The sequence below is a fragment of the Camellia sinensis genome, chromosome 6 (assembly GCF_055761805.1).
Source record: "Camellia sinensis isolate YWXY chromosome 6, ASM5576180v1, whole genome shotgun sequence".
NCBI lineage: Eukaryota > Viridiplantae > Streptophyta > Magnoliopsida > Ericales > Theaceae > Camellia > Camellia sinensis.
This window is the reverse complement of record NC_138966.1, coordinates 56,864,245-56,936,333: the sequence shown is the minus strand read 5'-3', so window position 1 is coordinate 56,936,333 and position 72,089 is coordinate 56,864,245. Positions and strand designations below refer to the sequence as shown.

At 37.1% G+C, this 72,089-nt stretch overlaps 2 protein-coding genes and 1 pseudogene across 3 annotated transcripts; 2 read left to right on the top strand and 1 right to left on the bottom strand.

Moving 5' to 3' along the window:
• Positions 1 to 12,899: 12,899 nt before the first annotated feature.
• Positions 12,900 to 16,282, bottom strand: LOC145792656 (SUPPRESSOR OF GAMMA RESPONSE 1-like; annotated as a pseudogene). Its single transcript, XR_014332352.1, has 4 exons — positions 16,028 to 16,282; positions 14,126 to 14,312; positions 13,585 to 14,024; positions 12,900 to 13,147 (listed from the first exon to the last, which is right to left on the bottom strand). The product of XR_014332352.1 is annotated as an SUPPRESSOR OF GAMMA RESPONSE 1-like (transcript).
• A 30,271-nt stretch (positions 16,283 to 46,553) lies between these two features.
• LOC145793309 (zinc finger BED domain-containing protein RICESLEEPER 2-like) lies at positions 46,554 to 47,171 on the top strand. Its single transcript, XM_082876104.1, has 2 exons — positions 46,554 to 46,689; positions 46,810 to 47,171. Exons 1-2 carry the CDS (start codon positions 46,554 to 46,556, stop codon positions 47,169 to 47,171), a joined length of 498 nt encoding a protein of 165 aa, XP_082732230.1.
• A 21-nt stretch (positions 47,172 to 47,192) lies between these two features.
• Positions 47,193 to 61,730, top strand: LOC145793308 (zinc finger BED domain-containing protein RICESLEEPER 3-like). The gene is made up of 3 exons (XM_082876103.1): positions 47,193 to 47,487; positions 47,571 to 48,052; positions 61,674 to 61,730. Exons 1-3 carry the CDS (start codon positions 47,193 to 47,195, stop codon positions 61,728 to 61,730), a joined length of 834 nt encoding a protein of 277 aa, XP_082732229.1.
• The last annotated feature ends 10,359 nt before the right edge of the window (positions 61,731 to 72,089 follow it).

Below are 72,089 nucleotides of genomic sequence, written 5' to 3'. Positions count from 1 at the left end.
CCAAACTTGGAAGAGCGTAAAACAACTGTTGGCGCGTGAGGGCCACACGACACCTATCAGATTCGGTTTTGACTTAATTTTAGCACTATTCGACTCGATTTTTTGAGAGGAATACAATGGTGGTCTTGATTTTTCATTTTCACAAGTCTAAAATAGGGAGTGTAATAGACTCTCTTGCTAGTGAGAGTGAGAGTGTAGATTTTCTACACTTCATCTTCTACAATGAAGCCCCAAAAATACAAAAACGAATTCAAATTAAGATTTATGATTTCCCTCAATCTGTAAGTCAGAATCAGACCCATAATATATCACTTTGAATGTCTCGGAACATGGATTCTGAATATGTAGTTTTTACAATACGAAAGCGAAGCATGGAAAACCAACATACAATCAAAGCTACAAAAATCAAGTATAGATCTCCATTTTTTCAAAATTCGACCTTTCAATTTTATCAAAACATAGCAGATATGCTCTATATTATATGGAATACAACATATATGAAATTCAGGACGATCAGAGATGGTTCGAAAAACCATCAATTTTTATGCACAAATCATATCTATACATATATTCATGCACAAATAACACAAAAACACCTAACAATGACACTGATATCGATGTAGAAAAAATAAGAAATAATACACAACACAAATAAACAGATTTAAACATCCTTTTATGCTCAAACTGAATCCATAAATCAAGTGAGTGAATCATGTGCCTCCATTGATGACTTCAAAGGCTATTCTGTGTTTCTGTGGAGAGAGGAAGAAGAGGGAGCCCAGGAGAGAGAGAAAACAGATTACCTATGCGATTAAATTCTTACTCTCCCAAATAATAAGTATATTATGTGGGAGAGTAAATAACCACCTATAACTCTATCTCCTTCAGAGATCAGATAGTGGGTTATATACACTTATCCCTTGGATAAGTTGATTCAAAATGAATCACTCCTAACATGGTCTCTCAATGACGGTCATGCCACTATGGACAACCCAATCAGGTACAGGTTCTAAACCCAACTGTAGACATCCCATTTTTGACCGCCCGCAAGACTTAGGCGCTTGGTTTGATACACTCGATGATAAAAGTTGAATTATGAATTCGCAGCAATTCGGATTCAATCAAACCCTTGAAATAACCCCAAATCTTCAACATTTACCTTGTTCTATGAGCTTTATTTTGGGACCTTTTCCCACCCTGAGCTGAGTTTGAACCAAAAAACAGGGGAGGCCATCAAGGTCCGGCCATGCATCAGTGATGGTCGGCCGTGGCTATGAATGGCCAGTCGGCCCTTGATGGCGATAAACACTGTTCTGGGTGGGAGGCTGCTAGGTATCCATTTTTGAAGATATTTATCACCTTTTGAGCTCGAATTCTATAAAAACGAAGCTCTGGGATTGTTTAGAGGGTTGAACAAAAATCTAGAAACCATATATACACCTTGAGAGCTCTTGCCTCCTCCTTCTTCCATTGCAAGTCATCTTTGAGCTAACCTAGCTTGTTTATACCATCTCTGCACTCCATATACAATCTTGTCTTAAAAGTGAGTTGAAACCAAGTTTGAATCATCAACAACAAGCTTACTCCCTCAAAGGTATAAGCTTGTTATCTTTTCTCTTATTTTCATTTCTATCACTTACTTCATAGTTCTTGTTGTTTTGAATTGTTTTGAGCTTATTTGAAGTGTTTGAAGAGTTACCAAAAGGGTAGAGAGAGCTTGCACTTTCTATACCTTAACTTATAACTCAAACCTTCCCTTTTCCACTCTTCTCCTTTGATATTTACACTGATTTTCAGAGTTTAGAAAGGATAAAAAATATGTTTTGAAACTTCAAAAAGTGGAGGGGTTAGCCACCCCTCCTTATTCTTGCTTACTAGCCTTAATTCTCTTCTTTATTGTTTAGCTTTTCAAGCTCTTTTCATGCATGTTCTACCCTTGTTTTCCATGTATTAAGGGTTTTTTTTGAGGTTGTCCAAGCCTTTTCAATTGGTTCATGCCTTGTTTAGTACATTTGTGATCTCATAAGTTAGCATATGTAACTTGTGGCTTATCATCTAGCTTTCTTTTACTCATTTCCATGTTTGAGAGTCTGAGTTTAGTAATCAATCCATTATTCATCTTGAAAAATCTAGAAATCCCCTAGATGTTGATTTGTGATTATGTATCAATTTAAAGCAGAATATAACAATCCCAATCAAACAATCAAACAATCAAGAAAAAGAGACACAACGATTTTACGTGGAAAAAACCACAATTGGACACCTCCAACTGTGATAAAAAAACCACGGGCAACAGCCACAAGACAATCCACTAAGAAGAATTAAAGGAATTACACAGGTATACTCTCAATTACCTAGCGAATCCACAACGCCTAATTGAACCAACCTCTATGTGCCTCTTCCATCCCCATCTTCACCACGGAATTGTCTTTCTGATGAGCCACTCCGGATTCCACCAAAGCTTCAGGCTCGAATTCTTCAGAATCCACAACTGAAGAATAACTCTCTCTTTTGTGTATAACAAACAAACCTTTGATGTACTCTATTTAGATCATGAGTTGAATACTCAATAAAAACATCAAAGAAAACTCCCAAAGTATCCCCAGATATAAACCCTAGAAACCAAAAAGAAGATCTGGAGAAGTTCACCTAAAATCTGACCCAACACGCGAATTTATAGAATCTGTCCCGCGATCTCCGCTCGAGCTCAACACAGCCCGCTCGAGCGGACTGACCAAAAACTGCGTGCGAACAAACTGAGATGCGCTCGAGCGTAGGAGCATCCGCTCGAGCGTAAAATCATACCTTCCAGTATTTTTACAGGCGACTGCAGAGATGCTGAGAGCTTCCAATCCACGCTCGAGCGTCCCTTTCCCCGCTCGAGCGGACAGGCCAAAATTGGAAAAACTGGAAAAAAATAACATGCTCGAACAGCTCGATCCCCGTCATAATCAGCGAAGTGGCAATCTTGAAAGCATTATCAACACAAACTTCTCTGAAAGGCTTGATTCGAGTTGGATTCGCATCTAAACACTCAAAGTCTCACTGAAATAAAAAATGCGAATAAAATTACAACTCAAAGGAGTTTTGTCAAACGGGATTGCCAAGAAATAAAACCTAACAATCTCCCCCTTTGGTAATGCCGTGACAAAACACACCTAACAAATAAAATCCTAAACACCCAACCCATTACAGCCAACAAAAGCCAACTTCTTTTTCAAGATTAAGATCTGCAAAACAGTTATTAGTGCCACAATCTCCAAAACAACTATTAGTCCCACAAGAGTATATGAAAAAGCAAGAGACATATGACACGATTAACTTGAAACATGAGATGGAAAACATGAATAGATGAAAACTAAGACTCATGAAAAACAACACTTAAACAACCAAAGCAAGATCATAAACCACACAAGCAATGATATGACGATGTAAATACCATGAACATACAAGAAGGGCAAATAGTGTATAGCAACATGCAAAACATATAGCCAATCTCCCTTATCAGACATAACAAAGTGTTCATGCTAAACAACTCTTGCAATGAAAAACCAAACTCACTTACACACCCAAATCAAGATGAACCAAACTCCCCCTTACTAAAAGCAACCACAAACACTGAAAAACAGTGAACAAGAAGAGAATGATAAAAATAATATGGTGGAGCAAGTATGGAATTTTAGATTAGTACCTTAAAACACATAAGATTATCCAAGAAGCACCATTACAAGAAAACACAATGTGCACAGTCTGTAGAAGATTCCTCATGCAAGAAAGTGATGCATTATGTGAAAAGCATAGATCCCATGATAAAAAGTGTGTGTGTGACTCTCGGAGTTCGACAAACACTAGATTCAATCCTAGTAGTGATATGAAAGCTGGACCTCCAACAAGAGAATCTTAAGCACGACAAAGGAAAGTCAAACCACTAGGAATCAAGGGGTATTTGGTGAGTAAAGGCGGAGGCTCCCCCTCAATTAATGAATCTTTTTCCTTTTTTTTTTTTTTTTCACACACTTTTTTCTTTTCTTTCTTTTTCACATTTTCTCTTTTCTTTCTTGTGCGTATTTTTCCTTTTGCTTTTCCTTTTTCTTTTTCTTTTTTTTTTCTTTTTCTTTTGCACAATCATTGGTGGCTGACACGCTCAAGAGTATGGAAACCGAACCAGAGAAGCATGGATATAATAAGGATGGCCTGGTTGGTGACTCTGAGGTAGCCTTTTCCTCATGGCTAGATTGCAAAGAATTAAGGGGAAAGCCATGGAGGTGCAAAAAGATGGTAGGTGGTTAAGAGACTCAACATCACCCATGATATGCTAGTATAGGTCAATTCCTCTAGAAACACAAAAGATCAATGACAGAAGTCCATAGAAAAAAATAATCACTAAGGCGGAAGACTCCAAAATTTACTAATCCAAGAGTGTGTACAGAATGAGACATACTAATCAACAAACACACACTCCAAAATGAGTAATGACCACAGAAAGCACACATATATATTAACAAGTAATGGATATTCTCAACAAATCCAATATGTACCAAGGACCACTCAAAAAATTTCAAGCTTGCAAAACCATACTAAGAAAATCTTTTTGGAATTTTTCTTTTTTTTTTTTTTTCAATTTTTTTCTTAACCAAAGCAAGACAAAAAAAAAAACAAACAAGCACACATTAAAAGACCCGAAAAAAAAACACACAAAAACCTATAAACTAAAACGACCAAACAAATTAACACAAGTCAACTTTTCTCACCCAAATCTTTTTGGTCTTAACAAAATCAGGTCTAGCGGTCTTGGTAAGTGTCGTGGTGTAGTGAACACCCGCATGAATTTTGGTATTCTGCCTAGACATGTAAGTCGAATTTCTACCCTTCTGAGGCACTCTCCCATGCAACTTATAACAATAAGGGCGAATATGACCATGCATACCACAATGATGACAAATAAAAACAGGGTGTACCTTTTTTTCTTTTACCTTACCAACTCTAGGGAGTTTGAGAAGTCTTTTCTCTTGTTGAATCTTTTGTCCCCCCTTTCCTTGAGTTCTTGTATCATGAGAAGTTGAAGCACTCTGTTTTTGCTCTTTCTTACCACCAAAGCCAATGCCACTCTTGTCATAACTTGTTTGTTGAGACCCAATGATATCCTCCAAGGTCTTTGATCCTTTGTTCCAAAGACCAATGGTAGCCATAGCACACTTGAGCTCTTCCTCTTTCTTGATCATTAGTTCTTCCAAAGCAACTTGTGACGTCTCGAGAGATTCAATCTTTTCTTCATACATGGCATGGGTTTGCAGTAGCTCATTCCTCTCCGTCTCACAAGTCAACAGTTTTGCACAAAGAACTTGTTGATCATCAGCTATCTTGATAGCATTGATCCTAGCCTCGGAAATCTCCTCCTTAAGTTTGACATTCTCACATTCACATGCTTTGAGTTTCTTTGTGAGTTTGTCATTCAATTTGAATAACTTAAGAGACTCCTGATACAACTTTTCATAAGCTTGCTCAAGCTCTTCATGATCACTTTCTGAGGATTCATCATCAGTGATATTCTCAACCGACATCTTCGGAGAATCTGTTTGTCCTTCAGCTTCGGAAGCCGCCATGAAAGCAAGAAATTGTTTATGACCCTCTTCGCCTTGACCTTCATTGTCACTTTCATCTTCATCAGATTCAGATTCATCATCCCAAGTGATGGCAAGGGCTTTCTTCTTCTTCAAACGAGTGGGGCATTCTTGAGCAAAATGGCCAAATCCTTGGCATTCATAGCATTGGAGTCTTTCAGAGTTTCCTTGTATCATTCCTTTCTCCTTCTTGGCTATAGAATTAATTTTGAGTTTATCTTTGCCTTTAGATTTATGAGAATGAGTAGATTCCAAAAGATTAGGATTCTTTTTCAAAAAGGATTTTTTAAATTGTTTAACAAAAGCAGCCATAATCTTGGAATCTATATCACAATCCTCATCAGAATCCTCTCTAACTTTATGAGCACTACTAAAAGCAATATCTTTTTGTTTCTTTTTGAAATTCCTATGTGCTTCATAAGTTTGAAGGTTTCCAACCAACTGATCCAGCTTGAGGTTGTCAACATCTTGAGCCTCCTCAATAGCCGTAACTTTTGGTTGGAACCGATCGGGCAAGGATCTCAAAATTTTTCCCACAACTTTGGATTCTGGAATTTTTTCACCTAAATTGAAGCTGGAATTTACAATGTCACTCAACTTCGCATAAAATTCATCAAAGGTCTCACTATCTTTCATTGAAAGGTTTTCGAAACTAGATGTGAGCCTTTGAAGTTTTGAGCGTTTAACAGAAGGAGTGCCCTCATGAATAGTTTGTAAGATATCCCAAGCCTCTTTTGCGACTTCACAATTACAAATACGACTAAATTCTTCAGGTGTGACAGCGCAAAAGAGAGAATTGATAGCTTTACTATTCCAGCTACTATTTTGGTAATCAGTTGTGTCCCACTGATCAATTGGTTTGGGGATTGTAACTCCATCAACAGTAATTGTTGGTTCAGTCCACCCATTCATGACGGATTGCCAAACTTTTTCATCAATAGATTTTAAAAAAGATCTCATCCGAGCTTTCCAAAAAGGATAATTGGATCCGTCAAGTAGGGGTGGTCGAACCATGGAATTTCCTTCACGAATTGTATCCATTATCACAAATCAAACAAGATCTCGTTCTAAAAGAAAATATTTTTTTTTTAAAAAAATAGAACGACCCGCTCTGATACCAATTGAAAAATCTAGAAATCCCCTAGATGTTGATTTGTGATTATGTATCAATTTAAAGCAGAATATAACAATCCCAATCAAACAATCAAACAATCAAGAAAAAGAGACACAACGATTTTACGTGGAAAAAACCACAATTGGACACCTCCAACTGTGATAAAAAAACCACGGGCAACAGCCACAAGACAATCCACTAAGAAGAATTAAAGGAATTACACAGGTATACTCTCAATTACCTAGCGAATCCACAACGCCTAATTGAACCAACCTCTATGTGCCTCTTCCATCCCCATCTTCACCACGGAATTGTCTTTCTGATGAGCCACTCCGGATTCCACCAAAGCTTCAGGCTCGAATTCTTCAGAATCCACAACTGAAGAATAACTCTCTCTTTTGTGTATAACAAACAAACCTTTGATGTACTCTATTTAGATCATGAGTTGAATACTCAATAAAAACATCAAAGAAAACTCCCAAAGTATCCCCAGATATAAACCCTAGAAACCAAAAAGAAGATCTGGAGAAGTTCACCTAAAATCTGACCCAACACGCGAATTTATAGAATCTGTCCCGCGATCTCCGCTCGAGCTCAACACAGCCCGCTCGAGCGGACTGACCAAAAACTGCGTGCGAACAAACTGAGATGCGCTCGAGCGTAGGAGCATCCGCTCGAGCATAAAATCATACCTTCCAGTATTTTTACAGGCGACTGCAGAGATGCTGAGAGCTTCCAATCCACGCTCGAGTGTCCCTTTCCCCGCTCGAGCGGACAGGCCAAAATTGGAAAAACTGGAAAAAAATAACATGCTCGAACAGCTCGATCCCCGTCATAATCAGCGAAGTGGCAATCTTGAAAGCATTATCAACACAAACTTCTCTGAAAGGCTTGATTCGAGTTGGATTCGCATCTAAACACTCAAAGTCTCACTGAAATAAAAAATGCGAATAAAATTACAACTCAAAGGAGTTTTGTCAAACGGGATTGCCAAGAAATAAAACCTAACACATCTCTTTCATACTTGAGAATGATTTCAACCAATTGAGGTTGTTCGAATCATGTAAGAAAAGTTCCTCCTTAATGGCTTAATCTTTTCAAAGATTCATTGCCAATGGTGTGGTCTTTCTCTCATGCTTTAGAAGAACCTCTTGTTTGACATCACTATAGACAAATGGACTAAAGAATGGCAAGGCCTAATAAAATTGGTTTAAAACTTGGATCAACACACATAAAGAAAATCGCTTAAATTGCTTTAACTTGGCCAGGTGTTATGCCAAGTTACTTGTGTCAAGAATCGTCACATGTTAATTCATAGAATTTTGATGGTTCTTGAAGCGTTGCAGCTTCCCTCTTTGAGTTCATACTATGACAAGAGGGAGGGGTGTTCTTATTCTTTGCATTTTTATCAACTTTTGTTCAAAATTGAATCTGAGATCATCAAGCAATCATATTGCTCATTGATGGCTTTGGAATCAATTTCAACCTTCTCTCAAGGCTTTCCCACGACAGAGAAGGAAGAAAGGACAAACAGAGCTTGAGAATGCTCTATCTACACTAATTTCACCTCAGAACACAAAAACAAAGCTTTGCACCAAATTGATGCATGACCGTTCATTTGTAGACCCAGCCGGCTATCAGTGATGCACAGCCGGTCCTTGGTGTGTGCCTAGCAATGCAATTTTGCAGAAACAGAGGCAGTGGCTGAAGGTGAAACAGAGATGGCCTGAGCAGACAAAGTAGTTTTCAGGTAATGCACATGCAACCTTCATCCATCTTCCATTATGCTCTTATTAGATGCGATTAATTGTTTTATTAGTATTGTTGTCATATTTGTGAATAAATTGTGTTGTAACATTTAATTAGCCTAATTAGTTATAGCTAATTATTTGTGTTGAAATATTTAATTAGCTTAGCCTAGTTTTCTTAATTAATCAGCTTAGATAGTTAGTTAATTATTCATTCAAGTGTTGTAATAATTAGTTAATTAGTTTAGTTATTCATTCAAGTTTTGTAATAATTAGCTTAGCTTAGCTTGGTTAGCTAGTTTATTCATTTGGACTCTCCTTCGTGAGAGTATGTTGTAATAATGTGCATGTCTTCCAACCCCACGTCTTTCTCCCTTTTACTTAACCGCTTTTGATGGTTAGATTAGGGACATGTTTCAATTAGCATACCTTATGTCTGCATCCATTCATTTTGTATTGCATGCACCGAGACTCAGCGCATCATTCAAATTGCATTGTCGTTTCAGTACTTCGACGAATACATGTTTAAAACGCATGCTCTCAAATTGTTGCAAATAACATGTTAAGTAACCGAGCCTATTAGTTGCATTATTGCATGCGTTGCATTAGACTTTTGGCTTAGTTAGGAATCATGCATATTTTTCTAACTCATATCTTTTGAGCTTGGAGTACTAGGTGAGTTTTTAACGCTTTAGCATACTTGCATGAATGTGAGTGATTGCCATGACTAGCATGTTTACCATGAGGCTAAATGCTTGTGAGTGATTGCCATGACTAGCATGTTTACCATGAGGCTAAATGCTTACTTGATAAATTGCTTGAATGCCTATGGATGAAGGCTTGTTGCTTGAATTGGAACGATTCAACGAATGTACGTTTTGAACTCACTTTGTTAAGCCCACTTTGTTGAGTGGCAAATTTGCAAACTTTAAGCCCACTTGAAGTAGCAAATTCAAACCCTTTTCACAAAACGAATATGAAATTGAATTGTTCCAATTCTTGCAATTTTAGTCTATACTTGCTCATGCGCATCACATAGTAATGCTAGCTTAAATAACCAGAATAAAAGCACATAATGTTGATAAAAATCATGTCATGATTAGTAGAGGTCGATCTTTGATCGGGCGAGCGGAGGTGCTCAATCCATGACCTTCCACTCTCGTACCTAAGTTCCCGAGCCAAGGCAACTTTGGTGATGACGGACATGTGGCCTTTGGCACGAGTCATGGGTTTCCTAAATTTCTCCAAAATAAAATATTTAGGTGGTGACTCTGTATCTGGTAAAGCAGTCCATTTTTGACAATTTGATTCAAAATCAATTTTCCAAAAGATTTGTCGGATTTAGATTCTTTGATGTTTATCAATTTCACATTGTACTTATGAGATTAGATTCAGAACTGCAGGAGTCCGAACTGTAGGGCTTCTTTCGAGCTTCCGAAAGAGGGTGCGAAAAAGTCGAGCTACACCAACCCAATTTCCAACATAAACAAATGTAAAATTATTTTCCAAACCAAATAAAATCAAAATTAAATCAAATACATAGTCAAGACATCATATTAACAAAATCTAAATTCGTTTATCACTAAAGAAAATAAATTGTTACTAATGTAATTTGAAATCAATCATTCAACCTTCAAAAAATACACAATTGTTAAGAGATGATTTAGTTACACAGAAAGTCAATAATTTCATTGAATCCCATGAGCTTGAGAGAATTTATAGACAATACATAATTTAATTTATTTAAAATTGAAAAAGAAATGATTCAAAACAAAACCTTAAAAAAATGAAAAATAAATTCTTTCCAATATTATATATAATACAGTATCTCGCAAGTTGTTAATTCTCCTGATATAAATACACAACAGTTTGTATAATCATTGAGTTTGAATCAATTTTGTAGAAAGTCGGGGAGGAGAGGGTGGAATGAAAGAATGGTAATGTTAGAAACTCTAAAAATTCTATCAAAATTTTTACTAAATGTCTCATATGGGTATGAGACCTACAGACCCACACCATGTGAGTCCCACATCTACAAGAGACATTTGATAAAAATTTTGATAATATTTCTACAATCCCTAACATTTTTTAGGAAAGGACACTCGCAATAGGAGTTTTGGAGTTCGTGGTAAAAGGACTTTTAGACTTCAATCAATGAAAGACTTTGAAAATGTTAGAGATCATAAAAGTTCTATTGAAATTTTTACTAAATATCTCACATCCACATGGGACCTACATTGTGTGGATCCCATATCCATATGAGATATTTGGTAAAATTTTTGATAATATTTTTAAAATTTCTAATATTACCCAAAAACTTTTGGACTTTTGCAATTTATAAATTACAAACAAAGCCAGGCGGCGTGAGGCAGTGGAAGTTTTTGTTACTTTTTTGTTGGTGTTAAAAAAAAATAAAATAAATAAAAAATAAAAAATAGCTGGGCTCCACCACTCTGACATATTTGTAGATAAATTATTTTTTGGTAAGGGGCCACATTTTGACATGGGTTACTTTAACAAAAATATATGCATATAAGGGATTTTTGGCCATTACTCTTTCATAGAGGCCGTTATTTTTGAAAAGGACAAGTTATAATTTTTTGGCTCATAAATTCCTTAAAAATAAAAATAAAAAATTCAGATTTATATTTTATGTGACAAATTTACCCATTCACAAACACACTCTACATTTATCCTCTTTCTCACCATCAGTTTGTCATCTCCCTCAACTATTTCTTTTTCTATCTCTTTTTAAGAGCTCTTTCCACCACCACCGTCTACACCACCGTCTACACCACCACCACCATCACCATCTCTACTACCACAACTACCATTATTTCTATTACCTCCACCGTTTCCACCAGCACCGTCTCAACCACTGGCGCTGTTTTTCACTGCCACCGCTATTACCGTTTCACTACCACCATCTCAACCACCAGCGCCCTTTGATGCCACTGTATCACGAGCAACCACCATCGTCATCCTTAGCGTCGAAGACCTCATATTTGAGATTGACGACCTCAAATTTGAGATTTATCATCTCAAATTTATATTCTCTCCCTCTTTTTCTCTTTGTCTCCTTATCATGCTCTGTTTTTTAGACAATAAAATTTTACTCTGGTTAACACCAGATCTAAGGCAATATATGTGCTCTATCTATCTCTCTATTTTTCTATTTTTTTTCTCTGGTATGTCCTCTATTTTTGTTTGACAAAATAAAGGCAAAATTTTACTCTAATATGTGCTATAATTTTATTTGACAGAATTAGAGTAAAATTTTACTCTGGTATATGCTCTGTTTTCGTTTGATAAAATAAAAGTAAAATTTTACTCTAATGTTATGTGTTCTGATTGTTTTGTTTTGTTTTGTTTTGTTTTGTTTTTTTTTTTTTTGTTTTGATAGAATGACAATAAAATTTTATTTTGTTATTGTATATTTCTGTTATTTGTTTTCAGAGCAATGAGTTCAAGTGATGAAGCAGGGTGAGGGAGACAAACGGTTCCATCATTTGATATTTGTCCATTTATATGGAAGAATATTTCAGTCTTTTCGCCGTATTTTTTTATTTGAGGGACTTTTGGAACCAGTATTTTATTATGTGGTCTTCACACAAAAGAGACCCAATAGGAGGAGCTTTTCACCAAAAATTCCTATTTTTTTTTAAAGCTTGGGAGGAATGGCCATACCCAGTCTTCACACGCCTTCGCCCCTGATTACTGTCACGTTGCATCCACAAAATAAAATTATTATTTATTATTAAATGCATTTTATTTTTTTTATATGTAATTGTATAATAAAAAGCTTAGCTGTATAACTCATTATATTTAAAATAAAATCATGATACATAAAAATTATAAAATAAATAAAGTAAACACTACAAAAATTTTGATTTTTTTGCGACGGTAAAATGCCGTCGCAAATACTCATTATGCCGTCTCAAAAAAATTTTAGCGATAGCAAACGGGAAGTCACAATAAAGGGCGTTGCAAAATCTTTTTAGCGACGACATCATGCCGTCGCTTTTTTTTGTGACGGCATATGTTACTAAATAATGTGTAAAAATAGACTTTTTGCGACGACACTGTTTTACCGTCGCCAAAAATATTATTTGAGACGATAGAAATTGTGTCGCAAATTGTTTTTCTTTTTGCAACGGCATTAATTTAGTCACAAAAAAGGTTTTTGATTTTTGGCAATGGTGTTGTGTCGTCGCAAAAAATGCAATATTTATTAAAAATTATAAAGTACCTATTTTTTGCAACGGTTTGGTGTTGTCGCAAAAAATAAAAATAATAAAAAAAACCTTAAAAACCTGCTATAAATTAATTAAAAATATTAAAATTACCTGTATTCAATGAAAAACAATTTTTTAAAAAAATCAATAATTACATAATAATATAAAAATTCCTGTATATAAATAATAATTTCTCCACAATAAATATATTCTTGCATTCATAACTATACATCAACAAAATTAACCCAGTACATAATGTTTCATAATACATATATAATGTCTAAATACATAATGTTATTCATAATTCAAAATAACATAAATCAAAATTAAAAATTTTCCTCAGCATTCTCCGTGGTACAAAAACAAAAATTAGCGGCATTTTTCACAAGCATGAAATCCACAAGAAGCAAACTCCTACTCCGGAAATATCTGGAAAAAAAAATAAAAATAATTAATGACAATATAATTATGTGATAATATATTAATTACAAAAAAAAAACATAAAAATTTAACTACTACACAATTAGAAAAATAATTAAGTAAATATGTTAATTACAAAAAGCATATGATTCTGTATTATTGGAAACTAGTTTTTGAATTTTTTTGAATTTATTTTTTTATTTATTCAGAAAACAGATCCTAAAAACTCAACAAATAGATTAACACATTAATACTCAAACAATCCCAAAGTACAGTTTAATGGCATCCTATGAAAACTTGATTGGCAACAAAACATTTTCCCAAGGAAAAAAATGTTTGCAGAGTCAAACACCAAAATTGATTTATTATATGATATTATATTTTCAATGCAAAATGAAAAGAAAAATTGTATAGCCAGGTTGCCAGTGATGAAACGATCATTTTACCTGCGCATTGGGTTCGGTGCAAGTAACAGTGGGCTCTTGTATTGGGTCCACATCAGAAAATCTGCTTTCAATACGAGGTGGTTCAGGAGTCGCAGATTGCGGAGTGACTGGATCCACTTTTGCAATCATGCTGTCAGTTCCTTCGGTAAAATCTTGCTCAAAAATTTCATTCAGCTTGACGACTTGCTGTTGCTGATAAAACACCTTGGAGATAACATACTCACCCTCTTTTTCATCTTCTCCGGTGCCTAAGTGATACTAATGCATCACCCAATTGGTTTTCTCCGCTTTCCCACCCCTCACTGGGCTCACATAAAGCACCATAATCTTCTTACAACCTGTTTGAACCCCGTCCAAGATAACAGGTTTGGTCCTACCGGTCTTATGCCAACGAACATCACCAAAATCATCACCGTGTATCTTTCGACGCTTCTGAGTTCCTGTATTATAAGCCTTGATTGCTCTATATTTAGAACTTGAAAATACCTAGAGCTATGTAAGGATCATAGAAGAAGAGGTTATACTAAATTCTTGTACTGACCTGGCAAATTTTGAGGATGGGTATAGCAAATTCCATCATCTTCATCCACGGTTAAAATGAACTCATCAATAAAAGGATTGGGTTTCATATTATCAACATCAGCTTTTGCAAGTAAATGCCATATGATCTCTTGATCAGATGGATCGAATTTCATACCTTTGGGTAATCCTGGCCATTCTTGAGTCACCTGAAAACACGATAAACATAAACATAGAAAATTAGGTATAAAGATAACTAAAGCAAAATTTAGATAGAATAGAAGAGTACTAATCTAAAGAGCAACCAAAGGTCACCAAGAAAATATATGACCCAACACATACCTCAATCCAAGGACAAAAAGTGTGTCAAAAAAGCAAAGCAAACCAACTCAAATTGCCCTTCAGCTTGCTCTGTTTTAGCCTTTTAGATTGACCATTTATTTGCTTAATAATCTAATTCAATAGAAATGTACTTCACTTAGGTTGTTCATATTGGGTCAAATGTCTGAAGACTGCAGCATCAACTCATCAGCCACAAAAAACAAATCAGATCCAGGGTCATTTTTTTACTTGTCATCTCGTGGAACATCACACGTTATTATTATCCCAACAAGCTGACTTATGGTCAGGTCAGGTTAATAAGCACTTTAAAAACCTAGGTACAGCTCCCTGCCACCACTCCAGTATAAATTTCTAAAGAAACACTTTGGTACATGCAAATATGCACCATTTGGTAGAAAACCAAAACCCATGTGAAAGAAAATTTGTCTTATTCAAATGGAATTTGCTAAATTTAAATGGCTGAGCTAAGGAACGATAACTTGGAAGCATATTTTCAGAAACATGGATTGAAATATGATGGAACAAACAATGATGCATAGGATTCAAATACTTCACTCCACTTGTGAATTTGTTGATGACCTTATGCACATCTTTGAACATCTCTGAAAATATTTATAAGCCAAAGTTTATCTGGTTATTATGCATAGGTGGAGCAATTAGAGCATGATAGGAGCATATATTGATTAAGATGTATAGGCAGATCAGATTTGAAGCAGACTACTCTTACTGTTATCCATAAGTAGAAAATAATTTAACAAATTTTATGCTTTAGGAATTCTCTTGACAAAAATGTTATAGTGCATGAAAATTTACTAGTTAGTAAAATATGCATTCAAAATCCAGAGTACATGTGTCTTTTCCTATAATAAATTCCTTGATTTTTGAAGGGAAAAAAATTATGATCCTGCAAATATTTATTGAGGTTATATGTAGATTATATCTCCTTATTAAAAGTATGTGCATCAGATACTTGTCAACACAGCAACAGTGTCATATGAACACTTACAAAGGGGTGCATCTTTATGTTGAGGAACTTATTATGCAATTAGTAGTTTCATCTTTGCTGGCTCTCTATGGTTCTTAGCCATGCACAGGTGTCTAAATTTGGGAACATAACACTCATGTTTCACCCAAACATCATGGTTGTGGTCGCGATTGTAAGAAAACCAATAAATATTGTCTATATCATGGAAAAAGCTGAGAGCCATGAGATTTCCCATATTGAGAGACACACAGAGAGAGAGAGAGAGAACACAAAACTTTACCTAGTTGAGCTGTGCAACATTAAGACATGGATTATCAAAAGCTAACCAAAACGACCCAACAAAACAACAATGTAAGACTCCTAAATATACCAAAAACTAATCAAATTGAGTGAACAACCTAGTAATACTTAAAGACAGTTCACTGCGGCACTCTATTTAGTCGATAATCAGTATTGACACTTTAGACTTTTTAAGTTTTATGCCAATTGTCAGTATAACAGCTAGCAGTGAAGTCAAACATGAACTAATGCATATATGTATGTATGTATGTATAAACGTGTGTGTGTGTGTGAGAGAGAGAGAGAGATGAGTAATACATCCCTATGCGCAGTGGTAGTACACCAGACTCCCGCATATCATCCCTATCACTGCCTTCCCTCCTCCTCCTCCTCCGACGCTGCTGCTGCTCTTGCACTCCGGAGCCCTTTCCATTCACACAGCAACCTCGTTTGCTGCTCGCAGTCGTCTGCCGCCGCTCGCCCTCGTCTGCCGCTCTCCGTCGTCTGCCGCCGCTCGCCGTCGATCTGTCTCTCTCGAGAGAGGGGTAAGAAGAGATTAGGGATTTTTAGTTTGGGGGGGGGGGGGGGGGGTTTTGAGATTGAGGAAAACAGAGCGGGAATAAAAAAAAAAATCAAAATTTTTTTTTTTGGGTCACAAATGAAATTTAAACAATAAAATAACGTCATTTATTTTTTTTTTTTTACTACAGGGGTTGCCGTCGCCAAAAAACTTTATTTTTTATTAAAATAATTTTTTTTTTTGTAGTTAATGAATTTTTAAAAAAAGATTTCATTTTTTTTAGTTACTAAGATTGAAAATTTATTTGTTTTATTTTTATTTTAATGAAAAAAAAATTTATTATTCTTTTTTATTTGGTAGAAGTAGGGATAATATTTTAATGAAAAATATTTTCCACTAAAATAAAAGTTAATTTTCTCTAGTAAATGAAAAATATTTTTCTGCGGCTCATTTTTTTTTTTGTTACTAAAAATCATGAACTAATTTTTTGTGGTAGAGGAGAGGGAGCGGCAATAGTGATGAAGGTAGTGGATAAGAGATGATGGTGGTGGTGGTGGTGGTGATAGTGAAGGAGATTAGTGGTGAAGTTGTGGTAGTGGTTGAGTAGATGGAGTGGCAGTGGTGAAAAGAGAGATAATGGTAGTAGTAGTGGCAGTGGTGGTAGTGGAGTGGTGGCGATGGTAGTAGTAATGATAGTCGTAGAGGTGAAGTGGCGACAATGGTAGTAGTGGTGATAGTGAAATGGCGTTTGCAGTAGTGGTGAAAGTGGTAGAGGAGATGGGTGGTGAGAGAAAGAGATGAGTGAGAGACAGATAGAGAGTGTGAGAGAGAGAGAGAGAGATAGAGAGAAACAGAGACAGAGTGATGAGCGAGAGAGAGACAAAGTGATCGCTAAAAGTGCATTTTCTTATAATGGATCCATAAATCGAGAAGGAGCTCAGTAAATAAAAAAGACGGGAGGGAGAGAGTGAGCAACGCGAACATAGTGGGGAGAGAGAGAGAGACAGAAAGAGAAAGAGATATAGAGTGAGAGACAGAAAAAGAGATAGAGAGAGAAGATAGATGAACGAGAGAGACAGAGAGAAATGAGAGAGATAGAGAGAAGACAGATGAGCGAAAGAAGCAGAGAGAGAAAAGAGATGAGAGAAAAGATAGATGGGTGAGAGACACAGAGATAGAGAGAGACAGATAGACAGACAGTGTGATGCGTAAGAGAGAGAAAGAAAAGAGAGAGAGGAAGATGAAAAAATGGGTGAAAAGATATAGACAGAGAGAGAGAGAGAAAAAAAAAGAGCGAAAAGAGTTAAACAAGAGAGAAATGAGCAAGAGAGATAGAGAGAAGAGAGATGGATGAGTGACACAGAGAGAAAAGGAGACAGACAGACATACAGAGAAGAGTGATGAGTGAGAGAGAAAGAGAGAAGAGAGACATAGACAAAGACAAAGACACATAGAGAAAGAGAGAGACAGACAGACAGAGAAGAGTGATGAATGAAAAAGAGAAAGAGAAGAGAGACAGAGACAGAGATAGAGAGATAGGAAGATGAAAAAATGAGTGAAAAGAAAAATGTTCAAAAAGAGTAAGACGACGACGTTTTTTTTTTTTTTGTGACAGAAAAATACCGTTGCATTTATTTAAACCATTTTGTGACTATATATATATGAAGCCGTCTCAAAGCCATAATATATATATATATATATATTTACTCTTTTTTTTTTTTTTGCAACTGTAGCTATTACAGTAGCAAAAAAACTCTTTTTTTTTTGCGACTACAGTTGGTACCGTCGCAAAAACTCTATTTTTTGCGACAGCAATATCTGCCGTCGCAAATACTCTATTTTTTTTTTACGACAGCAATTTCTGCCGTCGCAAATACTCTCTTTTTTCGCGACAGCATTTTATGCCGTCGCAAATATTTTATTTTTTGCGACGGCAAGTTGTGCTGTCTCAAAAAGTCATATTTTTTAGCGCAAAAAGTTATTTTTTACTACGACAAATGTGCCGTCGCAAAAAATTTCGTCTTTTAAACCTACTTTTCTTGCAATGAAATTTAAGTAAATATTTTGATAGTATATATCAATCCTCTTAAGAAACGTGAGGACATGGGAAAGCGAAATTATATTTTGAAAAGTAGAAGAATTAATAAGAAAAGAGAAAAAAAAAGGGACAAAAAAAAAAAAAAAAAAAAAAAAAAAACGGAAAAAGACGAAGAAGAAGCCGCCAAGTGACACGGACAGTAGAATTGTAAAGCCATGTAAGATGTGAAGTTACAGGCGCAGAAAATAATTTTTTGACTTGAAGATATAACCAATAGAATTTGATGTTGGTATTGATATTTTAATTTTGATTTGTCCACCTACATTAAATTCAGTCACATAATTAAAACTAAATAAATAAATATTATGATATTCGAAAATAAATAAAATTCTAAATGAGTCAAGTCTGACATAGGATGGACATAAAATCTTAACGAGCATTTCTTTTAATTAAATTTTTTTATAATAAAATTTTATGTAAAATTCATTTTTTCTTTTTGATTCTTAGGACTAAAATTTTAGCATATTATCTAAACCACCTATTGAATTTATGAAATAAAAAGTATCGTAAGCTACTCATACTAGTGCTTGGGAGGCTCGGGAAGGTAATGAGTCAAGTGTGGGCCTTGGTATGTCTAAAGATTTCGACGTCTTGATTTTGTTCTGGTTGGATGGGTGGCTTGACTTTGTTTTGTTTTTTTTTTTTTATTTTTTGGTTTTGTTTTGTTTTGTTTTGTTTTGCTTTTTTTTTTTTTTTTTTTGTTCTTGGTTGGTTTTGACGTAGCATAGCTCAAGTGCATATTCTAACCTAATTGGGATATGATGTTGAAAAATGTTTGAGAGCTCTAGAGCATGCACTAATGATGTGGCAGTTGCATGGGATCCACCTTAATGTGATGTTTTGCTTGAATTAATTTTTTTTGAGAACTTGCCAGCTCAGTACAGCTCTATTTAGAGCTTTACTTTTAGAGCTCTAGATCATCAATGTATGATGTTAGTGCAATGATGCTAATTTCCACATTAGCCTTCTTGCCTTTTGATGTAGTGTTGTGTACTCCGTGTACTTTGTTGTTGCATCATTAAATTTTTTTCCTCTAAGAAAAAAAAGGAACTTACGCATAAATTTTAATAGATAAATTTATTATCGAATAGATCTTCTAAAAATTAATGATATTTTTATTAAATATTATTAAAAAAATGTCACTAATTATTAATTTTCAGTGACAATTTAAAAAAAAATCAAAAAATGTCATTAATTGTAAGTTTTAATGACAATTTAAAAAATTCGTTACAAAAAAATCACTAATTTTCAACTTTTTGCGACAATTTGAAAAATTCGCCACAGAAAAACGTCACTAATTAAGAGTTTTAGCTGCAATTTATAAAAATCGTAAAAAAATCACTAATTATTAATTTTTAGCGACATGTGTAAAAAATTGTCACACAAAATTATTTTTAACAACGATTTTATTAGAACTTATTTTTAATAAGACTCGATGAAAATTAAATCTAGTTATTAAGAATTAAGATTTATTGATAATTTATCCAAATATATATATGTATATATATAGTATGTAAAATAAAGTTACTCAATATATAAAAGTTATTGTTTAAATAATATGTAATCAAAATAATAGGGTTATTTTCGGTACGAACTTTAATAGTATTTTTTTAACTCAACTTTAATGTACTCTGTAAAACGACATAATAGGTGTACTTTATTATAACGCATCTGATATAATTACAAAATTCTCTAATTCTCTATGGAAATGCTATAATGTGTATTTGAATATTGTATGAAAAGTTATGATTTTTGTGATAAAAGTTACGATTTTTTTGATAAAAATTATAAATTGTGAAATTATGATGCACTTAGAAGTTATGTATAATTACAATTATATTTTTTGTGATAATAGTTTTACTTTTTGTAAAACGCAAAATATTATACTTTTTGTAAGGAGCAAAACGTTAAAATTTTCATGTTAAAAGATTTATTTTTATTTTTATCTTTATTTTTTGTAAGGTGTGAATACCATATACACCCCCAAAAAGGATGCAAATATTAGACTTTCCTTATTTTCTAACAAACACCACAATATACTTTTCACTAAAATGGTTTCTAACTTTTCTCACCACGAACGATTGTTATATTTATAATATTCATAACATAATCACAATAACACAATGGTTTGTAACTTTTAGTTTGCACATTATAGATTCACTCATTTATGACAAAGTGATATAACTAAAAGCATCTCTAATCATATTTTTCATTTTTCAATAGCTAAAATATTAAAATAAAAAAAAATATTTCTTATTTTGTCTAATTCCTTTGTATTTATGTACTGCAATACTACTGTTTATTTTACCTATTTATATAGACAAATTGTTTAAAGAACTTGGGTAATTCTATTAAACACCACCAAACTTCTCAATTCACACCATAGGCTCCTATTTGTTTAATTTACACCACACTTAAATTAAAAAGTCTGATTTTATGTCGCTACGCACTCTTATTTTTTTTTAATAATATCATACTACTTTCTTCTTCAATAAACCCAAATCATAATCCTAATCGCTACCACCACCCATCGCAGCCGCCGCTGAAGTTGCAACTCCTCGCCTCCGGTCGTCGCCCTTCCATAGTCTCCTTCTTCTCTTGCTACCTCCATGAACCACTGCTCTTTGCCATCACCCTCTTCCCCCACCCACCGCTCATTGTCGTCATCAACTGCAAGCCACCGCCTCCAATTGCTGTTACCAACCACCATCATCGATAATGATGACTCCACTAACACTGCAAATAACTCTGCTCCCCCTTAGCCGTTACCAACAACCTCATCACACACCATTGCTATAATACCATATTTTGTAAGACCGCTTGAGCAGTCCAGTGGTCACTCAAGCGAAGAATTGGGGCTCCTAGTGTCTTGTTTGTAAACTGGCTATAAGGAGGAGACCACTCCATCGGTCAGGTAGTCGCTCGAGCGAAGTTGTGTTGCTCACAGTATTTTTACTGTAGACCTGCAAAACCTCTGGAACCTTTACCGCCCGAGCGATCGAATGTTCGCTCGAGCGATCTATTCGGGACAACATACTTAAAAGTCATTCTAAACTCATTTTTCTCTCACATTTTCATACCCTTTCTCTCTCAAACACCCATTTTCGAAACCCTAGCCCTAAAACACTTGATTTCTGTTGATTTTACATAAAATCTACCCTAGAACTTCCAAGGAGGTTGAAGAGCAAGCTTAGATTAAAAATTCTACCAATTATTTTGCAATTTCTTGAAGCTTTGAGTTGGGGTTTGATCTTTTCCCTTCACTCTTGAGGTAGGAGTACTTTTAATTTGATATATATTTGATTTGGGACACATATGTGGTATTTTCTTTAGTTATAGAGATGTATGAAATTGGTTTATGAGATGATGTGGGTTTAATGAATAAAAAGGGGTTATACTCTATGTTTTGAAAAAGTTTATGCATATTCTTATTGATAATTGTTAAAAATAATGAATATTGACTCTTTATATGCAAAGAAGGGGAAATCCCAAATTTTCCAAAATTCCCAGTTTTCAAAATTGATTTAATAATAGGTTTGGCCAAATTGACTCTTAAATCTTGAAATTGGTTGAATGGTTATGGAAAAGGTGTTAAGATATGAGATTTTTGAAACTTTTTATGTGTATGTGTTAAGATTGGTAAATGTTGAGATTGTGGAAATTGAGAGATTTAAGAAATCCGTTTGTTGTTGTGGATTGAACAAACCTTATGAAAATTGGATTTGAAACTCATGCATCATGTACATCATAATTTCTCTTGTGATCCTACCATTTGTGGATGTTTGGAAAGTGTCGGAAGGGGGTAAATAGCGTACGAGTCCAAGTAGTTGAGTTGAGTCTTTGGTAATGGGCTATGTGTTGTATTTGGTACACATGTAGGGAGTGAAACTACTCAATTGCCCTATCTTGAGCATCTCGCCAGATGAAAGTGGGAAAAAGGTTTTTGGGTGTCCATGAGCCTGCCCTTTTTAGAGTCGGCAAATGTCGAAAAATATGGTTTTAGGTGTCCACGAGCCCTCCGTTTCAAGAGTCGGCGAATGTAGAAGGGAAAGGTTTTGGGTGCCCAACGACCTACCCTTTTAGAGTCGGCAAATGTGAGACTATTTTCTATATATCAATATATATATATATATATATATGTATGGTGTTTTGGCTTTTGCTTGTAATGTCATAGGTTATTTACACCCCATGGTTTGGTTAAGATATGTTGTTTTTGGCATCACAGTTTTAAAAAGGAAAAGAATTGGATTTTTCTATCTTTTGCATGGCATAATCATATGCATCTCAATTAATTATATATCTTTTTAATGGTATTTCTTACTAGGCAATAGTTCGACCCACAACTAACAATATTTTAGAAAATCATGTTATAATTTTGCCCAAGTGATTTGGCAATGAGTTTGTTTTGGATGGGAGTACGAAGGCTCTATGAATACTACATGTTGAAGCTTCGGAGCTACTTTTTGTGTGTGGGACGGAAGTCTAATTTTTGGTGTATTCAAGGAAAATCCTTGACAAGATGTATGCCCTTAGGGCACTATACTTTTGTGTTTATGTCTTGCTTCTTGGACTATTGTTATTATTTTATTAATATAACTCGAACAATGTTGTAATCACTTGAGTGGTTCAATGGGAAAGAGATTACTTTTGATGTATGGAAGGTACTCCCCAAGGGTTTGCACTATACATTAGTCGAATTAATTTATATTTCACGTTATAAATTAAGATGATATTTTCAGGGTGTTACAACTTTCTATCAAAGTTAACCGGGTTTGAACACCTGGAGCTCATGGGACGTGGCTTCTGCCACAGTGGGCTTATCATGCTGGGATGGGACATTAGTTGCCTTACATGTTTATATGCTTATGTGACTGTGTGGGTATGGGGGTCAAGATTATGGGACACGGCTTGCATCCATTTGGAAGTCCTTGAGTGAGTGATCCATATGTGTTCTATGTGCTTATGTGCTTGTGTGGTTTGCTTTATATGAAATAGATACATGAGTAGGTTTGAGATTATCCGAGTGTGAAGTAACGTGTGAGTATGTGAATTGTGAGTTTAATCCTACCTCATCTCTACTTTTATATAGGATGTCTGGACACGTCAAAGGCTGTGGTAGACATCACCGGGGTGGTCAGGGTATTCCGACCAACAGGATATTCCTCTCCAAGAAGAAGGGATAGGGCATAATAACGTGGTCATACCTTCGGCCCAAGATCCAATGGGGGGCGTTAGCCCAAGAAATGGCCGGGACGCTTCGGGGAGTCCATGGACATACTTCGAGTTGAGCAAGCGGCTAGAATAGTGGAAGAAGAGGATATAACTTCCTAAAGAAAGAGTTCATCCGTTCCAATCCCGCCGAGTTTAGTGGCGGACCTGATCCCATGAAAGCTAATGAATGGCGAGAGCAGATCATCAAATCCTTTGAGATCCTAGATATCCATGAGACGGAGCTCCGAGTAATGCTAGTGGCTTACCAACTGAAAAGGGAAGCTGGTCAATAGTGGAAGCCGGTTAAGCACCGAGTCGAGCACACTTGGGAGGCATTCACTCATGCTTTCCAGGAGAAGTTTTTACCACCCACTGCTAGGGAGAGGTCAGGAAGCAATTTGAAGAGTTTGGATAGCTAGATACCCTAGTGGCCGAGTTTGAGTCCACCTTCACTAGTTTATCACGTTGCGCACCCGAATTAGTGGCGACCCAGGAGCACAGATACTTGGAATTTGAGAAGAGACTAAGGCCCAAAATCTTGATGAAGGTGATGGGCAATATATTTAGGGAGTATGATCAGCTTGTTGAAGCTGCAACACACGTTGAGATCATGTTAGAGGCCGAGGAGTCGAGGCAGAAACTTAAGAAGTCGTGTTATACGGAGTCTCGAAGTGATACAAGATCCTCCAAGAAGTCGAGGGGTTCTTCTTCCTTTTAGTCTTTGCCCCAACAGGCCAAATCTTCAAGCTTTATTTCGATGAGGAGTTTGGGGAATACGGGACCTGGCCGTATTACTTGTTTTTGATATAGCCAGCAGGGCTACTGTAGAACTTTGAGTTTTTCCTTCATCGCTCGAGTGATGAATTGGTTGCTCGAGTGGTCTTTCGAGTCTTCCAGTATCTTTGCAGGTCTACAAAACTTCTAGGAGTATGGTGTTTTTTGTTCGAGCGGTATTTCTTGCACTAGAGCGGTCCTTCTTACGCATGAACAGTGTGCTTCTGTCTGCAAACTTCTGAAAGAGCGTCTTATACGCTTGAGCAATCACTTTGTTCACTCGAGCGGTGCTAGTTGTTGCGTTTGGTCACTTGAGCAGTGTTTTGTTCGCTTGAGCGGTTTGTCCATTTTCAGAAGCTATAAAAACCACTTTTAGTCACATCTGGATCACTTTTCTCTCTCACTTCTCTCTCCTTCTGCCATATTTGAGCTTTCAAGCTCTTCCTACTTGGTTTTCATCTATTTCTACCCATCTTTGACCCATAGCCCTTAGACCAAAACATAGAGGGTCACGAGGGCTTCATTTTAATCTGAGTAGATTGTGTTTTCGTCACTGTGGATTTTTTAGCATCCTCCTCGTCGCTTCTAGAGGTAGGGATTTCTTTATTCCTCTTCAATACCTTGTCTATAGATAGGCATGTGGTAGATTTTATTGCATAAAAATCATATCCATTATGGATTTCTTTGAAAATCATAAAGAGGATCTAGGGTTTGAATATTTGGAATAGGAATTTTGAAATTGATTGTTGTACGGTTAATTAGAGGGTAGCTTAACTTGTTTATGTTGAAGAAAAGGAAAAGCCCTAAATTTTTTTAATTTGACCTAATGAATTTAAAAGGGGTAAAGTTAAATAACGTTTATGTTTTGTTAATATTGAGTTGTGTTATTGTTTTAATAGTATAAAGGGATAATCAACGTTGACAATGGGATTTATTTGGATTAATCATGTTAAGTTGAGTTGGGTTATGGCTTGGAATTCATAGATGTGGTTTTGTCCAAAATGTGGAAATTGATCTTTTTGAAAGAAAAGGATTTGGGCAATGTAACTTGTAAAACAAAAGGGTTGATTTTGAAAAGAGAACGAAACCACAGATGTATTGTAAATTCAGAATTTGAACTTGAGGTTGGATTTGAAACAGTCGAATATTGTTGTCATTATCGTTGTTGTTGAATTTGAGGTCAAGTGAGCATCGGACTATCGAATTACGTGTATTTAAATATTTATGCTTAGAGGTTTTTGTCCTTGGCTATCGATGGAGGATGACATTGTGATGTCGAATGGATTTTGTTTATATAGTACACTCGAGTCATTTATATATATTTGAGTTATATGATGGTTGAAAATGTGCATACGCTGAGAATAAGGGGTACTATTACTTTCCAGCTAACACCTGGAGAATTAGCTGCGTTGAAAATGCGGGGTGCCAGTACCTTCCTACTAGCTCTTGAAGAATTGAGTAGAGGTACCATTACCTTCCAGCTAGTGACTGGTAAATTGACGTGAGTATTGGAAAGCTGTATCCTTAGCTTACCGTGCTTGAGGCAGGTAAAGCGTTGTTGGGATTTTCACTATCATCTCAGTTCTATTTATGTGTTTCATGCATAGTAGTGATTATTCCGTAGAGGATGTCGATTGTCTTATTTGGTTATGCGAGGAGTATTTTATATGTATCGTCTCCATGTTCGTTTGGGATACTTCTATTCAGAAATTATAATTTGGAATTGGATGTGAGTTCAGTAATTGGGGGAAAGTAATTGGATTTCATAGGTTTGTTTTCAAATAACTATTATTGTCTATTAAATGTAAAATAAAGTGGCAATAAGAAAAATGAAAAGTGAACGGTTTTGTGATTGTTGGATAAATTGAATGATTTTGAGAAAATTATCTAAGTAAGTATATCTTCATGTATAAACTGACGCATATGTATATGATATGACATAAAACATTCATGATCATAGCTATCTGTATGTTGTTGTTGTTTAGGATCATGTTGGGATCCCTACTGGACTTTATGTTCATCCTACGTTCCTAATCCGTTTTCAGGTGTATATCAAGAAGTGGTAAAGATCAAGGATTTTCATTATCTATTGGCCACGAGGCCTTTTATTTGTTGGCTGAATGCCATTCTTTCAAAAAGGTTTCTCTTTTATATAATGATGTAAGCTTACAGGCAATTTTAATTAATTATGTCTTATGTTGCATTTATTCTGTATACAAATGAGAGAATCTTCATTTATTTATCCTTATTAAGACATTGGGACTTTAGTTTGTTATCTCTGAAATTGTTTATAATAATATGATTTGGTAATGTTATCTGAGTAATAGAAGTGGGGTATGACAACTTGGTATCAGAGTGGGCCGGGTTTGAATACTTTGGACTCGTAGAGAGTGGTTTTTACCACATCGAGTTTGCCATGCTTGGTGAGGACATTGCATTTAGTTAAGATAAGTGTTAAGATTTATATGTGTAGCATGCCCGGGGGGGGGGGGTACCTGTGCGCGTTAAACAGTTCGGACCCTCGATTTATTTGATCTAGTGCAATGTGAAACATAGATGAAAGTCTGGATTTGACAACTTTTAGAGAAAATCCATTTTATTGCAAAAGATTTGCCAAAAATAGACTGCATCACCAGATCTTAGAGTCGCCATCTAATGTTTTGAAAAAATTAGGAAACCCGTGACTCGTGCCAAGGCCACTGTTCGTCGTCACCAAAGATGCTTGGCTTGGAACTTTAGGTATGAGAGGAGAAGGTCATTATTGAGCACTCCCGCTCACCAGATCAAAAGATTGGTTTCTCCTAAACCATGATATGAATTTTATTTACTTTATATGTTCATGTTCTGATTATTTAATAAATCCTAAAATTTACTATGTGATGCATACAAGTATAGACTATGCCATTCATTTTGGAAAAATTTGATTTCATGTATTTTGAAAGAGTTTTGAAGATGTACAACTAAAATAAATTGAGTTTACAAACATGAAAAATCAACGTCATTCCAAATTAATCGACACAATCTCCATCTACCGGCATTCATACAGTTATATCAAGTAAGTAAGTGGCCATATGGTAAGATGCAAAACATAGTAAGAAAAACACACAAAAGCAGGACGCTAAAGCATAAAAACTCGTGTTTATTGTCATGCCGCGCATAACTACAAAACAAAGTTAGTAGGTATGCATGATCTTATATACAAAATCCTAATGCAATTCAAACATGAGATGCAACTAAATATTCGACTTCTAAGATATGACATGTGAATCATCTCAAGAACATGGAATAGCACATACAATCACATAGAAATTGATTAAATCCATGAATGCAAATGTAGCCGAATCAAGATGCATGAAACATGGATACAAAGCATGGATCAAATGAAAAACAAAATATGATGCATATTTACAAATAAGGAAAGCAAATGAAAGAATGAGATAGAAAGAAGTGGGGCGGGGAATTATTACAACATTTTGAATAAATTATTACAAACCAAATTAGAGAGGGAGGAGGAGAAAACTATTACAACATAAATAAAACCTCACAAAACACTTAAATAAAAGTAAACAAACGAAAAACTTCAAGCGCCTTGGAAACCACCAGAATTGGTCAACATCGGAAGGCTATGTCGTCCTGTCCAAAAGAAGTTAACCGGCTGGCCAAATAGTCCGGCCGACCAACTAGGCCTAGCAAAACCTATCTTGTTGTAATATCGAGAAAAGAACAAACAAAGAATATGTAGGTGGCTCAATTAACCACTCCCAGTTATATTAAAACAAGAAAACCAATATAAAATAGAAAGTGCAAAATTACAACAAAACAAACATGAAATAAAACAAGAAAAACAAGTATAAGATAGAAAGTGCAAGATTACAACAAAACTAATATGAAACTAAAACAAGAAAACAAGTATAATAAGATAGAAAGTGCCAGATTATAACAAAACTAATATGAAACTAAAACAAGAAAACAAATATAAGCTAGGAAGTGCAAGAGTACAACACAACTACTATGAAACTAAAACAAGAAAACAAGTATAATAAGATAGAAAGTGCCAGATTATAACAAAACTAATATGAAAATAAAACAAGAAAACAAATATAAGATATAACATGCAAGATTACAATAAAACTAATATGAAATTAAAACAAGAAAACAAATATAAGCAAGAAAAAGAATGAAAGGATTGAAAATTCACCTTCCAAAGAAAGGTTAAACTTCTTGATTTCCAAACTTCCTCTTGATCACCCTCAAGATTGTGAATTGTGTTCCTAATCCTCAATTCAGGAGCTTGGAATTTGAGCTTCAAAGGTAGCATTGGACAAATGTAAAGTAATCACTCTTTTCTTACACTTGGCAAGGAGAATTCTCTCTTTGAACAAGGCTCTAGGACTTAGTTCTTGAGTGATTTTTACAAGGGAAGATGAGATGTATAGAGGCTTGGTAACTTCACTAGTTTGGCAAGATAACTCTCTTGTTTTCAAGGCTTTCTTCTCTCTCAAATCCTAAATAGCATTCTCTCTACACTTCTCATGTAATCCATCTTTTTCTTTTTTTTTAATTATTTTTTTTTATTTTAAATTCAAGACTAGAGCTCTCATTGTATAGGCAATTGTAGACACCCTATTTTTGACCGTACTTAAGACTTGGATGTTCTTGCAGGTATATCCAGTGATGAGTTTGATTACTCATTGAGCGCTCGAAATCTGAGGCGGAACGCCACAGGTTTGAGCTTTCCAAACCTTGCATTAATTCTGTCTCATTTTGGGGCCATGTTTAGGTCCTTTCAACATGTTGTTTTGATGCACTGCTGGCCATGTTTGGGCACTGTCGGCCATGGATTTTGTCTTGCCGGCCATTGATGTGCCATGCCGGCCATCAATGAGACCCTTCCGGCCACCAGTGTAACAATAGATATTTTCTGATATTTTGTGCCAGCTGTTTGCACAGATTGAGCCATCTGCTTGCACGTGTATGGCTGGATCTCTTTGAGGGGATTTTGTATCTTCTATATATAGAAGCCCCCTCTTGCATGTTAGGGGGTTAGAAAATTTTGAAGACAAAAAAAATTTCTCTCTCTCTCTAGAATTCTCTCTCTCTTGATATTTTGTCCCTTAAAGCCTAAATTCTCTACACTTTTGCACATAAACCCTTGATCAAACTTGATCACCATTGAGTTGAGGCTACTTGAGGCCCTCTTTGACCTCTAGGAGAAGATATTGGCTTGGTTTGGCTTGATTTTGTTGCCTAAATTGCATCTTGTCTTCAAGAGGTAGAACACTAGTGTTTTAAGTTTAATTTAAATACTTGGTTTGCCATCTTTACATATTGTTTTGAGGCTGGTTTTAACCTCTGCAAATCTCTGTTTTATGGTCTCAAAATGGTGGTTTGAGGTTTGATTGGAGTTAGGGGTGGTCCACCCTTCTTGTAGCTTGCTTGCTAAGTTGTTGTGCCATCTTTCAAAGTTCTTTAAATCAAAATTTTTGGCCTTTCTAACCACTGAAAATTAGAGTTATTTCATTGGCAAAAACTCTATTTTGAAGTCCAAAAGTGGAGGGGTTAGCCTCCCCTCCTCGTGTCTTGTTTGCATGTGTAGATAGCTTAACATGTGACCTTGTTTTTCTAGCATTTTGTGACTTGATCTCAGCATGTTTTTGCTATTATTTTAACTTGTTTTTACCTCTATTAGGGGCTGGTTAAGTCACTTGAGGCTTGCTTTGTATGCTTGTAGTGCAATTGTGCTTAATAGTCTAGTTTGTGCTATGTGTTGGCTTCTTATTCTAGCTTTTTTTAACTTACTTCAAGCATATTTTAGGACTCCTTTTAAGCTGTTTTAGGGCTGTTTTGAAGTGTTTGTACCTTGTGAGCTTTGTATTGCATGCCTATAGTGTAGTGATCTTCACTAGTTTGGTGTTTTTGGCTTTTAAACATGGTTTGCATGAGTTGCTTGCATGTTGTAGTGTCTTTTTGCATGTAATTTCAGCATATACAATATCTGCAACCTCCCTCATTTCTTCACTTTGTCATTTGCTTTGAGGGTTGGTTAACCTTAGGGTTGCGTTTAAGCTTGAGATTGAGATTTGTGCTTAATGGTTTTAATCCTCTTTTGAGGGTTTCTACTAACCAACGACATGATCTCTCTCATGACTTAAATCAATCCTTTGGTTGACACCTCTCTCATTAGAGGACACTCACCTTGGAGTAAATCAACTAAAGAATGAGTTGGTAACTTAAAATGTGTAAATAAAATTAGACAAGTAAAACTTGAGCAAGTTAAGCATGTTGTGTTTGCATTGCATGTGTTCAATCGGATGTTATATTGAACACAAGGAAGATTGGAGCATTTCATACTCAAAGTGATGAAATGAGCTAATCTCCTTTGTCTCCATTGCCTTTGATCATTCATGACAAGGTAATGGTCTAGAGTCTTGTTTTGTACATTTATTGAAATTGTGCAACTTAGATCTTTGGCCATCATGGATTGAAAATGCTCGGTTGGTGGTTTTGGATCCAAGAGTGCCACTCCTTTGATGGTTTGATATGATAAGGAAGGGTGCATTACAATCATACCCTTGGAAAACCCTCCATTTTCCTCTGTTTGTGCTTTGTTGCAGTGTGGTGACTCAGAACACCAGTGGCCGGCAGTGGCTCACTCTTGGCCGGCAAGGCACATTTTTGGCCAGCAAGGGGCCGACAACAATCACCCATGGCTGGTAGGCCACTGGTGTAGTCCTCAGCGTTGAATTGGTAAGGTGGAGTAGAAAGATCCTGGAGTGTGGTCAACCCTACAAATAGAGCCTCTCGGGAGCAAATCGGAAGACTTTTCGGGGCGAGAACCGAGTGCATGCATATTCAACTTCCTGAAGCAAAGCTTAGGCAGTGTAGTTCAGTGTTCTACATGATTAGTTAGTGTGTATGTTGTGGTAATTAACTAGTTGCTAATTAGTTAAAGTGTTGTAATAATTAGTTTAATTAGATTAGTTAGCCTAGCTTAGCTTAGATTAGCTGAGCTCTCATTTATTCGGACCCTCCTTCGCGACGACACAATGTTGTAATAAGTGTGCGTACGTGTGTGCATGCCTTCCAACCCCGCGTCTTTCTTCCTTTTATTTAATCACTTTCGATGGTTAGATTAGAGATCATTTTCAATTAGCATACCTTATGCGTGCATGCACCGAGGCTCGACACATCATTCAAACTGCATTGCAATTTCAATACGCTTCTTTGAATACGTGTTTAAAAGCATGTTGTTCAAGTTACGTCATATGCCATATTAGTAGCTGAGCCTATTAATTGCATTATTGCATGTGTTACATTAGGCATCTTGTATAGTTAGGATCATGCATTTTTCTAACTAGTTCTTGTTTTGGCTTGGAGTACTCGGTGAATCTTTATGCTTTAGCATACTCACATGAGTGTGATTGCCACGTATACATATCTGGCATGCTTGCCATAAGGCTATGTGCTTAAATGCTAAACTGCATGAATGCCTGTGGTTGAAGGCTTGATGCTTGAATTGGAACGATTCAACAAATGTACGTTTTAAGCCCACTTTGCGAAGTGGCAAATCATGTTTTAAAGCCCATCATGTTTGATGGCAAATCTGCGTTTTAGGCCACTTGAGGGTGGCAAATTCAAACCATTTTCAAAAGCAAACATGAAATGAATTTGTTCCAATTCTTGCAATTTTAGTCTATACTTGCTTGTGTGCATCACATAGTAAAGTTAGCTAATAACCGGAATAAGAACACATGAGGTTTATAAAATAACATATCATGATTAGTATAGGCCGATCTTTGATCAGGCGAGCGGGGGTGCTCAGTTCAGGACCTTCCCCTCTCGTGCCCAAGTTCCCGAGCCGAGGAAACGTTGGTGATGATGGACACGTGGCCTTTAGCACGAGTCAGGGTTTCTAAATTTTCCAAAAATAAAATATTTAGGTGGCGACTCTGTAATCTGGTAAAGCAGTCCAGTTTTGGCAATATTTGATTCAAAATCGATTTTCCAAAATGATTTGTTGGATTTGACTCTTTAGTGTTTATCAGTTTCACATTGCACTTTGTGATATTAGATTCAGAACTGTGACAAGAGTCTGAATTGTAGGACCAATTCGAGCTCTCCGAAAGGGGGGACGCAAAAAAGTCGAGCTATAGCGATGCAAGTGGGCAATGATGGAGGACAAATTAGAGAACTTAGAGAAGATAATGGAGCTAATGAGAGACAATGTATAACGAAGATGGATGGTGAGTGGAGGTGGTGAGATATGATTAGGTAAATGGATAATGAGTGGGGATAGTGGGTGTGATTATGAAAGTGGATGGTGAGTGGGGATTGTGGGGTGTAGGAAATTTGGTAGTGGAGATTGTGGGGTGATTATGAAAGTAGATAATGATTGAGGATAGTGGGGTGATTATACAAGTGGATGGTGAGTGGGGACAGTGGGGTGATTATGAAAGTAGATAGTGAGTGGGGATTGTGGGGCGTAGGAAATTTAGTAGTGGGGATTAAAGAGCCAAGATTCTTTTGGTAGTGGAGATTGGTGCATTTTGGATGAAAAATAATTTGGCCAAAAATGTGTAAAGGTTAGGATTAAAGCTCAATTCCATCTCTCTTACTGAGGATTCTGAGAAGCGCAGTCTGATTATCATCAACGGGTAATTAAAAGAAAGCGCTCAAATCTTAGGGCCGGTCAAAATGGAGTGTCTACAATACGTTGCATTTATGTGAGCATGGAATTAAGTTTCATGGATAGTACTCGTAGCTGGTGATTTGAGGTCTGATCGGAAACACGCCTGATCAACGTGGTTTCTAATGGGAATTCCTTGAGAGTTTTGAGACAAGTATTTATCCTTGCGGACTTGATTCGATTATGTGACTAAGTGCTTTATTGTTTATATGTGGTAGAACTACGTGTTTAGGGCTTAGTTTGTCTCGTAGCTTGAGGTGGTAAGTGTCTGTGCCTCGGGGAAAGGTTGTGGTGTTGTACACTAAGTTAGTCTTGTTTTGATCTAATAGGATGTCTTCACAAGGGAATAAAGGACGAGTTGGGAATAGGAGTGCCGGTAGGGGCATAACAGTTTCTTTAGCACCCGCCGTTACAACATCGACTGTCGGCAAGGAAGTTGTACGCGAGATTGTGAGAGCGGTGCAGGATGCTCTAGCTCATAATGAGGGTGACAACGGGCATACCCTCAAGCTTACTAAGGAATTTATTTGTTCCAATCCACCGACGTTTTTGGGAGAGTCTAAACCATTGGAGGCAGAGGTTTGGTTGGAGCAGATTACTGAGACTCTTGATATGCTCAGAGTCGAGGATGAAGAGTTAAGGATTTCTTTAGCTAGTTTCCAATTGAAGGGTGATGCAGGGTATTGGTGGACGTAAGCTAAGAGCACCATAGCTAACACGTGGGTTGCTTCTACCAAGGCCTTTTTGGCCAAATAGTTCCCTCCTTCTGCTCGGGAAAGGTTGAGGGAACCGTTTGTTGAGTTGCACTGGGACGTTGCTCCTTTGGCACGGTTTGAGATGCAATTTACTAGTTTGTTGAGGTTTGCTCCAAAGTTAGTGGCAATAGAGGAGCGTCAATGTTACAAGTTTGAGAAGTGGTTACATTATGATATTCGAGAGAAGGTAGTTGGATCTCTATAGAAGAATTACTATGCTCTAGTTGAGGCAACAACCTAGGTGGAGGCCATGGTTATCAGCGTTGATCGAGTTAAGATGGAGGCCACTTTAGCGAATCCTACAGTTCATAAGCGCTCTACGCTCAATAAGAGGTGGAGGCGAGCACATGCTCAGTCTCAAGCTTAGTCTTTGTCTTTGTCAGGGGTTTCGAAATCGTTAGTTGGGAGGCCTAGTGAGGTTCAAGTTTAAAGCCAGTCTCAGAGTAAGGGGTCTACTATTTGTTTTGATTGTGGTCATCTGGGTCATGTTAGGCGTTTCTGCCCGTTGTGTGTGAATTCTTCGGGTGTTTCAGAACCTAGTTAGAATCAGTCCCTTCAATCTAATCGGGGACAGTACCGATACCAGACTCGTGCAGGCCAGACTTGGAAAGCTTCATGAGGGTCGACTTTTCGGTCATTATAGTAGTATTACCCTTGAGAGGCGCTTTTGTATTAGAGATTGGTGGTTCAATATTTGAGCTTTTGTTGTCGACTGATGTGTTGTTGGGTGTTGAAGCGTCATGGTACTATGTTGTATTTACATATTGTTGTTGTTGTTTGTTATTCCTCACGTGTTGAAGGCTTTATGATGGATTTTGGACCTTTTATATGTAATGAGAAGTTGTTCATGAGATTGGTAACTGTAACGGTGCTGTATATATGTTATTGTTTTATGACCTTGTTTTGCGATGGCCTTTGAGCCTTGTTTTGGGACTTAATTGTTGAGAATGGGAATCTATGGATGGTTGTGGTTAGGGGTGTGATGCTGTAAAAACAAGTTATAAGGTTGGGGGATGTGAGACTTTAGGATTTGTGAGATTGGTTGGTTATGTGAAATATTTCGAGGGAATGTGAGATTTGTGTGTTGGGGTAGTAAGAATGATACTTGAGGGTGATGTTTAGTATTTTGGTTTTGTTTGTTAATGAATTCGTGGTGGTCCTACTGATTGTGAGAAGATGGTGCGTGTGTTAAGGTACAATTAGATGTGGAATGAAGTTTTGAGAGTGAAAAGAGAATTCCATGAGCAAATACTAGAAGTATTTCTTAGGATGAAGAATGGTTGTGTTCTCGGGTAGTTAGTATGGCATTGGGAAGATGCTTTTGTGTCGAGAAATATGTGATTGTCATTGACCACATCAGTCTTACGTTTTGAGGTGTGAAAGATAATTGCCATATAGGCATATGAGGGGTGATTTCTTTAGGAAACAATAGTGGTATGGCCAAGTCTTGAAGAATCCAGGGTGATTCAATGAGTAATAAAGTTAGGTGACATGCTGGTGTTTGGTACCGAGCGTTCAGTTTTATCGAGTTGGTTAAGCGGTTAGTTGATGTTGGAAGGTGGTTGACAAATAGTCACACTGGGTCTTGCTTGGAGTTTGGTAAAGAGGGTTATAACCTTGTTAGTGCCTTAGAGTGGTTTGTCGGGAGTGGAATCTCTTGTTTGTGGGTGTAGAAGCTTGTGTGAAGCTTGCTTTGAATTGTGAAACTCATCGGGGTTGGAGTAGTGTGTGTATGGTCATGGTTTTACGTGTACATTACGCTGCGTGTGGGTGATAACTTATGATGATGTTTATGATAAATGGGAATTTCAAGTTAACGAACTTTCTTGTGTTTTGCTGCGTTGATTACACGATTCTTGTTTCTGTTACGGATTGTTCTGTGAATTTGACATATGTGTTTGTTGTGGCATCATGTAAGAGTAATGGATGTCATGAGGTGACAGTTGTTGAGTTTGAATTGGAAAATGATTTTTTCTTGGAATTATAGCCTCGGATGGCCTTGTTTAAGGGAAATGTTATGGAGCTAATCTAAATTGTAATGAGGAATTTCATTGTATAGTCATGTGCTTCTAACTTGTGAATGATTATGTTTCGATTTACACCTTTGTTTTCAAAGAGTGTTTATAAAACTTTTGAGTTTTGCTTGAGAAGTAGAAAAATGTATTTTAACTTTTAATCAGTGTGAGTCTTGGCACTTGTGAGAAATGTTTCATATTCGAGTGGATGATTTTTCAAATGATCGAGGAATGATGAATTTTTTTTTCTTATGTATAAAGCTCTATTGTCATTTATTTTACCTAGAATGATGAATGTTGTAGAGTGACTTAGCTTGAATTGCTAATTTTGGGTTAGTTGTTGGTTTGAGGAGTGTTTGGTGTTAGTGGGGTTTGTATACCGGAGCTGTTGTCTCTAACTTTTCATGTTGGGAGTTTTCTTGTCCTATTTGAGTTTACTGAGACTTTTGTTGTTTGTGGGGGGTTTTTTTGTATTCTAGTGCTGAGCACTCGGAGGCATTGGCTGTGTTGTGGTGGCTGTCGCGTGGTTGATACTTCTAGTATGCGTGTGGTTGTTTCTGTTCTATCTCGTACGCCCATTGAATTGTATGGGTCGAAGAGACATTCGTTTGTTTCTCCTTGAGTTTCGTGTTCGGGTGTCTTTGGGGTCCCGAAAGGTTGAAAAGGAATCCGGGAATTTATCCCAAGTTTGGGTCCAGTTTTGAGTTGGTGGTTGTGCTTCTAGTTTTGATTGAGTCGCCTTGTTTCGACCTTATCTTTAATTTCGAGGACGAAATTTCCTAAGGTGGGGAGGTTGTAGCACTCTGAGTTTTTCCTTCATCGCTCGAGTGGTCTTTCGAGTCTTCCAGTATCTTTGCAGGTTTGCAAAACTTTAGGGAGAGTGGTGTTTTTCGCTAGAGCGATTTTGGCTCGAGTAGTCCTTCTTACGCTTGAGCGTGTGCTTCTATCTACAAACTTGTAAGAGAGTGTCTTGTGCACTTGAGCAGTCACTTTGTTCGCTCGAGCAGTGCCACTTGTCATGTCTGGTAGCTCGAGCGGGGTTTTGTTTCCCTTGAGCGGTCTGTTCATTTTCAGCAGCTATAAAAGCCACATTTAGTCACATCTGGATCACTTTTCTCTCTCCCTTCTCTCCCCTTCCGCCATTTTTGAGCTTTCAAGCTCTTCCTACTTGGTTTTCATCTACTTCTACCCATCTTTGACCTATAGTCCCTTCGACCAAAACGTAAAGGGCCGTGAGGGCTTTAGTTTAATCTGAGCAGATAGTGTTTTCGTTGTCGTGGATTTTTTGGCTTTCTCCTCGTTGCTTCTAGAGGTAGGGATTTGCTTGTTCCTCTTCAATACCTCGTCTATAGATAGACATGTGGTAGATTTTATTGCATAAAAATCATATCCATTATGGATTTCTTTGAAAATCATAAAGAGGATATAGGGTTTGAATGTTTGGAATTTGAATTGTGAAATTGATTGTTGTTAGGTTAATTGGAGGGTAGCTTAACTTGTTTATGTTGAAGAAAAGGAAAAGCCCTATTTTTGTTTTTTTTTAATTTGACCTAATGAATTTAAAAGGGATAAAGTTAAATAATGTTTGTCTTGTTAATATTGAGTTGTGTTATTGTGTTAATGGTTTAAAGGAAGAATCAACATTGATAATGGGAGTTGTTTGGATTAATCATCTTAAGTTGAGTTGGGTTATGGCTTGGAATTCATGGATGTGGTTTTATCGAAAATGTGGAAATTGGTCTTTTTGAAAGAAATGATTTGGGCAATGTAACTTGGAAAACAAAAGGGTTCATTTTGAAAAGAGAACGAAGCCACTGATGTGTTGTAAATTCAGAATGTGAACTTGAGGTTGGATTTGAAATAGTCTAATATTGCTGTCGTTATCATTGTTGTTGAATTTGAGGTCAAGTGAGCATCAGACTATCAAATTGAGAGTATTTAAATATTTACGCTTAGAGATTTTTGTCCTTGGTCATCGGTGGAGGATGACATTGTGATGTTGAATGGATTTTGTGTATGTAGTACACTCGGGTCATTTATATTTATTTGAGTTATGTGATGGTTGGAAATGTGCATGCGTTGAGAATAAGGGGTACCATTACCTTCCAACTAGCGCCTGGAACTGTGCTGAGAATATGACATGCCAATACCTTCCAGCTAGAGCCTAGAGAACTGAGTAGAGGTACCATTACCTTCTAGCTGGTGATTGGTAAATTGGCGTGAGTATTGGAAAGGTGTATCCTTGGCTTACAGTGCTTGAGGCAGGTAGAGCGTTGTTGGGTTTCTCGTTATCATCTCAGTTCTATTTATGTGTTTCATGCATAGTGGTGATTATTTCGTGGAGGATGCCAATTGTCTTATTTGGTTATGTGAGCAACATTTTATATATAACCTCTACATGTTCGTTTGGGATATTTCTTCGGAAAATTGTAATTTGGAATTGGGTGTGAGTTCAGTAATTGGGGAAAAGTAATTGGATTTCCTGGGTTTGTTTTCAAAAATACCTATTATTGTCTATTAAATGTAAAATAAAGTGGTAATAAGAAGAAAGAAAAGTGAATGGTTTTGTGATTGTTGGATAAGTTGAATGATTTTTAGAAAATTATCTAAGTAAGTATATCTTCATGTATAAACTGACGCATATGTATATGATATGACATAAAGCATTTATAATCATAGCTATTTGTATGTTGTTATTGTTTAGGATCATGTTGGGATCCTTACTGGACTTTATGTTCATCCCACGTTGCTAATCCTTTTTTAGGTGTATATCAAGAAGTGGTTCAACATCGAGGATCTTCATTATCTGTTGGCCACGAGGCCTTTTATTTGTTGGTTGAATGCCATTGTTGTAAAAAGGGTTGAACCCTTTCTCTTTTATATAATGATGTAAGCCTGGGGGCAATTTATTTAATTATATCTCATGTTACATTAATTATGTATACGAATAAGAGAATCTTCATTTATTTATCTTTATTAAGATACTGGGTCTTTAGTTTGTTATCTCTGAAATTGTTTATAATAATAATTTGGTAATGTTATCTGAGTAATAAAAGTTGGGCGTGACAACCACAAGGTTTCGAAGTGCAAGTAGAGTCTTGGTGAGCATCAATCAGGCCATTCTTAGAGTCAATCTCGAGGGAGGACTCAATCACCCGCATGCTATCATTGTGGACAAATGGGGCACATGAGGAGGTCTTGCCCACAGTTAATCGAGATGACTAGTGCTTCAGGGTTTCGATAGGCAGGAGGTTTCTACGAAGGTTAGGGTCAGAGGTAGACTCATTAGCCAGTTCAGTCTAGACAGACATCTAAACAGTACATGGGGCCACTTCTACACAGTCGGTGCAACTAATGTATGTTTAGAGGGGTGATCAAAGTGAGCAGAGACCACATAGGTGAGTTTTTGCCACCACCATATCCGAGCAGTCATTTAGACCATCTGTAGTGAGAGATAAATATCTTGTTTCCAATAGTTGGGCCAATGTATTGATAGCTACTGGAGCATCTCATTCATTCATAACATATGCATTTGCATCCATTTTGGGGTTAGAGATTGATAAACTAGAGTCACCACTCATGGTGGAGTTACTGGATGTGAGTAAAGTCTCTTGAGTCGGGTATGTTGTGATTGTGACACTAAGGTCGCCGATCGCTGACTCCCTTTCGATTTCTTTATATTGGATATGTCGGGTTTTGATGTCATCCTAGGCATGGATTGGTTGTCTTTCTACCATGCTACCATAGATTGTCACCGTAGGAGAGTTACTGTGTGCAAACCGAATGAGGATTGTTTTTATTTTTTGGGGGATCGAATCGATAGATTGTTGTTGCCATTACATGACCTACATAGTCGATGCGAACTTAGTTTCCTCTTTGTGACTTTTATGGCTGAAGAGGGTAGTATGGTCCGGGATACATTTCTTAGAGTGGTTTGCAGGTATCTAGACGTCTTTCCAAAAGACCTTACCGAATTAACACCTCACTTTGAGGTCGAGTTTCTATAGATTTGTTGCCTAGCATGACACCCATCTCCATGTCACCTTATAGATTTGAACCAACCAAACTACTCATCTTGAAGGAGCAGTTACAATAGTTGTTAGACAATGACTTTATACGCCCTAACACTTCGCCATGGAGAGCACTTACTCTCTTTTCAAAAAAGAAAGATGGTTCATTGCAGTTATGTATAGATTACCGCAAGTTGAATAGGGTCATGCTTAAGAACAAGTATCTGTTGCCTAGAATAGATGACCTCTTCGACCAACTTAAGGGTTCCCGATGTTTCTCAAAAATAAATTTAAGGCCGGGTTATCATCAGTTTCGAGTGAAGGAGGAGGACATTCCGAAAATGGCCTTTTGTAATCGATATGACCACTATGAGTTCGTTGTAATGATGTTTGGCTTGACCAATGCCCCTGACACTTTCATAGACTTGATGAATCGAGTCTTCCGAGAGTATCTCAACAAATTCATTGTGGTTTGTGTGGATGACATTCTTATTTATTCACCCTCTGAGGAGGAGCACAAGGAACACCTCCGTATTGTCTTATAGTTGCTTAGGGAGCACTGACTGTATGCTAAGTATGAAAAATGTGAATTTTGGCTTTACAAGGAAAAGTTTTTGGATCATGCCGTTTCTGGGGATGGGGTCACTATGGATTCTTCGAAAATTAAGGTCTTGCAGAATTGGGAGCGACTAAGAATGCTTTTGAGATTCGTAGCTTTTTGGGTCCTGCCGACTATCATAGGCAGTTTGTGAAGGACTTCTCTACCCTAGTATCCCTATTGACTAGGTTAACTAGAAAAGGGGTGAAGTTTGTTTGGAGTGAATCATGCGAGAAATCTTTCTTAGAGTTAAAGTCTAGGTTAACTACTACACCAATTTTAATATTCTGGAGAGAGGGTTAGGTTACATCGTTTATTAAGATGCTTCTAGGGAAGGTTTAGGATGTGTTTTGATGCAAGAGGGCAAAGTTATGGCATATTGTTGTCAGTTAAAGACTTATGAAAGGAACTACCCAACTCATGACTTTGAGTTAGCCGCGGTGATCTTTGCCCTAAAACTTTGGAGGCACTATTTGTATAGAGAGAAGTTTGAGGTGTTCTCGGATCATAAGAGCCTTAAGTACCTTTTCTCTCAAAAATATTTGAACCTATGTCAGAAGTGGTGGATGGAATTCATGGAAGATTATGATCTTGACTTTCATTATCATTCGGGAAATGCCAATGTAATGGCTGATGCATTGAGTAAGAAGTCTGTGAGTACCATGTCTAGTCTTTCCATTAAGGAGTGGGAGATTTTAGGTGACCTTGGGGACTTTGACTTACATCTTGGCGAGTCTACAAAGCATGCCACCTTATTCTCAGTCCTTGCACAACCAACACTTGTCACACGGGTTATAGAAGTAGAGCAGAATGATCCGAAAGTGAAGGTAATCAGAAAGAAAATCTCACAGGGAAAGGAGGAAACGGGTATGAGGGTGCATTCTGATTTGAATATCCAGTATTTAGAATCTTTTTTGTGCCAGAGCCATGTAGAGACAAAGTACTTCGGGAATTCCACCACCCATGCCTTGCGGTGCATTCGGGAGGCTAAAAAATGTACCATGACCTTAGCCGTCAATTTTGGTAGAGGGGTATGATGTGAGACATAGCCTCGTTTGTGTCTAAGTGTCTAACTTGCCAACAAATCAAACAGAACACCACCCGCCAGCCGAGTTGTTGCAACCCTTACCTAGAGTCTAGTGGAAGTGGAAGCACATCACTATGGATTTTGTTTCAGGTCTTCCTAGAACTCAAAGGGGTAATGATTCTGTTTAGGTCATCATGGATTGACTAACTAAGCCGACCCATTTTCTTGCTATGTGTGTGCATGATTCAGTTGACTACTTAGCTGAGCTTTATGTTAGAGGGATTGTCTGACATCATGAGGTTCTGGTGAGCATCATTTTAGATAGAGACCCTCGTTTTACCGCACAGTTATGACAGAGTTTACAGAGTGTTATGGGTACTCAATTGACTTTTAGCACTGCTTATCACCCTTAACCTTATGGTTAATCTAAGTGCACTATCCAAATCGTAGAAGACAAGTTGAGAGCATGTGTTTTAGACTTCAAAGGTTCTTGGGAGAGGCACTTGCCTCTAACAGAGTTTGCCTACAATAATAGTTATTAAGCTAGCATCAGGATGGCATCTTTTGAAGCCCTATATGGGTGTTTGCGTAGATCACCGGTGTATTGGACCGAGGTAGGGGACTCATACATGCTTGGACCTAAGTTAGTTCGTGAGACCACCGAGAAAGTGTCTCTCATTCATAAGAGGTAGGTTATGGCTCAAAGCCGATAGAAAAGTTATGCTGGCTAGAGGAGACGACCTTTATCCTTTGAAATTGGTGACCATATGTTTTTGAAAATATCACCCAGGAATGGTTTGATGAGATTTGATCGAAGTAGGAAATTGTCGCCTAGATTCATTGGTTCGTTTGATATTTTAGAACAAGTGAGAGAAGTGGCCTATTGTCTTGTCTTACAACCACAAAATTCGGGGTGCGCAGTGTATTCCACGTTTGTATTCGTAAGTATGAACCCGATCCTTCCTATGTCCTAAATTGGACAAGCGTAGAGGTGGATGAGAACACCTCATATGAAGAGAGGCCTTTAAAGATCTTAGACTCCCGAGAGCAAGTTATGAGGGGAAAAACCATCCCTTTACTTAAAGTATTATGGCATCACCACGGGGTAGAAGAGGCTACCTAGGAACGAGAAGCCGAGGTCCATAAGAAATACCCTTATTTGTTTAATGATGTGTAATTTTATTATTTTCTTTCTCTCTTTAAGGATAGGTATTTGGCATATGTGAAGGAGTAATGAGAAAGCAATGTTTTCTTGGCGATTTAGACTTTTATATCCTTAGTCAAATTGTAATTTTGATTTTCTCATCGATCGATCTTGTTTTTGTTGTTGTGGTTGTTGCTAATATGGTGCTTGCCTTCATTGGGATTTTCGGAGTTTGTTATTAATAGGAATCGTGAATTTCAGGGACGAAATTCTTTAAGGGAGAAAGGTTATAACACCCTATTTTGTGAGACCACTTGAGTGGTCAAGTGGTCGTTCGAGCGAAGAATTGGGGCTTCTAGTATCTTTTCTGTAAATTGGGTATAAGGAAGACACCACTCGAGCAGTTACGTGGTTGCTCGAGTGAAGATGTGTTGCTTCTAATATTTTCACTATAGATTTGCAAAACTTCCGGGACCTTGCGTTTACCACTCAAGCGGTGGAATGTTCGCTCATGTGGTTTGTTCAGAACGACAGATTTAAAACTCGATCTAAACTCATTTTTCTCACTTTTTCATACCTTTCTCTCTCAAACACCCATTTCCAAAAACCCTAGCCCTAAAACACTTGATTTCTCTTGATTTTACCTAAAATCTACCCTAGAACTTCCAAGGAGCTTGAAGAGCAAGCTTAGCTCAAAAGTTCTACCAATTGTTTTGCAATTTCTTGAAGCTTTGAGTTGGGTTTTCACCTTTTTCCTTTACTCCTGAGGTAGGAGTACATTTAATTTGATATATCTTTGACTTGGGACACATATGTGGTATTTTATTTAGTTATAAAGATGTATGAAATGGGTTTATGATGTGAAGTGGGTTTAATGAATAAAAGGGGTTATACTCCATGTTTTGGAAAAATTTATGCATATTCGTGTTGATAATTATTAGAAATGGTGAATATTGACTCTTTATGTGCAAAGGAGAGGAAAAACCCAATTTTTCCAAAAATCCCAATTTTCAAATTTGATTTAATAATGGGTTTGGCTAAATTGACTCTTAAATGAAATTGGGTGAATGATTATGGCAAAGGTGTTGGGATATGAGATTTTTTAAACTCTTTAGGTATATGTTTTGAGATTGGTAAATGTTGAAATTGTAGAAATTGCTGTGTATTGAACAAACCTTAGAGAAATTTGATTTGAAAGCTCATGCATCATGTGCATCATAATTTCTCTTGTGATCCTATCATTTGTAGATGCTTGGAAATTGTCGAAAGTGGGTAAATAGCGTATGAGTCCGGGTAGTTGAGTCGGGTCTTTGGTAATGGGTTGTGTGTTGTATTTGGAATCCGCGCGGGGTGTCAAGGTGCCCAATTGCCCTGTCTTGAGCATCTCGCCGGACAAATGTGCACCATTTTTAGAGTCAGCAAATGTAAAAAAACATAGTTTTGGGTGTCCACGAGCCTGCTGTTTCAAGAGTCAGTGAATGTGGAAAGGAAAGGTTTTGGGTGCCCAACGCCTTGCCATTTTAGAGTCGGCAAATGTGATACTATTTTCTGTATATGAATCTGTATATATATATGGTGTTGTGGCTCTTGCTTGTGACGCCACAGATTATTTACACCCCATGGTTTGGTTAAGATTAGGGCTGCAAACGAACCGAGCTATTCGCGAACAGGCTCGACCTCGGCCCGATTAGGCTCAGCTTGAACTCGGTTCGTTACTTAATAAATGAGCTCGAGCCAGAAATTTAGGCTCGTTTTCTTAACGAGCCGAGCTCGAAGTTGGTAAGGCTCGGCTCGGTTGGGCTCGCGAGCCCAAGTATATATATATATATATGTGTTATGAAATTAGGGTTTCAGTCCTCAAATCTTTTTCTCTGGAAGCTGTTGTGGTTTTCTCTCACTCTAAAAAAAATGTTGTTTCCATCCAAGCTTTTCCTGATTCGAATAAATGTGAGAGATTGTTCTACAACCTTTGTTTGATACTCCTTCTTCCTTATTTTCTTATTTTTCATCTCTATTTCAAGAGATTTGGTCTCATCTTATCTCTCTGCAAAAAAAATTTGGGGCTAGGGTCACAACATCGAATCGAACGAAGAACTGTGCTGAATTTCAACGTTTCTTTGTTCTGGTAAAGATTTGGGACTAGAAGATAAAATCTCCTCTTCAATCTGTTATGGTAAGTTTTCTATTCCTTACTTTTGTTCTTCAATCTTAGGGTTAGTTTTTTTCTTCTTCTTCTTGAGATTGAACAGACCTCTTTATTTTGATTTTTTTTTTTGAGAAACTGGAACACATAAATAAATCTACAGAATATCTGCTCTCTTTTTTTTTAATCCATTTTTTGAATCTTTGGTCTATTTTTATTTTTTTTATACTTTGATGCAATGTTGTTGCTATATTTTTGCTTACTTTGATGCAATGTTGCTCCTGGGTATGGCAGGATTTCATACATGAATTTCCCAGGCACTTATATTAGAAATAAACATCAAGTTTGACTTGTTTCATAGATGTACCTTTCTTTCCTTTATTTTGATTTCATTGTTTCAATGTACCTTTCTTGAGATTGTTCTTCTTCTTCTTCTTCTTCTTCTTAATTTTGAAAGAAAGATTTCAAAATCTCCTGCTGAATTTCTTTGATCCCTTGTTCTCCTTCATCAATAATGGCTTCATTGAAAACACTCTCATTCTCCAACATGACAACCTCCTGCCTGTATTAAATCATTCCTCCAGGGATGAATTGTGAATACAAATTCGAAGAGCATTATGATAAAGTACTTGAAATTAACACAAATAATTATGCTGCAAGGCAGTTTCCTAGTCAATTGGATTTAAACTGGTAATTATGTCCTATGTTCAGGACATGATTATATATGATAAAGGGAATAAAAAACCAATATTAATTAATAATAATAATCACTTGAAAAGACACAAAAGTGCTGCAGCTGCAAACCTTTAGCAGTTTATTATATCAGTAAGGCTTGGGACATGCCCTATTTCAGCATTTATCATCAAAACTGCAAGAAATTGGATCTAATCAAACAAGGGACGAACCATACTTCAACAGGAGTTGAATGTAGACTACATCATTATTATCACTCGGGAGGAGAACATTAATAAGAAAGTCCAAATGTTCTAAAATAATTATGAATATAAATTGGACAGGCAAGCATGTTTAATAAATAATGATAATAATTAACACAAACCAATCAGTAATTTACAGCAATGCAACCATTATAGTAGTCTCCATGTTTAATAAATTCAGCAACAAATTCTTCTTCTTCTTCTTGAGATTGTTTTTTTTTTTTTTTTAAAGTATCTCATTATTTTGATTTCAATGTACCTTTCTTTCCTTTTATTTTAGTTTTCTTTCCTTTTGTAGCAATATTAATTACATTTTTTAAGCCTCATATTTTGAAATTATTCCCCCCTCCTTCTAGATATGTCAAATAGATAACTTCATCACACTTCTCCAGAACAAGATTCGTGTACACCATTTTCTTCATTTGAAGAGTCATCCGTTAGTCCACTCATGGATAATTATATCAATGATGTTGTGAATGATGTTGTGAATTATGTTGTGGTTGATGTTGATGATATGATTGAAATAGAGGACATTGAAAGAGACAATGAAGAAGCTGCAAATGACAAAACCCCATTTTAAAAGAAGTCTAGAAAAAGGACATCCCAAGCTTGGAAAGAATTTACTGAAGTAGTCCTTCCAGATGGTATGAAGAAGGCTTAATGTCAATGGTGCAAAACACAATTTTCAATTCATGCAACTGGTGCTACAATTCAACTTTTGAGGCATTTGAAGAAAAATTGTGTGGCACGTAATCTTGTAGAAAAGAAGAAAAAGGTTTTATCATTTTCTACTATTGGATCCGATAGTGTGACCAATGGTTCTACCTTCACGTATGATCATGCGAAGGTAAGGGAAGATGCTTCTCACATGATACTTTATCATGAGTATCCTTTTATGAAAGTGGGGCATGTTTTCTTTAACAAGTTTATGAGGATCGCTACCCCATATTGGCAAAAGATTAGTCGTACAACAACGAAAAATGACTGTGTATCAACCTATGACATTCAGAAGAAGAAATTGAAAGCATTGATGAAGAATGTTAACAGAAGTAGTATCACAATAGGTTTGTGGAAGTCGGGGCAAAAAATCCAATATATGGTTATTACGGCTCACTTTGTAGATGATGACTAGCAATTACAAAAGCATGTCCTCAACTTTTGTAATATACCACCTCCACACATAGGTGTTATCATTGCTGATGCCCTTCACAAATGTTTAGTTGAATGGGGAATTAAAAACAAGGTGGCTACTATTACAATTGACAATGCTTTATACAATGACATTGCTTTGAGGGCCTTGAAAGAAAACTTTACCATGAAGAAGAAATTACCATTAGACGGAAACCTTTTTCACGTTCGTTGTTGTGCGCATATCCTCAATATCATGGTGCAATATGGTTTTAGTGAAATTGGAGATATTGTTGAGGGTGTTCATGAAGGTGTGAAGTATTTGGTTGCATCAGAAGCTCGTCTTCTTCAATTTAATAAAATTGTTAAGCAGTTGCAATTGCCTTTGAAGAAATTGATTTTGGTTTGTCCTACATGATGGAATGGAGCATATCTGATGATGGCTACTGCATTGGAGTTTAAAGATGTCTTCCCTAGGTACCAAGAGAGGGATTTGGGTTTTATTTATGTGACTAGCCTTGAAGATTGGATAAAAGTTGAGAATGTGTGTCAATTTTTGGCAATTTTCAATGAAGTTACAAATATCATTTTTGAAAGTGACTATCCAACTTCTAATTTGTTCCTTACAGAGGTGTGGAGAATAAAAGAGATATTGAATGAGAAATCAGTGGATAACAATGAATACATTCGAGCAATGACTTTGAAGATGAAGGTCAAATTTGACAAGTATTGGGGTGAATGCGAATTATTGATGGCTATGGCTGCTATTTTAGATCCAAGATACGAAAAGATGCTTATTGATTTTTTTTTTTTCTAGAGATCTACCCAGTAGCTGAAGCCACTAGAAACATCTCTATGGTTAGTGAGGCTCGGTATGTTTCTATTCACACCTCATCAAATACTGAGAAAAGTTTTTTGCACAACACACGAGCAACTGGTTCAAGTAGTTCTATGCAAGGTGTGGGAAAATCTGTTGTAACTAGAAAATCGAAATTTGAATCTTTCGTTAGAAAAGCTGACACCATTCAACCTGTGAAATTTGACTTAGACATTTATTTAGAAGAAGGTGTTTATATTTGTAACGAAGATTCAGATTCCTATTTTGATGCATTAGAGTGGTGGAAAGTGAATAATCTAAAGTTTCGTATATTGTCTAAAATGGTGTGTGATATATTATTGGTTCCTATCACTTCAATAGCTTCGGAGTCTACATTTAGTGCTAGTGGTAGAGTCATTGATCCTTATCGTGCATCATTGTCAACAGAAACTATCCAAATATTGTTGTGTAGAGCTGATTTGGTACGTGCATTACATGGACTAAAAAAGACATCGGATGTAAGTATAATCTTTTATCCTATATAATTAAAGTCCCTTCTAATAATCAATTTATGTGAAAAGTAGAAGAAAAAATAGATAAAATCAATTTTTTTGCTTCTTTTCATAGGCTGGTGAGCCATCTTTTAAAGAGATTTTGCTGCCTTAATGGTTTCTTTCTTGTAATTATGACATCTTAACAAGGTATGTTTAATGTTTTTAATTTTTTTCATTAAATGCAAGAGTTGTTCATGGTAATTATTTTTAGATTTTACACTAATATTAATATTTATCAAATGAACCAGATTTTTGAGAAGTGCGGTGCAAATGAACCAGATTTTTAGAGCTTTATCAACAAAATTGAAGGAAACTTTTGGAACTTTTGGAGCTTGATTCAAGTGAAGACATCATCAGACAGTTTCAGTTTCTCTTTTTGCTTACTAAGAGAAACTTTAAAGACTCTTGTTCTTTTTTTAAGTGATGAATACTACATGTTAAGGCTCTATGAATACTACATGTTAAGGCTCCGGAGCTACTTTTTGTGTATGGAACGGAAGTCTAATTTTTTGTGTATTCAAGGGAAATCCTTGATAAGATGTATGCCCTTAGGGCACTACACTTTTGTGTTTATCTCTTGCTTCTTGAACTATTGGTATTATTTTACTAATATAACTCGAATAATGTTGTAATCACTTAAGTAGTTCAGTGGAAAAGAGATTATTTTTTTTGTATGGAAGGTACTCCGTAATGGTTTGCACTATATATTAGTTGGATAATTTATATTTAATGTTATAAATTAAGATGATATTTTTAGGGCATTACACTTGCCGTCGTGACCAACTCTGCTATCGCGATTCATTTCCTACCATCGCAACCCATCCCTCATCTGTCATATATATATATATAGAGAGAGAGAGAGAGAGAGAGAGAGAGAGAATCCTTGGGTTTTCAAATCTTCGACGAAGGTACGAGTTGTAATGTAGGTGGCAAGGAATGGTGGCACGAGTTATAGGAAGGAAAGGCAACGCAAGTTGGAGATAGAGAGAGAGAGAAAGAGAGAGAGAGAGAGAGAGAGAGAGAGAGGAATGCGACAAGGGTTGGAAGAAGAAGAAGAAGAAGAAGGAGAAGGAGAAGAAGAAGTAGAAGAAGAGAGAGAGAGAGAGAGAAAGAGATAGAGATAGAGACAGAAAGATGCGACAATGAGGAGAGAGAGAGTTGCTAGAGAATGAGGAGGTGCTGGCGGCGACTAGGGTTAGGGTTTGATGAATGGTGTGGATTAAGAGATGATTGATTTCTGTAAAGGCTAAAAATGTAATTTACTAAAAGGATAAAATTGTAATAAAAACATTTTAAAAAATGGTGTGTAATGAGAGGATTGAAGGTGTGTAAATAGAATTCCCAAAGAACCTCCCAAGACTTTTCAAATGCTGCTAAGCTTGAAGAACTTTATTAAAACAACTACTGTAATAGTGAGTCCGTTAAAGTGACAAAAATATGATAATACTAGTTATAATAACTAAAAGACATTGTTTAAATTCCTTAAAAATACTCGTACACTATAAAATTTTGTTACATTTCTTGTAATATCTCCGCTCTAAGGATGTACACATATTTCTCCTTCGTAGAATTTGGGGCATTTTTAAAAGGAAGAGTGCTATCCAAAAAACAACCTAAGAGGGGGGTGAATTAGTTTTCTACAAATAACAACAACAATACCCCAACAAAAATTACCAATTAGCATAACAAATTATTAACTAGCACAATGATAAGCTTATTAGTAAATGATCAAGCAAAATAACAAAGAAATATAGCTAACACTGAGAGTAAATCAAATGATTAGCACTTGAATATCAAATAGCTATAGTAGTAGGAAAGTAAAAAGATTAGGGAAGAGAATACAACACGATTTATAGTGGTTCGGCTTCAACCAAGCCTACACCCACTTTTCAAGCTTCACTTGAGAAATTCCACTATTTTGGATCTTCACAGGGGTGCTTGCAAACTCTTGTACATGGAGCAATCCTCCACAAATTTCTAGCTTCACAGGGGTGCTAGTAACCTCATATACATGGAGCAATCTTCCACAGATTTCTCTAGCTTAACAGGCTTGCTAGTGGTCTTTTACAAGATTGGAAATTAGTGTTTTGCTTTCAAAGAAAGCTACAAAATATCTCTCACAGATAGATATACAATGTTGAAGCTCTAAGATTTTTTTGTAAACCATTTAAAGGTGTACATGCTTAAGGCTTAGGCTTAGTGTTTGTTTTCTGAAGGACGAATAAAAAAAGATTGGAGAATACTTTAGATAACTCTAAGGATGAGTTTGAGACTAATGATAACATCAAAGAAATTTCTTAGCTTAAGTCTATATGATTTTTCTGATAACCTCTCATAGGTAGATAAGCTTAACGCTAGGAGCACATTGTTTGATTTTTAAAGAAGAAGATAAACTCAGATAAAGAACACTTCAGGAACTCACTGTGTAGAGAGTATGTGATTGATGATTTGAAAAATGTTCGGCTCGTTGTTTCTGTTCTCTCTCTGATCTATATAGCTATTCCTAGTGCTCCATATATACTAAAGTTGAATGTTGTGTTTCTGAGAAGCCCATCATCTTCTTCCGTTGAGCAGATGGGTTGATGATAGGTGAGATAATATACAAATCAATGCTTAGTAGTTGTCTCTAACCCATGTGAGATTTTCCCGTTGAATGATGGGTGTCTGATGCAAAACCATTCTTTTATCAGTTCACAGTATCTGACATGTTCAGTGATCATTTGCATAGTGGGACATCCGCCCGAATGTCCAAACCCAAGCTTTGTGTCTGTGGGTCATCTGCCTGGATGTCCCGTGAAGTCCCTATCGTCAAGGTTGTTGTTTGTGGTCGTCAAGCATACTATTGTCTGATGTCTAGAGCGAAATAGAACCAATCTAGAACGAAATTGGGCCAAAATGCCTTGCCTAGTCATCCCCCCAAACGTCTGCTCGATCGTCCAAGCCTGCCCAAAGCTGCAGAAGAAAATTGCCAAAATTTGGCTCGATCGAATGGCTGACCGACCTGTCGACCACCCTTTTGTGGGATCAACCTCCTCTGCTGCTACTCTGTGCTGCTACTTCTTAGGCTTGATTCGGTACCTGTTTAAGCTTCATTTGGCCTTCAAAAACATAGTTGAACGTAAGGAGAACATAAATTATAATGATTTAATTAAACAATAAATTTTCAATCATAATCCATTTCTCAAAATAAATCAAACCAAAATCATCAAAATCATGTTATTCATGCTATGACTAGCAAAGAGATTTTCTATAGTGGACTTGCCTACTGCACCATCATAGTTGGTTTTTATCAATGTATTACAAAACATGTTTTGATGATTCAAATTGTTTATGTTAATGATCATTTTAAGTCGATCATCCATGTGAAAAATTAGATTGATCATACAACTGTAATGATATAATAATATCACATTTGTTATTAAAAATAGATAATAAATATGATTTTGAGGATATATCATTGATTATTTTGAAAATAAATGCGATCTAATCATGTAGTTATAATTGTTCAATTAAGCTATTCTTTTGCATAAATGATTTGTTCAGAGGACTTTATAGATAAATGGTTGGATAATTGAGGTGGATCCCATGATGAGTTTGTCAAAGAGCTGAGATTCTTTCATGTTGGGATCTCAATAATGCCTCACAATATGATTCAATTGGCAAGGCCAATTGAACACAATCTCTTTTTGAAAAACGCAATTAATGTCGATGTTAATGTAAATTGTATATTGAAATAAGTGAAAAGTTAAAAAAAATATAAATATTTATTGAAATTTTTTCTTTTGCTTTTCACATTACTTGGTCTCAATGGGCAATCATTAGCAAGACCTGTTTCAAAATGAGAACCATGGTTTAATGGATTTACCCTTAGGCCAGACTTGAATTGAGCTTAATGATGAATTGTTTATGATAAGTTTAAAAGTTTAACAAGCTTTGAAATTATCTGCGAGTTTAGTTTGTCTTATCTTTTAGGCTCATCGCAAAAATCATGAACCAAATTAAAATAGCTTGATTTTATTTATTTAAGTTCATGTATGCAATATTATTCAGCCAAGTTCAAGTGAGCATAGAAAATGATATTAAATTTAAATTTAACTTATTTACATAAGATTGGGATCGAATAATTTGATTTGTTATACAACTCTACCTAAATATGAAAAAACCAATTCATTTTTGATTACATATATAGAAAAATTACCTTCAATAGTAAATCTATGAATGTTGGACTGTCTTCAGTATCAAATCAGACTAGACAGTCTAGTCTGGCCTCTTGGGCCCACTTTTAGGCCCCCTTTTGATGATCTAAACTGTTTATATTTTAGAATTCATCGAATACATCTTCCTTGTAAAAATTCAAGTTGATTGGACAATGGAAATCACAAGTTTGGATCAATTTTGTATGGACTATTTCTTTTCTTACCGTCTATTTTTTTTTTAATACAAACTGATTCGAACACGTGATTTGTATTATCTGATTGACTTGATTTTTTGCAGGAATGATATATTCAACGAATCCTAAAATATGAACAATTCAGATCAGCAAAACGTGGCCCAAAATTGGGCACAATGGGCCGGACAACACTTTTCCAGTCCGATTTGGGAGTGGAGAGAAACTGGTCCCTATTTTGAGTATGGTCCAAATCGGACTTTAATACTCTCCATTCTATGTAGGGTTATGCACGGGTCGGGCTAGGTCAATTTTGCTACTGAACTGTCACTCGACCTGAACATCTCGGGTATAGAAGAACACCACCCAATTTTGACCAATCAACTTTCGAAACCACAAAGCAGGGGGTCTTTTTTCAAGAGTTAGTTATCTGTTCGGATGACTAATATTTGAAAAACAAAAAAAAAAAATAGTAAGGGAGGAAGGGAAGGAAAATTAGAGGAGGAAATGAAGGAGAATGGGTTTCGTAGGGGTTGAGGGAGGGGATTGGGAGAAGGGCTATGAGATTAGAGAGTGAGAGCGGAAGAGAAAATGTCGTTCTCGTGCTACCAATCTTCTTGTTGCTTCATTGATCTGATCATTTTGTCATGGCTTCATGTTGTTGCCAAACCATCAGCCTCAGACTCTTTGTGGAGAGAGAGAGAGAGAGACTGTAGCACTTTGAGTTTTTCTTCATCGCTTGAGCGATGGATTGATCACTCGAGCGGTCTTTCGAGTCTTCCAGTACTTTTGCAGGTCTGTGATTCTGAGAGTTGTTGATCTTCACTCGAGTGCAGGTTTGGTCACTCGAGCAGTCTGCCTTGTGTGGTCTAAACTTCTGGAAAGTGTCATTGTGCACTCAAGCGGTCACTTCGTTTGCTTGAGTGGTGTCACTTATGTGTTTAGTTGCTCGAGCGGTGTTTTGTTCGCTCGAGCGGTTTGTCCATTTTCAGCAACTATAAAAATCACTTTTAGTCACATTTGGATCATTTTTCTCTCTTTCTTCTCTCTCATACCGCCGTTTTTGAGCTTCTAAGCTCTTCCACCCAGTAAGAGGTGGAGGCAAGCGCATGCTCAATCACAAGCTCAGTCTTTGTTTTCATTAGGGGTTTCAGACTCGTCAGTTAGGAGGCCTAGTGAGGTTCAGGCTTCAAGGCAGTCTCAGAGTAGGGAGTCCACTGTTTGTTTTGATTGTGGCCATCTAGGCCATGTTAGATGTTTCTGTCCGTTGTTTCTAAATTCTTCGGGTGTTTCAAAACCTAGTCGAACTCTGTCCCTTCAGTCCAGTCGGGGACAATGCCGATACCAGACTCATGTAGGCCAAACTTTGAGTGCTTCACGAGGATCAACTTTTCGGTCATCACGGTAGTATTACCCTTAAGAGGGGCTTTCGTATTAGAGACCGGTGGTTTAATATTTGAACTTTTGTTGTCTGCTGATGTGTTGTTGGGTGTTGAGGCATCATGGTACTATGTTATATTTGCATATTGTTGTTGCTGTTTGTTATTCCTCATGTGTAGGAGGCTTATGATGGGTTTTGGACTTTTATATGTGTAATGAGAAATTGTTCATGGGATTGGTAACCGTAATGGTACTGTACATATGTTATTGTTTTATGACATTGTTATATGATGGCCTTTGTGACTTTTTTTTATTTGGGAGTTAATTGTTGAGAAGAGGAATTTATGGATGGTTGTGGTTAGGGGTGTGATGTGGTGAAAACAAGTTATAAGGTTAGGGTGAGTCGAGTATAAGGGGATGCGAGACTTTAGGGTTTGTGAGAGTGGTCGGTTATATGAAAATGTTTCAAAGGAGTGTGAGATTTGCGTGTTGGGGTGGTAAGAATGATACTTGGGGAAGATGTTTAGTATTTTGGTTTTGTTGGTTAATGAGTTCGTGGTGATCCTATTGATTGTGAGAAGGGTGGCGCGTGTGTTGAGGTATTATTAGATATGAGATGGAGTTTTGATAGTGAAAAGAGAATCCTGTGGGTAAGTACTAGAAGTATTTCTTAGGATGGAGAATGATTATCTTCACGGGTAGTGAGTGTGGCATTAGTGAATATTCTTTTGTGTCCGGAATTATGTGATTGTCATTGACCACATCAGTCTTACGTTCAAGGTGTAAAAGGTAATTGCCATATAAGCATATGAGGGGTGATTTCTTTAGGAAACAATAGTGGTATGGCCAAGCCTTGAATAATCCGCGGTGATGCAAGGAGTAATAGAGTTAGGTGCACGTTGGTGTTTGGTACCAAGCGTTCAGTTTTATCGAGTTGGTTAAGCGGTTAGTTGATATTGGAATGTGGTTGACAAATAGTCACACAAGGTCAAGCTTGAAGTTTGGTAAAGAGGGTTGTAACCTTGTAAGTGCCTTAGAGTTGTTTGTTGAGAGTGGAGTCTCATGTTTGTGGGTGTAGAAGCTTGTGTGAAGCTTGTTTTGAATAGTGAAACTCCTCGAGTTGGAGTAGTGTGTGTAGGGTCATGGTTTTACGTGTGCATTACGCCACGTGTGAGTGATAACTTATGATAATGTTTATGATAAAAAGGGAATTTCAAGTTAATGAACTTTCTTGTGTTTTGTTGCGTTGATAATGCGATTGTTATTTCTGTTACGGATTGTTCTATGAATTTGACATATGCGTTTGTTATAGCATCATGGTAAGAGTAATGGATGACATAAGATGACGGTTATTGAGTTTGAGTTGGAAAATGTTTTTAACCTAGAATTATAGCCTTGGATGGCATTGTTTAATGGGAGTGTTGTGGAGCTAATCTAAATTACAATGAGGAATTTCACTGTATAGTCCTGTGCAACTTACTTAGAGATGATTATGTGTCTTGAATTACACCTTTGTTTTTAGAAAGCATTTATAAAACTTTTGAGTTTTGCTTGAAAGGTAGAAAATATATTTTGGTGATGATCAAAATGAGTTTTGGACACTTGTGAAAAATGTTCTACATCCAGGAAAATGCTTTTTTTAAAGAATCGAGAAAATGTTGATTTTTTTTTTTAAAATTATTATAAAGTTTTGTTGTCATTTATTTTGCCTGGAATAATGGGCGTTGAATTGTGACTTATCTTGAATTGCCAATTTTGGTGTGGATGTTGGTTTGAGGAGTGTTTTGGTATTATTGAGGCCCCGTATACAAGGGTATTATTTCTGATCTTGCTCTGTTCAGAATTTTATTTTCCTGTGTGAGTTCACTGAGACTTTTGTTGTGGAGATTTCTTTCGTATCCTAGTGTTGAGCACTTGGGTGTATGTGTTCGTGTCGTGATGGTTACCGCTTGCTAGATGCTTTTAGTATGCGTGTGGTTGTGTTTTTGTTTTGTCTCACAGACCCAATGAATTGTATGGGTCGAGGAGACATTATTGTTTTGCTCCTTGATTTTCATTGTTCGGGCGTCTTTGGTGCCCCAAAAGGTTGAATTGGGACACGAGAATCTATCCCAAGTATGGATCTAATCCTTAGTGGGTGGTTGTGCTTACGATTGTGATTGAGTTGCCTTTGTTCGGCCTTACCTTCAATTCAGGGATGAAATTTCCTAAGGTGGGTAGGTTGTAGCACCCTGAGTTTTTCTTCATCGCTCAAGTGATAGATTGGTCATTCGAGCAGTCTTTTGAGTCTTTCAGTACTTTTGCAGGTATGTGATTCTGAGTGTTGTTGATCTTCGCTTGAGCGCAAGTTTGGTAGCTCGAGCGGTCTGCCTTGTGTGGTCTGAACTTCTGGGAGGTGTCATTGTGCTCTCAAGCAGTCACTTTGTTTACTCGAGCAGTCTGTCTATTTTCAACAGCTATAAAAATCACTTTTAGTCACATCTAGATCACTTTGCTATCTTTTTTCTCTTTTCTTCCTCCATTTTTGAGCTTTCAAGCTCTTCCCACTTGGTTTTCATCTGCTTCTACCCATCTTTGATCCATAGTCCCTTAGACCTAAATGTAGAAAGTCGTGAGGGCTTCATTTTAATCTGAGCGGATCGTGTTTTCGTCGCCATGGATTTTTCAATTTTCTCCTCGTCGCTTCAAGAGGTAGGGATTGCTTTGTTTCTCTTCAATACCTCGTCTATAGATAGACATGTGGAAGATTTTATTGCATAAAAATCATATCCATTATGGATTTCTTTAAAAATCATAAAAAGGATCTAAGGTTTGAATGTTTGGAGTAAGAATTGTGAAATTAATTGTTGTTGGGTTAATTGGAGGGTAGCTTAACTTGTTTATGTTGAAAAAAGGAAAAAGCCCTAATTTTATAATTTGATCTAATTAATTAAAAAAGGGTAAAGTTAATTAATGTTGTGTTTTGTTAATATTGAGTTGTGTTATTATGTTAATAGTATAAAGGGAGAATCAACGTTGATAATGGAATTTATTCAGATTAATCATGTTAAGTTGAGTTGGGTTATGGCTTGGAATCCATGGATGTGGTTTTATCGAAAATGTGAAAATTGGTCTTTTTGAAAGAAAAGGATTTGGGCAATGTAACTTAGAAACGAAAGGGGTTGATTTTGAAAACAGAATGAAATCATGATGTGACGCCCCGATTCTACACTATTGGTTGTAGTGAAGGAAGAATGACGAATGAGTCCTGTGGTCAATAACCAAGTAAGATCCCAGTTCGCCGGAAGAGTCAAATCAGCCTCTCTTCTAAGTCCGGCTTTCTAAGGCAGCGCACTACCCTTTTGACAGATCTTAAAAGGCATTGACATAAGGTCTCATAAGCAACGATAAGGATCATACATATACGTAGAATATAAATACATAACAACCACAAACATCCTTAATTCAAAAACTTGTTCCGTTACATTACATTCCAAGAAAATTTAAATCTTCACATGAGTCTTACAAAACAACAAAAGGAAATTTCTAACTCTACTAACATAGCCAAAAGTCTTCGAAGGTTTTAGGCTCTTTGTCTCCAGCTATAAGTTCCTCTTCGTCACCTGGCATGATACGCTGTGAGCTTTGAATGCCCAGTAAACACACACACACCCCGTCCTTTTTTCCCAGTCCAATACACAATCTGAAATATAACAACAAAGAGTAAAGCATGATACTCAAAATAGATAAACAAAGGGTTACAAGTTAGATGTTAGTAAACTAGAAATCTCCCAAAGAGATTTCGTCCTCCCAACCACAAGAATCGGATTTGGATTATTCGGTATGCCCCCTCTTTTGCTGCTTCGTTGAAGAACTAACATCGGATGCCTACCATCGGTTATATACCACGTAGCGCCAACCGCAGGGCCTCAAAAGAGACGGTAATAATGGGCCTTGCCCAAATCCCTCCTCACACCAAACCACCTAGGGTCCGAATACAACTGCTCCATTCAAGGGTTCCGAAAGCCACTAGCACAAAAATTTAACTTCCAAGTAGGGAATGCATCCCAGCAATCCACACATCACACATTATCATCATTACTCAAGTGATCGAAAACCCAATACCATCCCAATTAAGTTTCCCGTTGAGTTAAATGTTTTTAAACAAGGTTAAACCAATCTTAACAAGATAATAATATCCACATAAGCATGCATCATTAAGATGAAAGAGAATAAGAACATAACCATAATATGTACAACATCATGCCAAGATATGATCATACACTAATAAACATTTTCATGAACACAAGAGCATAAAACACCTATGCATAACAAGATTTCCAGATTCGGTATTACATAAGGATTAGAAAAGAAGGGCAAGTTTAGAATTTTTTACCGGACTCGGCCTTCCTATGGTTCGTAGAGAATCTAATCTAGTTTCCAGAACATATTTCAGAAATGGGATAGCTTTTCTAGATTTTAAATTATTTAGAATCCACTCCAGTGCTGCCCAGATTCGTTGATCGTTACGAAAATTTGATTTTCTTGCAAACCGCTCATTATTTTTCCATGAAATTAGTTTTAGTTGAAAGATAACTCCTTAAGGAAGATTTTGACATAAAATATAGGTCCAAAATAATTTTATACATTTTGCTAGAATTTTTGAAAGTGGCTGCAAAAACAGATTCTAAGTTACAATACCCAAAACAAGATGATTTATGGGAAAATGGATCCACTAAGGGAAAATTTTCATCTTTTTTATGATGAAAACATGCTAACTAACATATATCAATGACACATCTAAAAACAATATTTAGAACCCTTAAGAACATGTATTTGAAAATGGAAAACAAAAGAGAAGGTTGTGTTGTGGCTTACTTGCTAAGCTTTGAACAAAATGGCCCTCTTCTCCCTTCCTCTTCCTCTGAAGACTTCTCTCTTGTTCTCCTTCCCCTCCTCTAGCCGAAAGTGTGTATGTGAGTGTGATGCTTGTGTTTGCCATGCCAGGGAGTGATGATATTTCTAGGCAAATTTGGTGTAAAATGACATAGAAGCCCACTAGTTGGAATTGAATGGACAAGCTAGAATTTACTTGGAGTTCAATGCATTAGGAGTGCTTAGGGAACTTAACCTTGGGAGGTTCAATGAATTAGGAGTGATTAGGGAGCTTAACCTTGGGAAGTTCAATGAATTATATTTATATAGATCTCAATTAATTGATGGTACATATAGTATAAGGTACATGTACTAGTTTTGGGAAAATTTTGAATTTAAATAAAGAAGTGAGGGCTTGAAGTTAAATTCATGTATTGGATGTAGAATTTAATTAAATTAGGCTAAGGAACCAATCCAGCTAGGATATTCTGGTTTTGATAAATAAAAATGCTAACCGACAAGATTCGAAATAATTCAAGTAACTAAGAGCTTTAAGAAAATAATTTAAACATTAGGGTTTTTAAAGAGAAAACATTTTTCAGGTGCTTCACACATGATGTATTGTAAATTCAGAATTTGAACTTGAGGTTAAATTTGAAACCGTTGAATATTGTTGTCATTATAACTGTTGTTGAATTTAAGGTCAAGTGAGCAGTGGGCTATCGAATTGCGTGTGTTTAAATATTTATGCTTAGAAGTTTTGTCATTGGTCATTGGTCATCAGTGGAGGATGACATTGTGATGTTGAATAGATTTTGTGTATGTAGTACACTCAGGTCATTTATATTTATTTGAGTTATGTGATGGTTGGAAATGTGCATGCGCTGAGAATAAAGGGTACTGTTACCTTCTAGCTAGTACTTGGAGAATTGGCTACGCTGAGAATGTGGGGTGCTAGTACCTTCTAGCTAGCGACTGGAAAACATGGTAGAGGTACCATTACCTTTCAGCTAGTGATTGGTAAATTGGCGTGAGTATTGAAAAGATGTATCCTTGGCTTACCGTGCTTGAGGCAGGTAGAGCGTTGTTGGGTTTCCTCATTATCATCTCAGTTCCGTTTATGTGTTTCATGCATGGTGATGATTATTTTGTAGAGGATGTCAAATGTCTTATATGGTTACGTGAGGAGTATTTTATATGTATCGTCTTCATGTTTGCTGGAATGCTTCTATTTGGAAATTGTAATTTGGAATTGGGTGTGAGTTTAATAATTGGGGAAAAGTATTTGGATTTCGTGAGTTGTTTTCAAACACCCATTATTGTCTGGAAAGTTTAAAATAAAGAAGTAACACGAAGAAAGAAAAGAGAACAGTTTTGTGTTAATGGACAAATCGAATAATTTTGAGAAAAATACCCAAATAAGTATATTTTCAAGTATAAACTGGCACGTATGTATATATGGTATGACTTAAAGCATTCATGATCATAGCTATCTGTAAGTTGTTATTGTTTAGGATCATGTTGGGATCCCTACTAGACTTTATGTTTATCTCACATTGCTAATCCTTTTCAGGTGAATGTCAATAAGTGATTCAAGATCGAAGATCTTCATTATCTGTTAGCCACGAGGCCTTTTATTTGTTGGCTGAATGTCGTTGCTGTAAAAAGGGTTGAACCCTTTCTCTTTAATGTAATGATGTAAACCTGCAGGCAATTTACTGTAATCATGTTACATGTTTGCATTTACTTTGTATACGAATGCGAGAATCTTCATTTACTTATCTTTATTAAGATACTGGAATTTCTGTTTGCTATCTCTGAAATTGTTTATAATAATGGTTTGGAATGTTATCCAAGTAATAAAAAGTGGGGCGTTACACACACACACACACAGTGTGGAATGCTAGTCGTTTGAACTTGAAAATCTGTGAGAAGAAAGAGAGACATGATTTAATTGACATGAAGAATCTATTCATTGCTCCAGGAGCATTGCTCCACACCATTCATGTTTAGATAAGTATCCAGTTGTCCCTCCAAAAGAGACAAATAAGTAATGGGATCCACTATTTCAACCAATAATACATAGGTTAGGGCACCACCTAGATTTACCCTTGAGGCAAGAAATAATTTCACCAGTGATTCAACGTAGCCCGAGTTTTTAGTGGCCTAACTTTGCCCAAATGATGTGGCTTCAGTGATGTGGCGATGACGTGGAAATAAAAAATATATATATATACTTAAAAATACTAAACCTAGTTTTTGTTAATAATATACAATTTCTTGAGATATTTTATCAATTCTTTTTCTAGTAAATTTTACATCCTTCGCATACCAGTATTTAGAAGATTTTGTAAAAAAATTAATACATTGTTGACAATTTACGATTAGTACTAGTAATTGATTACGATCTAATAACAGATCTTGAATATAAAAATGGTAATAAAAACTCATAAAATAGAAAAAATTATTACTTATAATTTTAAGATGCTTTGATTTGAGGCCCACTATGCTTCCAAAAATAAGAATAGTATCTAAAGACTTTGACCGTTACCTGAACATAGTTGGCGTAGGGCTCCGGCGTTGGCAAACTTTCAATTTACAGAGGTGGCTAACCTCAACCTTTCCTTCCTTAGATCATGCTTAACACAGATCTATTTCGTTTCCTACCTCAAATCGTAATTTTAGAAACTGCTTCTTTGGTTATGTAGAAGACCTAAGATCAATAATTTGACATACAGTAGTAACACACACTTTACTGTAAATAAAAAACTTTTTTATTTATTGAATAAAAATTTACAAGGGAAGGGGTGCATGTAGACTGTTAGATTGCTAGAGTATTTTTTTTTCTCTATGAAGGCTTGAGATCCAAACTTCTTTCTTAGTTTCAAGTATACTCTAAATAATGTGTCCTTTCTTGCTTTCCTTTAGGGCATCTCCAATGGTGTGCCATTGGAGCTGCTATTGCCAAATTATGGCAGCATTTGATAGAAAGGCACCTCCAACGGCAAGTTTTAGCAGCTGCTATCTTTGGCTAATGTCAAAGCTTGTGTCAAATATGGCACAAGCATTGGTAACTGCCAAAGCTGCCAAGTCAACTTCAACCAACCGTTTCCTTCCTTCCTCCCTCCCTTTTTCATCATCCTTTCCAAACACAGTTTCAATATTCACCCAAAAATTACACAAATTTCAAAACATAGAATCAATTTCCAAACACAGAAGCAAGCTAGAAAATCAACAATTTAAAATTTTAAAGTACAAAATCATCAAGGACCAAATTTCCAAACACATAATCAACAATTTCCAAACACAGAATCACCAAATTTCCAAATTTCAATTTCTCCAATTTGAAACAAACAAAATTTAAAAAAACAAAATTAGAAAATCAACACAATGAAGTAAGAAAAAAAATACCTGACAGAGATGGATTGATCTTCTTTTTGTTCATTGGATGATCTTCTTTGTGTTCATCATTAGGGATGGAAGGCTTCGGCGGGTGGTCTTCCATGTCCATGGGAGATGAAGGTGGTGGGTTTGTGAGATTTGGAGGTGCGTTTGTGAGATTTGGAGACATGGATGATCGATTCAAAGGGAACTGAGGCGTTTGGAGTTAGATCTGGCAGACGACGGTGGTTGGCAGATCTGGATTGTAGGAGTGAGAGAGAGAGAGAGAGAGAGGGAGAGAGAGAGAGATAAAGAGAGGGGTGAGGGGTAGAGGGAGATAGAGAGCACAGAGAGAAGTGTCTATCCGTGGAGAGGAGTGAGATCTGGGTTGGTAGACGGTGACGATTGGCGGATCTGGAAGAGAAGAAATTTGGTCTATCCGTGGGGAGGACCCATCAGTATGGAGAGAGAATAGATATAGAGAAAGGCAAAGAGGAAAATCAGAGAGAAGTGTCTATCCGTGAGGAGGACCTATCAGTATGGAAAGAGAAGAGATATAGAGAGAGAAGAGAGACAGAGAGTATCTAAAGAATAGAGAGATGAAGATGGTTCTAGACAAAAAGATCTCACCCCTTGGAAATGAGAGATAGAGATCTCACTCGTTGGAAATGAGAGATAGAGTGTCTTGGAATGTGTAACATGAGCCCAACTGCTCTATTTGAATCTGAAAGTAAAAAAAAAACTATTTTTCCAAACAGACAAGACACCAACAACTATAATTAAACGGCTATTTTTCTTTCAATTTGAGTAGAATAAATAGACATATCTTGTTTCACCAATTTGAGTTCACAACAACAGTTTTTCTTTCAATTATATTTTTCTTTTCTATTTTTCACACAATTAGTATGGAAGGTTCATTAAAAACAAAAAGAGGAAAATCATTGACCACTCAAGAAGATGTGTCAATTTGTAGAACTTGGTGTCACATTACTAAAGACCCAATTGTTGGGAATTCACAATCTCATGCTCATTTTGGGGGAAGAATTTTTGAAAATTATTGTTCATTGCAGAATGATCACTCAAGAACACAAGTATCTATCTCATCTCGATAGGGTGTAATCATGAAATGTTGCAACAAATTCCGTGGGTGTCTAGCGCAAGTCGAAAATCTACATCCAAGTGGGGCGTCACAAGTTGATATAGTAAGATTTCATTTTCATTTATTATGTTAGCTTTTTTTATTTTGTCTTATATAAAAATTAGCTAACTAATATTTTACTAATATAGATGCTTCAAGCAAAACTGTTATACCATCAAGATGAAAACAAACATTTTGCTTTTGAACATTGTAGACACCCCATTTTTGACCATCCTCAAGACTTGGTGTAGACCACCCCGAACTCTCTCTGCGCGCAAGGGCGCGAATTGGGTTCTAGCTACTACAGTTCGGACTCCTGTCACGGTTCTGAATCTAATCTCACAAAGTGCAATGTAAGACTGATAAATCACAAAAGAGTCCAAATCTGGCAAATCGTTTGGGAAAAACGATTTTAATCAAGAAGTGCCAAACATGGATTGCTTTGCCAGATTTCAGAGTCGCCACCTAAATATTTTGTTTTGGAAAATTTAGGAAACCCTAACTCGTGCCAAAGGCCACGTGTCCGTCATCACCAAAGTTGCCTCGGCTCGGGAACTTGGATACGAGAGGGGAAGGTCCTGAAATGAGCACCCCCGCTTGCCCGATCAAAGATCGGCCTCTACTAACATGATATGTTGTTTTTATAAACACATGCGTTCTTATTCCGGTTATTAATCTAGAATTACTATGTGATGCGCACAGTATACAAGTATAGTCTAAATCACTCAATTTGGAACAAAACATCTCATGTTTGTTTTTCGAAAATGGTTTGAAATTGTTACCCTCAAGTAGACTAAAAATGCGGATTTTCCACCCTCAAGTGGGCTTAAAACATGATTTTACTGCTCCGCAGAGTGGGCTTAAAACGAACATTTTGATGAATTGTTCCAATTCAAGCAATGAAACCTTCATCCACAGGCATTCAAGCAGTTAATCACTTAAGCACATAGCCTCATGGCAAGCATGCTAAACATGGCAATCACTCACACGCATGCAAAGATGTTAAAGCATAAACACTCACAGTGTACTCCAAGCCAAAACAGAAGCTAGTTAGTAATCAATGCATGATCCTAGCTATGTCAACAATGCCTAATGCAACACATGCAAAAATGCAACTAAAATAGGCTCGGCTAGCTAAGATGGCATATGAATGCAACACTTGATAACATGCTGTTAAACACGCATTCAAGTAAAGTGTATTGAAATACAATGCAGTTTGAATGATGCGCCGAGCCCGGTGCATGCAAGACAAAATGAATGATGCACACATGCAAACATAAGTATGCTAATTGAAACATGCCCTAAAACTAACCATCAAAAGCTGGTAAATAAAAGGGAGAAAGACGTGGGGTTAGAAGACATTCACACACACACGCACACTTATTACAGCATTTGCCCTCTCGACGGAGGGTCCGAATAATAAGCTAACTAGCTACGCTAATTAAAATAATTATTACAAACCAAAACTAATTAACTATTCCTAGTTAACTAATTATTACAAAACAAATCCATTAATTAAGCACATTAACTAATTAAGTACAAAACCAACGAATTAGCTAACTAAGTAAAGAAGCTAAAGTAGTTAAAAGAGGTCCTCGGGGCGAGGGGTGCATGCATGCTCGAACGCCTCGCTCGAAAATCCATTGCTATGCCTAGAATTGCCTCTGTTTGCATTTGATTTGATCTCTGAAAAGTGCAATAACTTCCAGATGGCTTCTGCTCCAACATGGGGACCTCCTGGTAGGCTGCCGACTAGAAAAGGGGGCTGTAGACCAGAAAAATTGGTCGGTCGACCACCCCTACTGGTCGGCCGACCAGTTAATTTGCCAAGCTCCAGTTTTACTGCAACAGAGAACAACAAGGGGCATAGCAATGTATTTGCAAAATATGTGTGCACAACCACCCTCCCTATCATTTCTCAAGCTCAAGGGAGTGTGGTACTTGACTCTCGGGCCACCAACCGAGCATCGCAACGCACACTGGCCGAGAAGCCAAGTTTGCACAAGTCAATGTCAATGAATGCACAAATAACACATAAGGGCCTTCACCTCTATCATGCTTGATCAAGAGGGTCGGCGACCAAGAAATGCTATACGTTTCATCACTTTAAGTATGAAACGTGTGACATTCCTTGTGTTTGGATTAACGTCCAATCCAAACACATGCAACGCAAACAAGATGATCAACCTTCAATGCTAAAGTGACATGCGCAAGACTCTATCATGTAAGCAATGCATGCGTGGCATGTTTAAAAGCTAAGGCATCGAAGCTAATGAAACATATTACACATGAGGCATGCATTATCAATCTCAAATGGTCAAACCAACCCTGGGCAGAGGTCAAACATGCCAAAACAGCGGCTGAAATATGTTAAGATCAAGGCATATAACACAAGGAGAACATGCTCACTTGATGGCTCATTAACAATGCACAAAGACACAACTCTCAAAAGCTCTCAAGGAATGAAAGAAGTAAGAACATGACACATGTACATGCTCTGAAATAACATGTTAAACGATGCCCAAACATACAACCATCACAAATATAGCATAGTAGGGTGCTCAAAACTCAAGACTAACTAAGGTACTTGCACTATAGCCATATCAAGCAAGCCCCAAAGGGCCAAGATGACTCAAAACAGTCCCAAGACAGGTCAAAACAATGCCTAAACATTCATGGAGTAGAGCTAACACATGTTAGAATGGGAGGCATAAAGCATGACGTATGTAAGGCCAATGAGTGGGATTACATTACACATACCAAAACCAAGCATGAGGTGACTTCACCAACAAAAATTAGAGTTGTAACATGGTAAAATAACACCAAAAACATGCTGAGATGGTAGCCCCAAAAGCTTAGGCAAGCATGCATACATATTGGCTCATAAGTGAAGCATAAGGCCCAACCCTCAAACACAACAAAGGGATGATAAAAGTGAGAATATGGTAGAGGTATATGGCTTGAAATAACATGCCAAATGATGCCATGCCATGGAAAAAGCTCAAATATGACATGCTAGAGGTCTCAAAGCTTAAGGCTAGCAAAGCCAAATGCAATGCAAAGCCAAGCATGCATGACCGAAACCACTCAAATCAGACCTAAAGCATGTTAAATCAAAGCCAAAAATGTACTGGAGTAAAGCATACACATGCTAGATCAATTGGCCAAAACACCAAACAAGCTAGGCTAGTGAACAAGCTTGCACTACAAGTGCATAAACCATGCAAGAGGTGACCTTGTTGACCAAAATCATAGCTAAGGCATGCCAAAATATGAGTAAAAGCCTGCTGGAGTGGAGCCAAAAACATGCTAAAATGGTGGTCCAAAGCATAGAGCATGTTAGGCTAACTAAGAGGATTGCACTACAAGTACATGAAACATGTAAGAAGTAACCAAACTAACCCAAAATAGAGTTATATCATGTTAGAATAAGGCCTAAAACATGCTAAGATAGAGCCTTATGAAGGTAGAAAAGCATACCAAAGTGTTAAGCCAACAACACATGCAAACAAAACACAAGAGGGGGGGACCACCCCCATCCATTTTGGGTCTCAAAACCCACTTTCTACCACTGAAATTCCTCTAGAATTCAGTGGTTAAAAGGCCAAAGCAAGGTGGTTTGAAAGGCCTTAAGAGATAGAACAAAGCAAAGGAAAATAAGCCACCAAAGGGGGTAAACCACCCCTAACTCAAACAATGCCTCAAACAAACATTTCAAACACTTAGAAACAAGAGTTTTTGCAGTTGAAAGTAAGGCCTAAAAGAGCATGCAAGGATGGCCAAATACTTAAGCAAAACAAGGCTTAAAGAGGGTAACTACTCACCCTTGAAGAACAACTTCAAAACCAGCCACTTCTGAGGCAAAACCAAGCCAAAATCACTCAAATGCAACCTCCAAAAACCTCAGCTCAAGAGTGAAGGTGTTACACTAGGTGCTTTAGTGCAAAAGTGTGAAGAAAACTCACTTTAAGGCACAAACTAGTACAAATATAGAGAGAGGGGGAGAATTATAGAGAGAGAGAGGGATATGTTCAGCCACAATCAAAATTCTGAACCTTAAACAAGGGGGAGGAAGCTCCCCTTATATAGAATTTCATGCCTCAAGCTTGTTAGACAAGCTAGAGGCTTGGTGCAATCCCTCCATACACGTGTATGGAGGATGCCTTTTGTGCCCAACAGCTGGCACAACTGGCTAGGAAAATATCTGTAGAAAGTGCAGAAATGCCGCCGACCAGTTAAAGTGGTCGACCGACCACCCCCCCTAGTCAACCGACCACCTCAAGTGGTCTACGAGGGAGAAAACTGGTCGACAAGGGAGAAAAAAGGGTCTACAAAGAGAGGAGAAGGTGGTGGCATGTTGCCGACCACCTTAGGTGGTCTACAGACCACCCATCTTAGCTAACCGACCACTAAAAGTGGTCTACACCCCTGTTCCACCGTCCAGGCAAGGGAGAACACGGTATGGCACAAAAACAAACCAAAAGAAAGAGAGTTAAGAGGTCACAAGACACGACACTCAGCCGGAGGCCCTGAAAACTAGTCTTCGGGCCACCACAAGTGGCCTACGAGAGGGAAAGGTTGTCTACGGCTATAGAAAGTAGCCTACAGGCCTTTGTTTCCCTCTACGCAAAGGAAGCAAGGCAGGCCAAAACTAGGCCAAGAGGAGAAAGTTAAGAGGTCCCGAGAGAAGGCGCTCAGCCGAAGGCTCCGGAAACTCAAAACGAGCACAAACATGCACAATCACCGAGTGCACAGAGGACGACGTCTGAGTCTCAAGGTCGGTCAAAAATGGGGTGTCTACACTTGGATGTTCTCGCAGGTACATCCAGTGACGAGTCTGATTGCTCGTCGAGTGATCGAACTTTGCGACGGAGCACCCCAGGTTTGATCTTTCCAAACCCTACATCAGTTCTATCTCATTTTTGGACCATGTTTTGGTCCTTTTAGCATGTTGCTTTCGGAGCACTGCCGGCCATGATACGGCACTGCCGGCCATTGATAGGACCTGCTGGCCATTAGTTTTTCAATAGATATTTTTTTACAGCTGGTTGCATAGATTGGAGCATCTACTTGCACGTGGATGGTTGGATCTTTACAAGATGATTTTGTATCTTCTATATATAGGGACCTTCCTCTTGCATGCAAGAGGTTGAACATTTTGGAAGATAAAAGGTTCTCTCTCTATTTAGAATTCTCTCTCTCTCTCTCTCTCTATATATATATATATATATTGTACTTGAAAGTGAGTTTTCTCTACATATTTGCATACAACCTCTTGACCAAACACCTTCATCTTGGATCTAAGGTTCTTGGAGGCCTTGCTTGAGGTTCTAAGGTTGGTTTTAGCTCAGAGTTGTGGCTGTTTTGTTGCTGTGCTTCAAAGGTAAAGCTTACCTCTTTTAAAGCTTTGTTTTAGTTGGTTGCTTGGCCATCTCTTTACATTACTTTAGCCTGGTTTTTCAACCATAAAAAACTCTATTTTCATGTTTTAAAATGTTGGCTTAAGCCTTGTTGAGTTAGGGGGGGGTTGTCTCCTCTTTTGCTCTATGGCTTGTGAAGCCTTTTGTGCCTCTTTTCAAGCTTTTAAAACAACCTTTTCTGGGCCTTTTAACCACTGACTTGTTATGCATGGTTGTAGTGTAAATGGCTTCACTAGCTTTGTGTTTTGTGGCCTCTAACATGTTGTGCATGTGTTGATTGCATGTTTTGGCATCTTTTAGCATGTGATTTCAGTACATATAGCTTTGTCACACTCTTACATATTTCACTCTTTCATTGCTTTTGAGAGTTGTGCTTTGAGCCTTGTTTATGAGCCAATACATGAGCATGTTTTTCTTGCTTTTCGTGCTACCATCTCAGCATGTTTTAACCTCTGTTTTGACTTGTTTAAGCTCTGTCCAGAGTTGGTTTGGTCATTTGCGCTTGATATTGCATACCTCTAGTGTAGTGCTCTTCACTAGCTCTTCACTAGCTTTAATGCTTGAGTCTCTTAACATGTTGTACATAAGTTGTTTGCATGTCATAGTCTTATGTTTCATGCCATTTCAACACTGAAATTCTACAACCTCCCTCATTTCTTCATTTTTTCATTTGTTTTGAGGGTTGGTTAGTCTTAAAGTTGTGTTTAAGCTTGAGATTGAGGCTTGTGCTCAATGGCTTTAACCCTCTTTTGAGGGTTCCTCCTAGCCAAAGGCATGATCTCTCTCATGTCATAAACCATCTTTTAGTTGACCCCTCTCTCATTAGAGGACACTCACATTGGACAAATTGATTAAAGAATGGCTTGGTAATGCTAAAATGTGTAAACAAGAATTGGACAAGTAAAACATGACTAAGATAAGCATGTTGTGTTTGCATTGCATTGTGTTCAATCGGACGTTATATTGAACACAAGGTAGATTGGTCCATTTCATACTTGAAGTGATGAAATGAACCAATCTTCCATTGTCTCCATTGCCTTTGATCATCCATGATAAGGTAGTGGTCTAGAGTCTTGTTTTTGTGCATTCATTGAAAGTGTGAACCTTGGATCTTTGGCCATCATGCATTGAAAATGCTTGATTGGTGGTTTTGGATCCAAGAATGCCGCTCTTTTGATGTTTTGAGATGATAAGGAGAGGCATAGTACAAACATACCATTGGAAAACCTTCATTTTCCCTCTATCTGTGCTCTGTTGCAGTGTGGCAATTCATCACACCAGTGGCTGGCAGTGGCACACTGATGGCCGACAGTGCCTTATCCTTAGCCAACAGTGCCTCTCTTTGGCCGGCAGATGGGCGACAGCAAGCTCTCATGGCTGGCAAGCCACTGGTGCATTCCTCAGCAGTGAATTGGTAAGGTGGAGCAAAAATTTCTTTGAGAAACCCTACAAACTGAGCCTCTCAAGAGCAAATCCGAAGGCGTTTCGGGGCGGCAACCGAGAGCATGCATCCTTCATTACCCAAGGCAGAGCTGAGGCAGCCTAGTTTAAATATCTTGCATGATTAGTTAGTTGTTTTAATTAATTAGTTTGCTAATTAGTTAAGTGTTGTAATAATTAAGTAGCTTAGTTTAGCTATTTCTTTATTGAGTTGTAATAATTAGTCTAATTATTTTAATTAGATTAGTTCAGTTAGCTTACCGTAGCTTAGCTTAGCTTATTTATTCGGACCCTCCTTCGCGATGGCGCAATGTTGTAATAAGTGTGCATGTGTGTGTGCATGTCTTCCAACCCCATGTCCTTCTCCCTTTTACTTAACTGCTTTCCATGGTTAGATTAGGGATCATTTTCAATTAGCATACCTTATGCTTGCATGCGCGCATCATTCATTTGTCTTGCATGCACGGAGGCTCGGCGCTTCATTCAAACTGCATTGTATTTTAATACTTATTTGAATACATTCTATCATTGCATTCATATACCATGATTAGGTAGCCGAGCCTATTAGTTTCATATTGCATGTGTTGCATTAGGCATCTTCGCATAGTTTGGATCATGTATATTTCTAACTAGCTTTTGTTTTGGCTTGGACTACACTGTAAGTTTTACGCTTTGCATACTTGCATGAGTGTGAGTGTTGCCAAGTTTTGCATGCTTGCCATGAGGCTATGTGCTTAAATGTTAAACTGCATGAATGCCTGTGGATGAAGGCTTTATTGCTTAAATTGGAACAATTCGATAAATGTGAGTTTTTTTAAGCCCACTTTGCGAAGTGGCAAAATCATGTTTTTAAGCCCACTTGAGGGTGGCAAATCCATGTTTTAGCCCACTTGCGAGTGGCACTTTCAAACCATTTTTGAAAACAAACATGAGTTGTTTTGTTCCAATTCTTGCGATTTAGTCTATACTTGCTTGTGTGCATCACATAGTAAAGTTAGCTAATAACTGGATAAGAGCACATGAGGTTTATAAAACAACATATCATGATTAGTAGAGGTCGATCCTTTGATCGGGCGAGGGGGGGTGCTCATTTTAGGACATTCCCCTCTCGTACCCAAGTTCCCGAGCCGAGGCAACTTTGGTGATGACGGACACATGGCCTTAGGCACAAGTCAGGGTTTCCTAAATTTTCTAAAAATAAAGGGTATGTTTGGTTTGCATTTAGGAGATGAGTTTTAGAAAAAAATTTCTAAAAAATTGTTTGGTTTTAGTTTTTCTCAAAAAATTTCGAAAATCACTCTCTCTCTTACACATCAATCAATCACTTTTTCTCTCTCCTCTCTCCTTCTTAATCACTTTTTCTCTCACACACATCTACTCAAATTCTCCCAAAATATCAAATCATCCCAAACCCTCAAAAAAACAACTCTCCCAAAATATACAACCAAACAAACCAAAAAAATTTCTAAACTCTCTCCCCAAATTTTTTTTCAAAAACAACTCTCTCAAAAACAATCCAAACAAGCCCAAAATATTTAGGTAGTGACTCTATAATCTGGCAAAGCAGTCCAGTTTTGGCATTATTCGATTTAAAATCTGATTTTCCAAAATGATTTGCCGGATTAGACTTTTTGGTGGTTATCAGTCTCACATTGCACTTTGTGAGATTAGATTCAGAACCGTGATAGGAGTTCGAACTGTCGGAGACCAATTCGCGCCTCTCCAAAAGGGTGGCACACGAAGAAAGTCGAGCCTACAGTTTCTAGCGACTCTGCTGGGGATTTCGAGAACTTGACTCGAACTCATGATATGTTGTTTTATTTACACTTATGTGTTCCTTTGCATTGCATTTGCATCGGTGTGCCAAAGTTATAGTGTTTTCCATCTACTTTTCCTGAACGGTTTGCCAGAGGCTTGCTTGGAAAAGCGTGCCACAAGGCTGACCGGTTGTGGGCTCTGCCACGA

Bases quoted from the DNA above. Each gene is read 5' to 3' on its own strand.
- LOC145793309 (XM_082876104.1), top strand. From the start codon at position 46,554: ATGAGGATCGCTACCCCATATTGGCAAAAGATTAGTCGTACAACAACG. The intron at 46,690-46,809 runs GTTTGTGGAAGT...CTCCACACATAG, and splicing joins CAGAAGTAGTATCACAATAG to GTGTTATCATTGCTGATGCC.
- LOC145793308 (XM_082876103.1), top strand. From the start codon at position 47,193: ATGGCTACTGCATTGGAGTTTAAAGATGTCTTCCCTAGGTACCAAGAG. The intron at 47,488-47,570 runs GTGAATGCGAAT...TTTTTTTTCTAG, and splicing joins CAAATTTGACAAGTATTGGG to AGATCTACCCAGTAGCTGAA. The intron at 48,053-61,673 runs GTACGTGCATTA...GCTTTCCTTTAG, and splicing joins TGTTGTGTAGAGCTGATTTG to GGCATCTCCAATGGTGTGCC.